This window comes from Solanum verrucosum, unplaced genomic scaffold, assembly GCF_900185275.1.
Source record: "Solanum verrucosum unplaced genomic scaffold, falcon-dt-bn FXZP01000060.1, whole genome shotgun sequence".
Classification (NCBI taxonomy): Eukaryota; Viridiplantae; Streptophyta; class Magnoliopsida; order Solanales; family Solanaceae; genus Solanum; species Solanum verrucosum.
The window spans coordinates 10,538,848-10,610,026 of record NW_026020129.1 but is presented as its reverse complement, the minus strand read 5'-3'; the positions used below and the strand labels follow the sequence as shown (position 1 = coordinate 10,610,026).

At 33.1% G+C, this 71,179-nt stretch overlaps 6 protein-coding genes and 3 pseudogenes across 9 annotated transcripts; 3 read left to right on the top strand and 6 right to left on the bottom strand.

Annotated features, from left to right (window-relative positions):
* Positions 1-6,814: 6,814 nt before the first annotated feature.
* LOC125826281 (putative glucose-6-phosphate 1-epimerase) lies at positions 6,815-11,565 on the bottom strand. The gene is made up of 8 exons (XM_049505604.1): positions 11,234-11,565; positions 11,065-11,139; positions 10,418-10,474; positions 10,157-10,320; positions 9,878-10,012; positions 9,287-9,389; positions 7,996-8,095; positions 6,815-7,331 (listed from the first exon to the last, which is right to left on the bottom strand). The coding sequence occupies exons 1-8, from the start codon at positions 11,339-11,341 to the stop codon at positions 7,162-7,164; spliced, it is 912 nt and encodes a 303-aa protein (XP_049361561.1). The 5' UTR covers positions 11,342-11,565; the 3' UTR covers positions 6,815-7,161.
* A 3,751-nt stretch (positions 11,566-15,316) lies between these two features.
* Positions 15,317-21,954, bottom strand: LOC125826279 (hydroxyproline O-galactosyltransferase HPGT1-like). Its single transcript, XM_049505602.1, has 12 exons — positions 21,645-21,954; positions 21,112-21,175; positions 20,067-20,116; positions 19,771-19,964; positions 19,422-19,485; positions 19,233-19,305; positions 18,702-18,825; positions 17,682-17,769; positions 17,540-17,590; positions 16,692-16,763; positions 16,257-16,369; positions 15,317-15,678 (listed from the first exon to the last, which is right to left on the bottom strand). Exons 1-12 carry the CDS (start codon positions 21,758-21,760, stop codon positions 15,656-15,658), a joined length of 1,032 nt encoding a protein of 343 aa, XP_049361559.1. The 5' UTR covers positions 21,761-21,954; the 3' UTR covers positions 15,317-15,655.
* Positions 21,955-25,010: 3,056 nt separating this feature from the next.
* LOC125826283 (V-type proton ATPase subunit E) lies at positions 25,011-30,565 on the top strand. Its single transcript, XM_049505606.1, has 6 exons — positions 25,011-25,288; positions 27,000-27,100; positions 28,118-28,280; positions 28,796-28,989; positions 29,225-29,324; positions 30,246-30,565. Exons 1-6 carry the CDS (start codon positions 25,187-25,189, stop codon positions 30,279-30,281), a joined length of 696 nt encoding a protein of 231 aa, XP_049361563.1. The 5' UTR covers positions 25,011-25,186; the 3' UTR covers positions 30,282-30,565.
* A 2,481-nt stretch (positions 30,566-33,046) lies between these two features.
* On the top strand, positions 33,047-38,790 carry LOC125826269 (uncharacterized). Its single transcript, XM_049505591.1, has 7 exons — positions 33,047-33,126; positions 33,709-33,832; positions 34,299-34,368; positions 36,290-36,623; positions 36,737-37,807; positions 37,926-38,075; positions 38,180-38,790. Exons 1-7 carry the CDS (start codon positions 33,100-33,102, stop codon positions 38,612-38,614), a joined length of 2,211 nt encoding a protein of 736 aa, XP_049361548.1. The 5' UTR covers positions 33,047-33,099; the 3' UTR covers positions 38,615-38,790.
* A 4,593-nt stretch (positions 38,791-43,383) lies between these two features.
* On the top strand, positions 43,384-49,089 carry LOC125826291 (ABC transporter C family member 10-like; annotated as a pseudogene). Its single transcript, XR_007442937.1, has 11 exons — positions 43,384-45,416; positions 45,526-45,846; positions 45,926-46,012; positions 46,133-46,720; positions 46,801-46,965; positions 47,057-47,351; positions 47,441-47,655; positions 47,737-48,042; positions 48,392-48,455; positions 48,617-48,856; positions 48,942-49,089. The product of XR_007442937.1 is annotated as an ABC transporter C family member 10-like (transcript).
* Positions 49,090-49,347: 258 nt separating this feature from the next.
* On the bottom strand, positions 49,348-50,874 carry LOC125826759 (BTB/POZ domain-containing protein POB1-like; annotated as a pseudogene).
* A 4,769-nt stretch (positions 50,875-55,643) lies between these two features.
* LOC125826758 (BTB/POZ domain-containing protein POB1-like) lies at positions 55,644-57,296 on the bottom strand (annotated as a pseudogene).
* A 4,322-nt stretch (positions 57,297-61,618) lies between these two features.
* Positions 61,619-63,354, bottom strand: LOC125826284 (uncharacterized). The gene is made up of 2 exons (XM_049505607.1): positions 63,271-63,354; positions 61,619-62,316 (listed from the first exon to the last, which is right to left on the bottom strand). Exon 2 carries the CDS (start codon positions 62,309-62,311, stop codon positions 61,619-61,621), a length of 693 nt encoding a protein of 230 aa, XP_049361564.1. The 5' UTR covers positions 62,312-62,316; positions 63,271-63,354.
* Positions 63,355-63,661: 307 nt separating this feature from the next.
* Positions 63,662-68,601, bottom strand: LOC125826274 (BTB/POZ domain-containing protein POB1-like). Of its 3 annotated transcripts, none has more exons than XM_049505595.1 (6): positions 68,074-68,601; positions 66,185-66,337; positions 65,790-65,914; positions 65,646-65,709; positions 64,749-65,028; positions 63,662-64,653 (listed from the first exon to the last, which is right to left on the bottom strand). In XM_049505595.1, the coding sequence occupies exons 1-6, from the start codon at positions 68,294-68,296 to the stop codon at positions 63,840-63,842; spliced, it is 1,659 nt and encodes a 552-aa protein (XP_049361552.1). In that variant the 5' UTR covers positions 68,297-68,601; the 3' UTR covers positions 63,662-63,839. The 3 variants fall into 3 exon arrangements, with proteins under 3 accessions (XP_049361552.1, XP_049361554.1, XP_049361553.1); XM_049505597.1 differs by having other exon boundaries at positions 68,047-68,230; XM_049505596.1 differs by having other exon boundaries at positions 66,185-66,305; positions 68,074-68,213.
* Between the last annotated feature and the right edge of the window lie 2,578 nt (positions 68,602-71,179).

Below are 71,179 nucleotides of genomic sequence, written 5' to 3'. Positions count from 1 at the left end.
ATTTAGATTTCTTTTGATTTGCTTTCAATATCACCGTTTATGATTTATATTTCGCATTGTACATATTATGAATTTTTCGTTAATTTTTTCGATTTTTATGCAAGTTTGTTTACATATTCATGTAAAATTTATGTATTTTAGATTTTTAGTAGATTAAACAATTTTTTTTTGATTTTTTTTAATTTCGTTTTAATATTTCAGATTTATTAGAATCTACAAATTCATTCATATGTTTATTTTGTTTGATTTTTAATACATTTATATTTGCTTTTAGGGTTTTAGATTTGGGGAAAGCATTTGTCTGTCTACAATGTCTTAATCAACAGTTTATTTGTGTATTCATTCTATCTATATATCAACAAGTTTTACATTTTTTGTTTTTACATTGTATTTCAATCTCAATTAGTATACCAACATGTTGTATTTCCTTCTTAATTTGTATTCATCCTAACTGTATGCTAACAATTTTGTATTTTATTGGATATTCATTCTGTAGTTCAATCTCAATTTATATGTGAACAAGTTTGTATTTCTCTTTTGTTTTGTATTCAACCTAATTATATACCAACAAGTTTTGTATTTTATGTGTCTACTTTACCTTTCAAAGTCACTTTGTATTTCAAATGAAGAGAGTATTTAATTTCTTTTGTATTCACAACTTTATATTCAATCTCACTTTGTATTTATAACTTTGTATTTTCATCTCACTTTTGTATTCATATATTGTTGTATTCAACATATAGTTCATGATTCATTAGTTTGTATTTACCTTTCAAAGTCACTTTGTATTTCAAATGAAGAGAGTATTTAATTTCTTTTGTATTCACAACTTTATATTCAATCTCACTTTGTATTTTCATATCACTTTTGAACTCATATATTGTTGTATTCAACATATAGTTCATGATCGATTAGTTACATTAATTTAATGGGATACAAATTATTGTATGCATTCAAACAGAAAAAGTAGCTACTAAACTAAAAAGAACAATTTCATTCGTTATACATCATAATTTGGATACAAAATATCCGAAAAAAGCTATAAATCCCAATGCATACAAAGATTTCACTGATTCAATCAGGAAAATAAAATAACACTCTTGTACTCGACATATACGAATATCTCATTCAAACAAATAAAAAAATGGAAAAAAAATACCTGATTGTTTTTCGATTGTTCACTGGATGTGACAAATTTATAGTTGTCAATTTTGAAAAATTTTGTTTCAAAAATACGTCGTATTCAACTTGAAGAAGCTTTGAAAGTTATCAGATGAATGATTCGGAAGACAAACTAAATTATTTTAATTTTTTTTTATGTACTTCAAAAGAAAGAAAAAAAATGCTCGACGGAAAGATGGCTATTTATGCTCTTTTCAAAACGTAACTGATTTGTATTTAAAATCTTTTTTACCTTTTTTGAATTCTTTTGTTCCATGATTTTCTCTGTTATGTTATTAATTATTTGTATTCTTTCAAATTAATCAAAATAAAATAAATACATAACTAATCCCTTAACAAACTAAAATAATGACATTTTTAATAAATAATGAAACTGTTGCTAAAGAGTCCCACTAAAAGCTAATATATTGCTATTTTGAAAATTTTCCCTATGAATAACCCATTCTTATTGACCCCTAGTACTACATTGGGTCCGACTCCAATTAACAATATTTGTCGTAAAGTTAGTATTTAATTAGTAGTACAAATTAGTGGGGACTATTAGGTGTATCATTGTCATACATACAAATTACAATATACATATTGCAGAGATATAAAAATAGGACAAATTTGGAAATGATGACAACTCTTGTGGCTCTCTTCTCCAAACCAAACACATCTTTTATCCATCCAACTATCATTACCCAATAGGAGTAATATTTTATCGAGGAAGTTCGGATGAACATTTTTACTTTTTTCTACATTCGTTCATAGTTTGAATTTTTGATTTTATATATATAATATAATTTTTTAATGTAGAAATATTCGAATAAATTCTATTTCGCTCCTTTAGGTTTGTCCCGACTAAACCATTGGATTTTGACAAAAAGACGTTAGATGATTAATTATTTTTCCTACATATTTAAGGCTAATGGAATACATATATTCAAAAACATAGTTGAAATTTTAATTTTGTGTGTTTTGAACTTTAAAGTGACTACATCAAGTGTCAACAACTTGACTCTAAATTTAACATTTATATAATTAAATAAAAAATTAACACAAATATATTATTTAAATAATAATTATCAAATTTAACTGAACTCCAATTCAGACTTTTAGCTCTACTCTGGATATATATTCATTATTTCCCTCGAAAAAATACATGCCAAGCTAGATAATTGCAAGTGATGGACCATATAATTCCACGTGAATGACAAATGAACATCCACAATTTATCAGAATATAAATCTCATTAATTAAAATATTATATATCCTCTGAGTTATTTTTTGAATTTATTTTCAAAATAATAACTCCACAGCTGTGAATTATTAACAACCGATACTAGTAAAGGAAATTATTTTAATTGAGATTTAAAGTAATAGTACAAATTTAATATAATACTTTGACAAATTGAATAATTCAGTACTTAATAATTCATTAATATTTTTTAGAATTTACAATTTGAGAGAATAAAAGTGCATCTGTGCATCGTAGGGGTGTTCACGGTTTGGTTTGGGTCGGTTATTGGTCAAAACCAAAACCAAACCAACTTAATCGGTTTTAAAATTATCAAAACCAAACCAAACCAAATATGATATATATTTATCGATTTGGTTGTTTTCGGTTTTGGTTTGGTTATTCGGTTATTAACCATACATAAAATAAAAGAAACAATTCATTCAAAAAGTGAAAAAAGTGACAGCAATCCATTCAAACAAAAAAAATAGTTAGAATGACTGGCATTATAGAACTTTCGATCATTGAATTTACTGAATAAAACTTCAAAAATCACTATTTTGGCATAGAAGGAAGAGACAATGACATTTTCAGTCCCACAAAGAATTTTCATAGACACTCATATACATGTTTTCACCTTGGACATTTTTTCTTTCATAAGTAAATTATAAATAAATTTTGATGAAACATATATAAAATCTTTAAAATTGTTTATGAATATAATATATTATGTATGTATAATAATAAAATTTATGTATATAACTTGTTGGTTCGGTTCGGTTATTTCTTCGATTTTTTTCGAACAAAACCATAACCAAACCAAATACTATCGGTTCTTAACAATCTAAAACCAAACCAAACCAAAACCCAAATTAAATCGGTTCATTTAATCGGTTTGGTTTGATTTTTCGGTTTGGATCGATTTTTATCCAAACCATTAACACCCCTATCTGCATGTATCGATTAAATATGTTTAATCAAAATTCAAGGACTAAAATTATAAATTATAATTTATTGATATTAAGGAACTAAATTAGAGAATCTTGTATAGCCTAGCTAATGGTTTAAATCATTGACTATGGTTTTTCATGTTGGTGGGTAGAAAATGTTTTGTCAATGTGGAATTATTAAAAGGGACTTGCATCATATCATAAATTAATTAAATTAAAATTAAAAAATTTTAAAAAGAGAGAAAAATCAACTTGGATAATTATTAAGATAATAAAGATAGTCAACTGCCCTTTTGGGAGTATCCAATGAAAACAGAGACAATGCACTTGTAATTTCTTTCTTTTTCACTTAGCCATCAACATTCATTTGTCCTATTTTTATGGATTTTTATGGATGTTCGATATCTTGCTTAATTTTAAATCATATATTGTAAGAATTAAACTTTAAACGTAGCGTTCTCAATAAAGAATACGTTTTAGTTTTAAAAATTCTAATTCAAAATATTTGATTAAAGATAAAAGAAATATAACCATCTTAACACGATTCAGATTGATTTGTCCTTAAATATACGGATGCATATATTTGAAAGGGAACAATTTCAATTATTCCTTTTGCTTTTTGTATATGGGATATACATTAGAATAATAGAATCCATGTGTATTGTTTTGCTATTTAAGTTTTAGATTTAACTATTTCTTGTTTTTTGGTGATTTGTATTATGAATGTCAAAAATTCCCTGGCCTCTAGCTTCTTGATGTAAGATTGGTCCAACGTTTTTTTTCTATCAGTTTGATTTGATTCGGTATATATCACGTCAAGATAAGATAATCACTTCAATCATGTATACAGACATTGACGGAGCTAGAATTTCCACTAATAATAACAATAACATATTTAGTGGAATACCACTAAGTGGGATATGAGGAAGGTAGGTTGAACGCCGATCTTACAACTATCTCATAGAGGTAGAAATGTTGTTTTCAGAAGACCCTTAGCTCAAGCGCGTCAAATCCAAGTAAAAGGAGAAGAAAACATAGTCGATTATAAGAGAAGTAGTGTAAAGTCTACAAGAAAGAAACAATAATAACAACAAAATAGTGTGTTAATTGAAACACAATACACATCATATAGCAACAACTATAAAGATACGATTAGTACAACTACAAGCCCTAACAAGTCTAAACCTACACACAACAAGACACTCATTCATCCTTACTAGCCGTCTACTCTAATACGCGACTTGCACTCCTTCCTATCTAGACCTCCACTAAAAGAGCTCAAAATTCGAAGAAGTAAATACAAGAAAAAGCTTACAGAGGGTCATCGACTCTATATACATGATTTTAATCGTGTATAAAATAATGTAATTTTTCATCAAAGAAACTTCGATAATCAAATCCCTCGACCCTATCTAAATCCGCTCTTGTATTGAGATTTTGATTTGATACTTATTTGCATTAACCAATGAATGTGTATGATGATTCTCCGAGATAATAGCTTCTTATACTCTTTTAGCACCAATGGACTATAGTCTAAATAAAATCAAATATGACGTGAATCAAAGTCACAACAATAGAACATTCCTTTTACAGTAACTATAGTAAATTTTTTATGAAAAAACATACACCCAAATTTAAAGTTTTGGTATCAAAGAATTAACCTAAATAATCATCAATCCAATGGCTTAAATTAAAAATAATTATTGGATATGTATAATTAATGTGTCATTTATGTATACAGATTAAGAAAAGTAAATAGTAAATTCGACCCTAATCATTATTTGTATAAAGGTCTCTTCAATCTACACAAATGTAATACACAAGATCTTGCTATAGAGACTAGAAATTACTAATAGGAGTTTCTGCAAGCTTTGTTATATATTTATTTTGAGCAAATTTAATAACAAAATATCAGAGTGGCGCAGCGAAAGCGTGGTGGGCAGGTCCCTGGATCGAAACCTGGCTCTAATATAATAGATATAATTTTTTTAGATCAAATTCTAATAGTGTGAATTTCCATATTTTAATTGAATTCTAATATGAATTTCTATAAATCTTCATTTATGTAATTATAAACAAATTCTTGTACAAAGAATCATATTAAGGTTGTGTTATGCATGAACCATGTGATATATCCTTCAACTCTTTCGTAACATCCATGCGAATAGGGAAATTGTATGGCTCCTAGTATGATTGCACATCCATCTTAACATCCTCATTTTCGTAACATTCGTAACATGTGAATAGGGAAACTGTATGGCAACCATGTGATATCAAGCGATCCTTCAACTCTTTCGTAACATCCATGTGAATAGGGAAACTGTATGGCTCCTAGTATGATTGAACATTGATCTTAACACCATCATTTTCGTAACATTCATAACATCCATGTAAATAGGAAAACTGTATGGCTCTTAGTATGACTGCACATCCATCTTAACATCCTCATTTTCGTAAAATTCGTAGTATCCATGTGAATAGGGAAACTGTATGGCTCCTAGTATGACTGCACATCCATCTTAATATTCTCATTTTCGTATCTTGCATCTTCTGAACATGTAAATTTTTTATTGACCAACACTTCATCCCATACAAGAAATTCAGTCTAAACACCAATTTGTAGAACATAAGTATAGTTGGTACCTTCTTATCACACAAGACTCTAGAGCCAGGTGTCATGACTCGCCACTTTTCCCTTCAAATTTGACATAAAATAAGGAGGATGAATCTAGAGTTATGGAGAGGTTAGGTGAAGACTTTAGAATTCTCTAGATCTTTCCTTAAAAGACTCTAGAATGATTTACAAAATATCTTAGGAAACTTGTAGAGAATTCTAGATGAATGATTAGATATTTTCAAGGAAGGCTTTGTAATTCTCTAGAATTGGAGAGAAATCTAGTGTAATATGCAAAGTAAATATTATTTACACATAGGCCTCTAGAAAGTAGTATAAATAGAGGGGGCCTCTCATTTGTAAATCATTCAATCAAGTGTAAAGCATTCCATAGAGTAATACAAAGCTAGAGGTGACTCAATGTCTTATATAAATGAGACATCCATTTTAAGCCACCAAATTTGAAGACCCCATTTTTTTAGTAATAATAGAATTATTATAAGTAATTTTTAATAAATAAATAAATTATATTGTGTCTTCTTTTAGTTCGTTTTCAGAACATTAAAAAATGTTTCTTTCTTTTTTATCAATTTTTAAATTTAACTTCCACATGACATATTTAAGACCATGTGATTAAAAAATATTTAACTATTAAAGAGAAGAAATAACTTTGAATTTCAAGAAGAAAAAAAATAGGTCTCCAATTTGTTTTTAAAGAGAAGATTAAAATGTGCAAATAACATAGGTCACTGATTGAACCAAATCATTATTTATTTTTAAATGATGATTTATACATAACTGTTTAGCTAACCAACAAAAAAGAGACATGGGGACAATGCCAAAGCTATATTTAACCAACAAATATTTTTGGGATATAAAAAGGTGAATACAACATTCTTCTGCAAATATAATTCGATTCATTCAAATTACAAAGATAAGGGAAATATTAAAAATTACCTTTCCCCAATTCCATTACATGTACGGTGTGATGTACACTAACACAAGAATAACAATTGGAACTTTTAAACATCAATCATCTTAAGTACATACTAATTTCACACCAATAAAAGAACATTGATATTGGCTCTTAGTGTACGACCTCGCTGCTAATATTAAGGAGGTCATACATTCACTAATTAGGTTATGTTGTGTACGAAACATGTATTTAACTTGGGATGCGAGATTAGAGTGATCCTTCAACTTGTAGGCGTGACAGACAGTTCCAACCTTCCGGTCCATTCTTCACCTGGCTTCAAGGTGATTGGTTTCTCGATAGCTGCTCCATCTACACAAAGCATATGCTTGTATTCTTCATCTCCAAGATCTGCTATGGCTTTAGATTTCTTCTCCCATGGATTCCAAACCACTGTCATAGGTTAATGTAGAATGCTGAACGACAATCAGACAGGAAAGATGCAGACACTAGATTTATAAACTGAACATGTCCAATGTTTTGAAGTTACCATACAAGGGTTGGGTGCATCGGATTACCCAAATCTAAGAAAAATATGACGAATGGGATGAATTTATCTCATGACAAGACTCTACTTATTATCATTTTCAACACTTCCCTAACACGTAATTGTTTATTTAGCAGTAGATGCTTATCAGTTCATCTCAATAGTCTTAGGCTCTTAGTAACTTTGTTCCACAGAGGGAGGGTTTATTATCTCAGGAAGTCACATTTCTTCTTGATTCTGATTTTCTTCAACAAAGAAAGTGACTTTCTGAAATGATAACTCTTAGTTGAGTGACTTACCTATACAAAATTTGTATTGTTACTCGAAAAAGCATCGAGGACTGTACTTTTCTAATGGATCTATTTTCCTCTCTTATCTTTGTTTCTCTACGTTTTCAGTTTTTCAACATGAACTTTAATGTTCTTACAAGAGAAACATTTAATACTTGCAATTAACGACAATCTTCCTAATGCTTTGGTCTTTTGACCATACCAAGTTTTGTGTGCTGCTAATTTTTTTTCCTTGGTTTTGTTCCAAAATAAATAAATGTAAAAGTATGGTTGAGCTCACCAACATCAGGAAGTCCTTCTTTCTTTATCAGAAAAGTCCTCTTTTTCTCGTGATCGAAAACTGCTATCACATCAGATGAACTAAGATAAACTCGATCCACCTACCAACAAAGAATTTTTGAAAAAAGGTGTGAAATTGCAAACTCATTAATTGTTCTAGGAAACAAAGACATGAATCAAGTTCAACATTAATTTGCTCCCACAGATTATTATCCAAACAAGGCAGACATTGATCTACTATCATCGTTCATTTCATATCTACTTATTTCTTTTGGGTCAATTTTCATTAAAAGGAAGAGACAGAAGTTGAGGCATGATATGACTTGCTATATTGGAACAAGAATGTAACCGTAATTAAAAAGTAAGATCTCAGGGATTGTAACCCACAGAAATGATCTGCAGCTAACATCATGCTTATAGAACCAGCATCAGCGGCTGCTTAGTATACATATTTAAAACAAATGAGGAGGGGGGACGAAATATATACTGTGGCTCACACCTTGTACTGGATTAGTAACAAAAGCGACACCACATAGCATAACCACATTAATATGCATGCTCAAAAGAGTGGGAAGGTAGGTGGGCGGAGAATCAATAGAAGTACTTCTCACCCATTTAGGAGCCAAAATTAGTAAGCAACAGCAAAGAGAAGAAATTTTTCAAAAAAGTCACTTAACTATCATTTCTAACCTAAAAATCACTAAACTTTGAGTAGACTAATACAAAAAAAAACACAACCTGAAAATACCAACTTTTTGATGGATAACTCATGTTTTACTCTCTTTTTTTAAAATCTAAATATATAAAAAATTCAATTAAAAAGCACTGAACAGACCCAAAACCCAAAAGCCATATGAAGAAAGAAGAATTTTTTAAAAGAAGGAACAGAACCGCATTCCCCAAAAACGTTGTTGAAAATTAGGGAGGAGGAAACAAAGTTTCAACCTGATTTTTCAGAGGCCTGTTCAGTTCTTTTGATATTTTACTTACTTCATTTGGGTTTTGGATCAGGTTGGATCAGAACTTTTTAATTGATTTTTTTAAAAAAAGAGCAAAATGAGTTATCAACCGGAAAGTTAGTATTTAAGGTTGTCATTTTTGTGTTAGCATACTCAAAGTTCAGTAATTTTTGTAAATGATCGTCAACTGATTTTAGTGGGGAAAAAAAAAACAATAGCTAGGTCAAGGTGACCATATAAGAAATTTACCCACTGACTAATAGCCGAATAGTCTTGGGAACACCTTATTGAACTATGGCATGTTAGTTTGATAAGACGTATGCTGTAATTTACCTCGGATTCAAATGTTAAGGCATCTCCTTGCTCTGTGAAACGTTCTCTGTTGCACAAGTTGTCAAGGTAGTCAAGAGTCTCCAAGCCTTCCACTCTCACTTCACTGTCACAAGAGCAGTTAGTTTAGCTTAGCTATCCATCCAAGTGAGGCTGTATTGATATGTCATAACTCATAAGTTTATTCGAACATGGGGAAATAGAAGAATAACAAGACATAATATGACTTTACCAATACAATATACCTATTTGACTTATAAATTGGAACAACAATTTTTTTGTTGTTAACATTTCAGAAGGGTGAAAACATATTCATCCTTATTTTTTTATTTTTTTATTTTGTTTTAGTGAGTGTGTGTGGGGTGGGGGGTGCTACACCATTGTGCTCCAGAAGTTATGAAAGCAACAAAAAGGTGTATGCTCTAGGTTTAAATTATAAACGACTAATCTTATTCTTGTGTTCATATAGAAAGTTTCACTATAGATACTCCTCCAAATACTAGATAGCAATTTTTCAATTAGTCGAAGCTAGAGACGGGAAACCATCATTCTGTTTAAGAGAATCCTTCAGTAACAAACGTTTATGATAGTTACCTGATATCTGAGACAGAAAAATAAGTATGGTATGCAATGGAGAAACTAAAAGGCTTGCAATTAACATTCCTGATGCGTGATGTCAGGGTAAGAGATCCATCAAAAGCCAAAGCCACTCTCAAGCGGAATTCAAAACTGGAGAAAGAGAAAATATAGGACTAACATCACTAGCTGAAAATTTACTAGTATATCATTGAAACATTTAATAGTTATAACTAGTTTCACAACAGTATAACTATGTTGAATAGTAAGAAAAGAAATGGATTATAAAGTTCGTACCCATGAGGCCAAATTTTAATATCATCATCAGACGATTTAAGTAGTAAGTCAATATATGTTTTGCCATTGGAATCATTTGGGTGCAATGGGGGAGGATTATCGTCAATGACCCACATCTTATTTCTGGCAAATCCATGTTGCTCGAGGGAGCCCCGGTTTCCAAACTTCAGAAGTATACAAACACATCAGTCACATTTCGAAAAGATTAGTGAAAGCATATTTTTAGAGGAACATAAAGCATATAGAAAACTATCGCATTACCTGAGGAAAACAAATTGGAATCCCTCCCCTCACAGCTGTTGGTGGCTTAAAAGTTGCCTAAAACCCATAAAGGAGAGCAAGCTATCAGTTTTCACATAGCAACAGATTCTCTGTTTCACACATATTAGCTCCTTTCTTCTCTTCAGTTTACAAAATTTCCTTAGATTCGATTATTTAACAAGTCAGACTCAAGAAACCACCTTGATGCAGGACTAGAATCTGAGGGTTCTGAAGGGGATGAAATGGAGATGAAGAATATAACCGTGTAGCAGCAGAAATTCTAACAAAAAGATACTCCATTTCATCAACAATAATTTTCGAAGAAGCTCAAAACTGTGATTCAACATGAACCAAATTCAGTTTTCATTGCAAGATTAGTGAAAATACGAGTCTTGCAAAACTAGGTGGATCTAGGAGGCTTCTGTTGGTTCAACTGAACTCATTACTTTCAGCTCAAATTATGTGTGTATATCAGTATATGCCCAAAAAGATTTGAAATGTATGCATATACAATCATGCTCATACTGAACTCGCAACTCTAAATTCTGACTTTGCCAAGCTTTTCACCAATAAATCAAATCGAGAAGCAAGACAAAAGTAGAACAACAAGGACGATTGTTTCAGCACAATTGGCTTCAGAAATGTACCTTGCTGCTTATAAAAAGTAACTCTTCACCATGGTCAGTCTTCCATGAAAGAACCTGTCCTCCATGCAGGCTAACCTGGATACATAAAACAATACAAAAGGATTTATAAATTCTCATCTTAAACACCCTTCAATCAAACACAAAATATCAATCTCAAAAGTAAACTAACTCGAACAGAAGCGCCACGTAGACTTCGAAGCAAAACTTGACCAACCCCATTCTTATCCTTTGCAATTTCTACAGCTTTAAAATCCTTATCTGCTGCAGAATGATCCATTTCAAGAACACAAATTGGATATCAATATGAAGAACTAACTTGTGTTTTTCTCTGATATAACACAGCATAAATCCTCTAACTTTTATACAAATTTCTAATCTACACAAAACAACAAACACTTGAGCTGCAATTACTCAAAGCAGTTGAAAATTGATACTTTTCCCTTATGACAATCCCAGTTTTCCCGTGAAAAGTCTACCAAAATCCTAACAAACTCAAATCAACTCAACTCCACTAATTTAATACCCAATTTATCTTTCTTGTGGAAATTATTAATGACCATAAAAAGCAAGAAATACCCTTTTTTACTCAAAAAGATTTGAACTTTTTTACTTTTTCCCCAAAATGAAGCAACCCCAAGAATCTACAATTGTGTAGAATTTCAAGAACAAAAAAGGGAAGATTCAAATTAAGAATCAAAATTCTCTAACCAATTATTTTCTTCAAATAGTGATTTTATTTTCTTTTATCATAATGACTCTTTGGACTTATTTGCAGCTATTAAAGAAAATTAATATTGAGAAAAGTCAGATATTTGAACAGAAAAAAAGTGGAGCATAAATGTATATAGTACATTACATTAAATTATGAAAGCTGAGAATTTGTCATTTCAAAATTTAATTGGACGTTGATTACCTGAATTAACGGCCTTTGAGGACAATTTTGGTCTAAATATATGTCCTCTTGACTTTTCCTTTTTAACCTTTATTTTCCGACTCGCTTTATGGTTAGATTAAATTCAGATTCAAAACATTCATATCAACGATAAACAACGTCATACCTCAGATTTTTCTTTTTTGGTTTCCCACCTATTATATAGAGCCCGCATCGATGCCCCAATTAACTCCCAACATGATTTTCTTCATACTCATGATTAAGGGTGAAGTAAACTCACTTGCACCATAACTCGTGTTGATCATGAAAAAGTATTTATTACTCCACAACAATTATTATCAATTTCCCTAGTAAAAATCCTTTATTAAATCAAGAAGAAAATTTGGTTACATCTTAATCTCAAACAATTTATAACATTGATTTTGTACTATGATAATTTAAGAAATTCAATATTTATAATTTTATATTAAATTTGACTCACTATTAGAAATAATATATTGATTTAATAACAACCTCTTTTTTGGAAATTCTCATATAAGTCTTGTTTTTTCTTCTTCTTTTTATTCATAATGACTATATAGTAACTTTCATATATGAAGGATAATTTCATTCTTGTAATGATCAAATACATTACATCCATTTGCATAATATTTTTTCGCTCTTATCGTCAACCTTTATGATTTTTTTTGTCATTTCATACCTTGTTCTCTATTTTAAGCATCCTAGGAATTTTTTTTGTCATTCACTTTATTTTGATAGGAACATGATTTTGAATATAATTAAAGATATTTAGATTAAAAGCATTATCCTTGACTCTTGAACCAACCTTTTGTAGTTGGTAGGTGGTATATAGCTGTTAGAAACATGTCATATATCTTCTTCTTTTTTTCTGTTTCGGAATCTAGTATTCGATTTGAAATTAATTAATTTGAATTTACATTAGAAAATCTTATGTTATTTGTTTTCTATTTAAGCTTCTATTCGTCCATTTCATTTTGTTAGTTGGTGTAACCTTTTCTCTTTCTATAGAATTTAATATGATTTTTTTACTTCTATATATTTTTTTTTCAAACCTGCTTTGAATTCTTTTTATTTGAGCGAGTGTCTTTCGAAAATAACTTCTCCGATTGTGTCAAGGCAAGAGTAAAGTTTACATACACATCACTCTCTCAAACTTTACTTATGAAATTACACTGAGTATATTATTACGGTTGTTAGATAGCTGTCGCTCTTACTTATTTTTTCCCAACAACCATGTAATTAATTTTCTTAGATTTAATATGGTATGAGTCAATTCCAAGGAGGGGGAGGAATTTGATTTGAATTAGTAGGGATATAGCTGTTGAAACATCCAACTATATCTTTTTTCTCTTTTTCTTTTTGTTAGCCGATTTGATATTTACTTTATGACTTAATTAATTTGAATTTATATTGAAGAGTCTACTTTAACAATAAAATATTATTAAAGACGATTTTATATTCTGGAATTGAATTCGATCCAACTATAAAAAAGAGAGAAAAAAGAAAAATCAAAACCAAAATTTTGACTAAACAACTTACAAATATATCCAAATTTAAGCACAACTTGGATGGCTAGTGGCTCCAACATGATTTAAGCATTTGTCAGCAATTTTTTTAAATAAATATTTTGATGAAGTATATATAGAATTTATTAAGAGCACTCAAATATAATTTTCTTGAACAAGAGATAGTCAATAATTGGATTTAATCATATCTTATAATTATTGCCATTTGTAAATAATTAGCCCATTATTGTAATTTGTAAATATCAGTGAATGACCTTTATTTTTTCTGCTATCTAATTATGTGTCCTAAGTTGACTCCAATGAACATTTTTTTTTTTGCAAATTTTTATAATAATATTTGACCTTGATTATTCAATATTTCGAAAGCAAATGGCAGTCATTTTCAAAAGTAGAATAAAAGTACTTGTCAAATAATTAAAATTTAGCTACAAAACAACATTTAACTAATAATTTTGGATAAAGTTTTTTCTTTATGATGAAGGGGGTGTTTCAAGCTAACATAATTAGTTAGATTTGATGTATTCAATCTTTAAATGGTTACCGTTGAATTAATTGTATCTTTAAAATTATTGATTCAAAAATCAATACAATAATAGTATATTATGCTTTGTATCAAAATTGTTTGGTTCAGTTGAATCCAGAGGCGAAACTAGAGGCCTACCTTAATTATTTGTTTTAAAATAATTATTTTATACATAAATTTTTAGCTAACCAACAAAAAGAAACATGGGGACAAATGGTTGGATTGAGGAATAATGCCAAACTCCATATATAGGGCCATCCCCAAAACCAAATGACAAAATTCACATAACATCACTTACCCCATCATCATAAATATGAGAATTTTATGAGTGTGTCACTAGAATACCCACAAAAGCTCCTCTTACATAAGCTTTTGCATATCTCTAAGCTTAAATAAAGGAATACATGACACGTGTCTTTACGTATATTCAATACATACCAATAAATAGTACTAGTAGTTAATTATTGCACATTTTTACTTTAAATTTTATGATTTATCTCATAAATTAGTATATAATCCGATATAAATATCGAGGTTGAGTAATTTTGTGTTGTCCTCATGTATTCTCAAAATAATAATAAAGTAAGCTATCGAGAGTGAGTAATTTTGTATTGTCCTAGTGTATTCTCAAAATAATCATAGAGTAAGCGCATACAAGATGCCAACTTATTAAGAATTTAAGACATAGTTGATGTCTTGATGAATTAATCTAAAAGAGCAAATATATGAGACTGAGTAAAAACAGAAATGACATTATGCTTGTCCATAACATCTTAGACCTTTTCCATTATTATTATTATATTGATAATTAGATCTTTTCACCAATTGACTAATATGCACAATTACATTTTACACGTTATTTAGATATAGTGTCATGCTCAAATCTCTAAAAGAAAATTTAATTCCAAGTTGAGGGGATCTTGATTTGGTACAATGGTAAGAAAAGGTAATATGTGAGTTAAACGCACATCACAAATTCAAATTAAGATAGAAATATGGTTGAAAATGTGGTGTTTTTGGAAGTATAAGATAGCTCATGATATTGGTTTCTATGACTTAGATAGTAAACGTTGCGAACACCGATTTGGTTCATACAATCATACTAACCCTGAAGACTTCGTTAAGGAGTAGTTGTGGGTCTCTAGCAAGGATTGAGATAGAACGACAGAGGTCAGGTCTTGAAGGTGGTTGATCTTGAACTTTTGACCCACTTACTCATGGGTCGTATGTAACATGAATCTACACGATATAAGAACAGATATAAGTCCTAAGTTCAAGTTCAATATTTGAAATTGCTATAGAAGCAATCTTAAGAGATTTGGCAATCGTCACATAGTTCAACAAACTTTATATCTCCATAGCATTAATATCAATAGTCCATGCTTAAATAATGGACAATGTGCACTCTGTGAATACATTATCATGCAAAGACCTTTTCTGACCATAGTCCCTACACTCCAAGAACCCTTTGTACATTCCTCGAAGGCATGGTGATGTCAAGAACTAAGGTGTGTGCTCTCTCTACCACGCGGCTCTTCATGATTGGAGTGAAAAACTTCAACCACCTTTGTACAGTGCACCAAATCTCCAGTGACTGATTCTCTTTATGTACTAAAAGAGGCGATCCAATCAAGCTGCTGCGCATACAGACCCTAAAAAAAAGAAGAGCGATTTAGTATACCATGATGTCACAAGGAGCAATGTAACAATAGCAGTAAATTCCTTGTTCTGTTTCCTCCTTCTAAGTTATTTACTGATTCTGCTACGTAATTGTATAGAGCATCTCTCGACTCTCAAGATACAAACAAACAATATCTATATGTCTGAACTCGTCAGGCAAGTAAATTTACTCCAAAAGTTACCAAGTTTATACAAGCTTTCACACAACATATCAGTATATTATAACAATGATGTCCGTATGTGAAAACTTTCTTTTTCCTTATAATAATTCTCAGTATACTCAAACCACTCTTATCATCTATATTTTTAATGAGGAAAAAACTATTTATAAAATAGCTCTTTAATTATCAATTTCTAATAGGAACTAACAATTTTCATACTCAAATTAGAGATGCTCCAGTAAAACCTCCTAATTAAAACAATCCACAACTCATACGGAGACAGCAATTTGTTTATACGATCAATAACTGCTGCAAAAGGAGGCGCCAATCGCTTTTTTCTCTCTCCTATTTCCTATGGGGGAGAGAGAGAGAGAGAGAGAGAGAGAGACCTGAAGACCAGGAAGAGCAGCAGAACTTCCCTTCATCAACATACTTCACATCAAGGCCAATGAACCAGGATCCAGCACTCACATCATCATGAGCATATGAGCGAAGTATTGATCTACAAAGTGGAGGGAGACAAAACAGTAAGCATTTCACTATTGCCATCACAATTGATGGAAACATATGGCTTTGTTTTTCTTTTTAAGTGGAGTGATGTGCATAAAAGATAGCCTACTAACAGATACGATCAATCTAACATGGAAACAATTATGGAGAAGTAAACACATGTTACAAACAAAATCGACCCTTTACTGAGAGTAGAAACCCAGCTCAAGGTTCTTGGCACCTCAGTTGTTGCTACTTCAGCATGCAGTAGAAACATAATGCTAATCCATCTTTTTTTCTGATAATAAGTACACAGTCAATCCCTCATATTTTACCTGTTGATAGAAATAAATTGAGCCAAGGCCTTCGATATAGCAAATATTTCACCGGAAGCATGCCTGAAATATCTGGTTGCGAAAGAGTACAAAAAAAATGGAAGAATTAGCATCTAAACAAGTTGAAGACTCAACAGCATGCAGATGCTGGCACGTCATGCCTGATCCATATCAGCAGAATAGCAGCATGACCGGAAAAAAAATCATGAGTACATATCTATTCTTTCTTTTTCTTATTTCTTGGGGGGAGGGGGGTTAGGAGGAGGGGTGGGTGGAGTGATGTACATATCTATTCTTCTTCCTGCTGGCAGTTAAACATCTCTAAGTAATCTCCATTCACAAATATTTTGTTCAACTTCTCCAACAAATATTAACATAACTAATGAAATTAAAACTCTTCAAGTTTGCTAACACAAAAGATAAAGAAAGAAGAAAAGGAAGAAGATAAGAATCCAATACTCATAATGCAATTTCCCTTGAATCTATACCATATTTATTTTCCTTCTCCAACAATTTTCCTCTTTTGCAATACTCATATATTTATTTTCCTTAAAACATTTGAAATAGTGTATCTTCATTTTTGTTTGGAACATATATATGTCAGAAACCATAATTAATATATTTCTTGTCTATCCCGGCAAAAAAATTGTCCTCTCCCTCAGTTTATGAGGGCTGACTCTGAGATTCAAATTATGTATGATCAATCTTTCCAACCAAGACTCACAAGCAACTAGCACTAGACAGAGAAGAGGTATAACTACAATACATGCAGCAGTGGGTCTCTGCAGTATATCTAGCACTGCTTGCTTCAGCCAGATGATTTCAGTAAATAGTACAGAAGTACTCACGATTTTCCATCCCCAAATTTCCACCACTCTGGCTCATACCATTTCTGTTCCCTGTGAATAAGAAACAAAAATTAGGTTATATGAAGAACTAACACTGTCTTTCAGCAAAACAGCAATCATCCAATAAACAGGAGAAACTTACGACTGTGAAAAAACTTCGCCAGATTTCATACACCCTATGTAGGCACGAGGCTTATCCAAATAGCTGGTAAGTACAGCTCCAATAGCATCTGTGGATAAACTAAAGCCAATAAGCATACAGCTTATATTTTTAAAACATAAGAGCATGTTAAGTGTTAACAGGTTAAGAACTCAGCAAAGAACATCATAGATATGGCGTTATAATATTATGTTTCATTGGTTATGGTGTTGCAATTTTCTGTGAAGGACATAGCCAATCGAGATTCTATCATTAGGATTATAGTATCCCAAGGGATCATCTCCAATCAATTTTGCAATGGTTAGAGAGTAGAGAGTAAGAAGATACAACAAGATTTCTCATTGGCATCTTGATACAATCTATTAAATAAATAGACTATTCAAGGTTATTGCATACTTTATTTAATCAAAAGAAACCCTGATATAATGAACTCAGGGTAGTTGTTTGAACGCTCCAAGTCGTAATTCAATAGGATTCATTCTGGTCCTAGCTTTGTAAATGAGGCAACTTTTCTTTTGAGAAACTTTCACACAATATGGCGCATTCTACATTTGCTCACTCAGGGAAATCAATTTAGACCTGGTTGGCCACAAACAGGCACCATGCCTTTATTATTTTAGGTAACATCACACCACTTCAACACTGCCTTGCTTTTGTACATTTTTTGTGATTTATGTAAGACCCTTACTGTCTCTTTGAGAAGCCTACAGCTTGACAAGAATGAAAATCAAAATCACCTAGGTACAACTTCTTTCTGTTCTTTACCTCATTATCATTTTCAGATTCAATATGCCAATGCTGACATACATTAGGTAACTCTTTAGCAATCTCTTTCCTACACTTAAGAGTCTAAAGAATTTGATGACTTCAAATCTACCATAACAGTTTCTTAAATGGAAAGAAAATTAAATCATAGAAAATGGAAAGAAGTTAGCAGAGCACAGACTACAGAGAACAACAGATACACTAACGTACATATTGGAGGCTCCTAATACTGTGTACCTAAATTAACATAGACATTGTCGTTGACCTTAGCATAAAACTCAGCATCCCAATGCTCAACAGCGTAAGCAAAAAATGACTTTGTCTTCTTTGATTGCTCTTGAGGGGACTCCACATGATCATTCTGCTCAGGAAGAAAATAATATTCACATACTGAGTTTTCTAGACATATGTACTACAAGAACTAGATAACACAGTAAAGTAACCCGATTTTCAAAACGGTAAGATATACTTATAAAGACATACAATTAAGCTCGCACGACATGAGTGTGCTGACATATAACAACATTATTGATACCCATTTATTTATTTGAAAAATTCTTTTCCTCGAAAAGGAAGTGGGATTTGATTACCCTAATTTATTACTATTTCTTTCTGTGGTAGAGGAAGGTTAGAATGACTAACAACTCTCAGTTAAATTAACATTCTTAAAGCTCATTTCTTTAATGGTAATAAATAAAAAAAATGCTATCTTTAGTTGATAACAAGAAACTTAGTTTATAAGAAATGACATGCAAAAGCTTCCCATACAAGAATGATGAAGTCATCGGAATTCCTGCTTTCATCATCAATGGCTCTATCTGAACTATCTCCGCGATTCAAACTGCATGAGGTGTAAATTCGAGTAAGTAATCTGATTGAAAGAAACATCTAGTACCTTATTTTCAAAGAGCATTATGGTGTATCCTTTATTTAATTCAGATTTATCAAGGTAGGTACCTTCTTCCTATGACGAATCGAATTACGATACCTTTCTCCTCCTCTAATTTTTTACGAGCAGGACCTGCCAAAAGTAACTTACAAATTTAGAATGAAATCAGTTGTTTCAAAAGTTAACTCATCATGATAGCAGTTGTACTGCAGATACTTCTGATTAAGACAAGATCAATGATATTACTAGGGAATGCCACAGCAATCCAGTCTAAATGTGTTCAACAGACAATGATTTCATCAGCAAGGTGAGCTGAAATATAACTTCAGCATCTTAGTCGAATTGGTTCAATTTTAGCTTCACAAAAGGCCAACCAAAAGAAATCAAGAAAAAGGGGAGAGGATAAGAAAGCTAAACCAGTAGGCATCCATGCTTTGCGAATTGCGTCTCTGTTTTTCTTGTTGCCAAAATTTGTAGAGACACCTATAACAGCTAGAAGTTTTTTCTTTGAATCCTTCTCATTGTTATCCAGTAGATGCTTTGACACAAAACCTTCCTGACTGGCTTTGCCCAGTTCCATCTGAAGTGCAGTTAGCCTCTTCTGTTGTTCCCTGGCAAAGAAATCATCAGCCTGTATAATCCCAGTATAAAATTCCAATATGAAGAGAAATTCCCTCAAAGCTAGGACTGAAATTCAATCACAATCATCTAACCTGCAGGTTATGATCTTCAGTGTATCATCTACTGATATAGCCGAACGGCCCTGTAAAGGAAGATAAGCATGACTATAACTTTTGATATAACATTAACCATCTCAAGACTCAACTCATCAGGACCAATGAAACAACAAAAAATTGAGATCTCAATGCCAACTTCATCAAACTATCTGACAAAAAATCCCTTTTTTGAAGTACACTTTTTGATAAAAAACTTGTAATTGAACAAAGAATCTTTATTACTGTAAGGTTACATCAGATATCAAGCATAAACAGGCCTAAGTCACTAAGGTTTTTTAGAAGGGCTAGCCTGAGAAGTATTGTACCATTCACCTTGAGGTTCCTCTCGTGAATAAATTTTCAGGTGAACATATGAAAAAGAGGACTCTTGCCGCTTCCTGTAGCCCTTAAATAGCAATAAAACCCAGGTCTTTCATGTAAAAGGTGAGATTCCTCTCGTGAATGAATTTTCAGGTGAACATATGAAAAAGAGGACTCTTGCCGCTTCCTGTAGCCCTTAAATAGCAATAAAACCCAGGTCTTTCATGTAAAAGGGGTTTGGTGCATAATCTGACATAACTATGTCATACTAATAAGCAATAGATTTCTGCCTGTTTCTGAGCTCTATTCATTTTATGTTACTAGAACAACTAGCAAAAACTAGGAGGTTCCTCAACTTGGGTGAAGTTCTAGCAGATTAGCCCAAGTAAAACTTGTGACAAATGACAATGTTGAGTCTTACATGAAGGAAATGCACTCTTCACCAAACCTATACAGATGGCTAGTTAACATTTGATAATGTGGAACCTTGGATTTTCTTTATAATCAATCATATTAACCATATTCTATATTCAGACCAAGGAGACTACCTCATAGTCAGTTATTATAATCCTGACATGACAACCACCTTGATCTTTATAGAGCCCATTTGATCCTACATACTACAACTTACTAAAACAAAGATGATTGGAGAATTCAGGGAAAATGAATCAGCTTTATCTACCACATGAATAGAACAATATTACCATTAGAGAGAAAATACCTGTCCGGTTCTCCTATCAAGCTCTTGAATAAGATATACCCTATTCTCCGAGTCCAGCCACAACCTGCCAATTATGCAATTACCAGTTGCCACAGTTAAATCATCATCGTCAACTACAAAAAACAACACACCCAGTGAAATCCCACAGGCCACAAGTGGGGTTACCCCTAACTCGTGGACGACTCTCAATTCACTACAGCAAATCAAAGTAGGTATGAAAAGGAAAAACGATAATAAAAAAAACATAGCAACTAATAAGGAAACAGTAACAACAACAAAATAGTGTGATAACTGAAACACGATAAACAACAAATGATGAGAGAAATCAAAAGCAAGACACTGTTAGAAATCATTCAATTAATCATTATCAAGGATTAAATACGTGGCTCCACTTAGCTTAGCTCGCATAGGCCAATTCACACACGACACTAGCAGTGTGATAAATAAACAAACCAGAAAAAAAGGAAAATGTGCATTTATGCATGGACGCACATATATATATATATATATATATATACAAGAGAGAGATCAACCTGCCGGCGACATAAAGAGCAGCCATTGTAGAGAACATAGAGAGCATTAGAAACGACATTCGAGATCGGAAATTGGAGGTGGATGATAGCCGGTTGGTGGAACCCCGACTATTCATTTCTTCGACGTTGTCGACTCCGACGGAGCAGTCGTTGGCGGCGGCCGATTACGGCTATTGATATCGGAGGAATTTAGACTGATCGGAGCTGATTGAGTTGCCGGGATTTTCGATCCAATAGTCAATTTGGGATTTTTTAGTTTAAACTGTGAGGAATAAGATTGAGGTGTTATCAATGAAGATCTAGTAAGGTTTCAATGTCCGTTTTAATTATAAAAAAAAAGAGTGATGTTGTAATATATAAAAAGAAATAGTTGGTACTCCCTTTTCGTATTAGAACTTCCGTTTTACTAATGATGTCCAAGAATAATGGTGTGTTACTATTAAAATAATAAAAAATATTATGCTATTTGGAGTTCAAACCAAAAATTCTCGTTCAAATGGACATCAATTACCACTGTGCCAAAAGGGAATTTGCTATTTGATTGCTATGTAGGCTCCATCTCCATTAAAGTATTAGCTTATAGTCGCACCAGTTTTCCTTCCTTTTTAGTGCACATAACGAAAACCCTAATAGAGACTACCCACATTGTGATCAAAACTCTTCCTTCTCTGTCTCAGTGTCAATTGATTGCGCATGAACGAAGTTGTAATGGAGCATGTACGCGTCGATCAAACACGGCTTTGACAGCTGCTTGTGGTAGGGAATCGGGGTGATTTCGCGAGTAGATGATCCCGCATTCAAGCAATCAATCATTCTTTCTATCAGAGACTTCGAGAACTCTATGAAGATCGAATTAGGTCTCAATGAGCGAATCGGTGTTTTACTACCAACCACAAGTTTCATGTTCGAAGCAGTATTCATACGGGAAATTATGATCAAAGAGTTCTTTATCAACCACCATCTACTTCATAAATCCCTACGAAAATCTATTTCAAATACAAAATTCAGTAATCTTTCACTGAATTAGCAATATTTTTTCTGTGGGCTTCCGAAAATCTGCTTCATGTAGCTTGGCAAGGAAATTTTGAGTCGTGACTACAAGACCATGCAGGCTCGCCATAATAATTTTGACTCATACCCTTAGCCAATTTATCGTTTAATATAGGATCATTCGAGACAAGTTTTTTTTGTTATTGAAATAGGTAAATTCTTATAGATACATCCCCGAGGGAACTGGACTTGATAATTTTTAATCATCTAGCTTCCTTCAAAAGGGCTTCTGCTTCCTCGGTAAATATCTTGGTAGAAGATATAATTTCTTGGAACTGAGGTTTAGTAGTTCCTAAGTAAGTACGTAGCTCAACAAGAAATTTCCTTACATGTTCAACTTTTAATGAATCAAGATAGCCGTTTGTTCCGGCATAATAGCTTTTGTCAAAGGTGTCAACATTAAATATATATCCTTTAAATGTAAAATTTGACATATATATACCACGTAATTTTTTGACGAAGGCTATTTGGACATCCAGGGATGGCCGTAGCTACGCCACTGCTATGCACTACATGGTTCATTCGGAGGTAGCCAACTGGATTTTCTCCATTTAAACTCAAGATCTTTAGTTAAACAACCGCATCACTGCACCACAAGCCATATTAATAAATTGATAGGTACTTAAATAAAGGTTCTATAAAAGCTAGTAAAAAATAATGGGATTTTCAAATTTCTTTCTTATATCATGGCCAAAGTGAAAAAAGAAAAATAATACACTATAATTTTAATGAAATTTTATTGTCCCTGCACATATGATTCAATGACCAATTGACAAATATTAGTTAAAAAGAATCACAAAAAATTGAATAAGTGATATTGATTATTAAAACATCAAATTATTGAATTATTTCAAATATACACTATAATTCTAACGAAATTTTATTGTCCCTGCACATACGGTTCAGTGAGCAATTGACAAATATTAATAAAAAGCAATCACAAAAAATTGAATAAGTGATATTGTAAGTGAGATTGATCATTGAAACATAAAATTATTGAATTATTTCAAATATACACTATAATTTTAGCGAAATTTTATTGTCCCTGCACATATGGACAGTGACCAATTGACAAATATTAGTAAAAAAGAATCACGAAAATTGAATAAGTGATATTGTAAGTGGGATTGATCATTGAAACATTAAATTATCGAATTATTTCAATATACACTATAATTTTAACGAAATTTATTGTCCAGGCACATATGATTCAGTGAGCAATTGACAAACATTAGTAAAAAAGAATTACAAAAAAAATGAATAAGTGATATTGTAAGTGAGATTGATCATTGAAACATCAAATTATTGAATTATTTCAGATATGTGGAGCCTATATATGAAGTGCTATTTACATGCCTCTTGAGTTAATTGAGCAAGCCAATATTTTGGAGATGAAATTAGTTTAAATTGTATTTTAAAAATATAATTTGTAGTCACACTTGATTTGCGACTTGAGTTAATTAAGCAAACAAATCATTTTGGAGATTATGTTAGTTTAAAATCACATTTTAAAAATATAATTTGTAGTTGCACTTTTAAAATGCAATAGGTCAAAAGATGAATAATCATCCTCTAAATTAATTGAGCTATCCCGTAAACAATACACACAATGTATATCACATATATATGCATTTTTATTTTTTTTTGAATTTCTCATAAAAAAAATACCTACATTTTCCGGCCAAAAATGCACATTTTGAAAAAATATATATATACTAAAGGACAAGGGACCATGGGGAGGAAACTTCCTAGCATGTGGGATTTCTCTAACAGTGACAAAAATGTCATTATGAAACTTTAGGAAAATATCATGAGAAAAATAAAACTATTAAGATTTTATATTATTATAATTATGTTATTTTGTTTTCATTACATAATTGTGATAGCAATCTAAAATTTTCCTTTTCTATTTTTCTTCTGATTTTTATATTATACTAGGTTGATGAACAATTTGTAAGTATATAAAATATTTTAGCTTATCCACCTTAATGCTAATTAATTTTCTTCTTAATATGTAATTGCAATTTGTTCAATATATATTACATATAAATTATATAATATGATGTGGATATATAATCTTTATTAACAATAGAAAGCTCAAGAAAGTGGGAAAAGAAAACGATAAAATGAATTCACTCACTATACTTCGATTAAAATTTATCATTTTATTTATTACCATGTTTGTTTATTGAAATATCTAATTATACTTTTGTCTCAAATTAATTGAAATTGACTGAACAAATAATTTATATATTCTACATATATTTCGTGTTAAATCAGATAAATAAATTGAAAATTTCAAGTTTTTGAGTTTTTTTGATGTGATGTGTTTGCTGGCATATAGCGGCCTATAAAAATCGGAGACGTGACGTGACTCATGTGAATTCACCAGAGAACCAATAAAACTACTACTACTACACAAATTCTCTTACTAGTTTCTCATTTCGCTAATATCTGAATCCACATTTCTTCTCCGATCCAAATTTGCGAAGATGAACGATGCAGATGTATCAAAGCAGATCCAGCAGATGGTCAGATTCATCCGTCAGGAAGCCGAAGAAAAAGCTAATGAGATCTCCGTCTCCGCCGAAGAAGTATGTCCTAATTATTTGCTATTCACCATTTTTTGAACTGAATTTAGGTTTAATAGTTCGAAGGATCGAATAAGTAGAAGATATGCTCTAATTTGAGGCTAATTTAGTTATTGAGTACGAATTCAAATCATGGATTGATGTTGGAGTTAATTTAGTTATAGAGTAATAATGTGAAGCATGGAAGAAGTGTAAACCTTAATTGTTAGAAATATGCTCTTAGTTTGAAGTTAAATTTAGTCATTGAGTAATAATCTACAAATCATGGCTTGATGTTGAAATTAATTTAGTTTTAGAGTAATAATATGAAGCATCGAAGAATTGTAAACCTTAATTATTTTAAAAATATGCTCTAATTTTGAATTTAATGTTAGTTATAGAGTAATAATGTGCTCATAGAAGAAGTAAGGCTCAGTAATACAAATCATGGCTTGATGTTGAAATTAATTTAGTTTTAGAGTAGCAATATGAAGCATCTAAGAAGTGTAAACCTTAATTATTTAAAAATATGCTCTAATTTTGATTTTAATTTTAGTTATAGAGTAATAATCTGCTCATAGAAGAAGCAAGACTCAGTAATACAAATCATGGCTTGATGTTGAATTTGATTTAGTTTTAGAGATATAATGTGCACATCGAAGAAGTAAGCCTTAGTTATTCAGAATTTGATCCAATGTCGAAGTTAAATTTTGATATAGAGTAATAATGTGCGCATCAAAGAAGTAAGTCTTACTAATACAAAACATGGCTTGATGTTGAAGTTAATTTAGTGTAGGGTAATAATGTGCCATCAAAGAAGTAAGCGTTATTTTTTCAAGATATGCTCCAATATTGTAGTCAAATTTAGTTATAGAGAAATAATGTGTGCATTGGAGAAGTAAGCCTTAATTATAAAATTATGGTCCGATTTTGAAGTGAGTATAAGTTCTATGCATGGACGACATCAAGTCACTTAAAATCTTTGCACTAACAGTGTACATAACTTATAGCTTGTTTGGCCAAGCTTTTGGGAGGCCAAAAACGCTTATTTTTTTAAAAGTGAGGTGTTTGCCCAAACTTTGGGAGAAAATAAGTGCTTCTGGAAAGTAGCATAAGCTGTTTATCTAAGAAAGTAGTTTTTCCCTAAAAGCCCTTTTTTGAAAAACATATCTGAGAAAAATACACTTAAAAACACTCTTAAGAAGTTTGGCTAAACACTAATTGTTGCTTAAATGTGCTTTTTGTCCAAATACAAAATGCTTCTTACAAGAAGTACATTTTTGAAAACCACTTTTAGAAAAAACACTTCTCAAAATAAGCTGATTTTAAAAGTATGGCCAAACATGCTATTGATCCGCTTGGAGTTGATCTCAGTTTGATAGTCAGTTTATCTCTCATTCTCAAAGTAATAACGCTTGCTCCAAAGTACTAAACAGTAATTATAAAATCTATAGTACAAATTTGAAGTTAATTTGCGTTTAGTCATAGATGTATCTGCTGTTCTTAGAGTAAGAATGTGCGAAGAAGTAAGCCGTTATTATACAAATTATGCTCATCTTTAAGTAAGATGGAGTTTGCTAATTATCTTTATCTCGTCTTAAAGTAATAATGCATTCATGGCAGAATGGAAGCATAATTATACAAATTTGGCTCCAATTGGGAAGTTACTGTGTTTAGTCATACTGATTCTGTTGTTAGAGTGTTAATGAGCACGCCGGATTTGTGATTGTTTTAGGAATTCAACATTGAGAAGTTGCAGCTAGTGGAAGCAGAGAAGAAGAAGATCAGACAGGAATACGAGCGTAAGGAGAAACAAGTTGATGTTCGCAAGAAAATGTAATTTCCCCAATTTGGTTTGTATAGCAGTTTTCATCATCTTTGACACCAGTCATTAAAAAAAGATTATGCAATAAATTATGGTATGAGTAAAATTTAATATCACAGATCTGCCTGGATTTGTGGTCTTCCGAGGATCTCACACACATATTACAAACATAAAACAGATATCAAAATTGTGTTTAAAATTTACCTGGAAGTTGGAGTTGTTCAAGTGGTTTTATTTGTTTCTCCGTGATTATGAGGTTGAACAGACAATATTGTAATACTGTTCAATCATAATTGTAATAGCTACACCTTCATTTTGCATGACATCATCAGTCTATATTCAGTGGATTAGCTGTATGATCTATGGTTTCAGTTGACCACTTCTATAAAAAAGATCTATGTTTGCAGTTGAGTAGTCTGCTTTATCATTTCAGTATGTCGAGGTTTCTTCTTGTTTAGCTCCATTTATTGGCACTTGAACTGCAATTTAAGTCTGTATCTGCATTGATGAACATTCTATATTACTCAGTTTATTGGGCATTGATTGGATAAAACATTTCTGGTAACATCTGTATTTGCGGGAGTGTTTTGGCCTTGCCATATGCTAAAAGTCATATTCCCTATTATTTGTGATGTCCTCTTTACTTTTGTATTTTTCTTTTTTAATTGCTTTGATGTGCGTTACTCGAGCCGACAGTCTACTGGAACAGCCCTTTCGAGACCCCACCTATGGGATTTACACTGGGCATGTTGTTGTTATATCAAGTAAAGATTTCCTGAACAACTGAAGTAATTCGTACAGTCGATCCTATTAATCTTAATTGATTGATTTTTTAAGTGACTCCACTTGGCCTATACAAACCTTCTTTTATCGTATTTCATTGCATTATTAGTCTAAAGTTGATTCTCTAAAATTGTTTTGCTGCTATTATTATGTGAACACAACATTTTCTGTGGCTAAAGTAATCCAATTTCAATTTTGTTTGGGCAAAGTAGAGTGTTTAAAGTTTCTTGATATTGTATTCGCAGTGAGTACTCCATGCAACTCAATGCCTCTCGAATCAAGGTTCTTCAAGCTCAGGATGACTTGGTCTGCTCCATGAAGGAGGCAGCATCAAAAGACCTTTTAAATGTCAGCCATCACCACAACCACCATATCTATAAGAAGCTTCTGCAAGCTCTTATTGTTCAGGTACTTTGGTTGACAGCAATTAGCTGCATGAGTTTTCTGTCACCGCCTCCCCTTTTTTCTCTTACTGGAGTTGGCAGAACAAACTTTGTATCGTAGAAAATGAGTAGGCTATTTTATGAAAGACAATCTATTTTCATATGACTTCTCATGTGATTTCTTGTATGAAGGCTGATTGTGCATTAGAATGTTTAGATGTGAAGATATATTGTAGGATAGGTTGCAACTAAAGATACTAGAGTATCATTTGAATAGCCTGAGCCTGAAATGAAATCTTTTATTGCTTCTACCCTTCAAGTTGGATCCTTTGGAAGTTGATGTTCTATTTTTAGAATCTCAAGCTGGTTAACATTCTTTTAGGGATAATATGAAGGTTATCACATTTTCTTAGAAACTGTTGAGTGCTGTGCCAAAGTTGCTACAAAGTTTGTGTTTTTCTCTACATTTCTTGATGACTTTTGGGACTTGAATTGCTTCCTTCTTTGGGCATAACTTAAAAGCAACTCTTTGTGCTGCAGAGTTTACTCAGACTTAAAGAGCCTTCTGTCCTATTACGTTGTCGGGAAGATGATGTTTCCTTGGTTGAAGATGTCTTGGATGCAGCAAAGGAAGAGTATGCAGAGAAGGCTCAAGTTCACGCACCTGAGGTCATAGTTGACCAGATCTACCTTCCACCAGCTCCATCACATCACAATGCTCATGGCCCTTCCTGGTACACTGCCTCATTTGTTCTTACTTTCAGTAGGAAACTTTAGAAAGCTCTTAGTTCTCAAATTGGCGCTCCATTAGATGGAGATGACTCATGTGCAGTTGGACTTGGATTGGCGTTTTGTTTCTCTTGCTTACCGTGTATCATTGCTCTTCGGAGGAAGTTAAAGCACTCAAGCTTGTAGAATCTAATTAGGTACCATTACTGATCTCTCTCTCTCTCTCTTTCTATGCCACAGCTCTGGAGGAGTAGTTTTGGCTTCTCGAGATGGGAAAATTGTATGTGAAAATACACTTGACGCCAGATTAGAAGTTGTGTTCCGTAAGAAGCTACCAGAGGTACTTTCTGCTCCTCAGTCCTTTTGTACTTTTGAAAATTTCTTATTGATGTTGTCAAATTACTATTTTGATGTTCATGGTTCCACCCATGTTTTACATACTTGTGGTCCACCTATTAACTTTTGCTCTCTGTAATAGTTCCCTTCTACTTTTAGATGTCAATCAAATGAGCTACAAACTCTTACATGTTCCTTGCTATGATAGGCATCTTAGTGGATTAAATTTTCTCCAGCAAGTTATAGACATCACATAGTACTTTCAAGTTTCAACTAAGTTATAGACAATTAGACATTGTCTACCTCTTACCAAATACGGTTTAAAACTTTATCATCTTCTTTATGTTGTTCCTGGTACAGAACTTAGGTAGTGATGGGGGAAAGTCTGTTGCTTACTAGTGTCTGATGAAATTTGCCCCCCCCCCCCAAACAACCCCAAACCACAAATATGTAATTCAGCCTGTTTGAGGTAGGGAAACACTATGACTTAGATAACCACATCAACAGTCTTCCTAAGAAGTATGGGTGAGAGCACGAGGAGATCTCCTACTTTTAGCTATAGGCATATAGTAATTTGGTAATAGGGCTTATAAGCATGCACTACTTATTTCTTCCCATATATGTAAGCCATCATGACAAAGTTACCCGGTACCTGCGTTGGCGGGAGGTAAAAGGTATCCCAATGGAATTAGTTGAGTGGGTGCAAGCTGGTCCGGATGTTACTGTTAATCCGTTATCAAAAAGAGAAAAGAAAACCAAACCATAACCTACTTTACTCCAGCTCCATCCTTCGATTTGTCTCCAATAGACAAGTGGTACTGTATTTCTCAAATATTTGTTCCATTGGTTTCCAACGATTGCACTTTGCAAAATTATAGCAATAGTAATACTTCGTTTGTGTTAATCAATCTGTCTCTGCATGCAGATTCGCAAGTGTCTGTTCGGTCAAGTTGCTGTCTAATACATGAGAAGCATTAGTGTATCTATCACCTTTTGCTCGCGACTCTTGGGATTCTGAAAATGGCACCTGCTCGTATACTATTTCCTTTTTTCTCTGCCCAGTTGTGCTTATATACTATTATAACACTGTGTCGGACTCATGTTAAAGGGATATTCTCTTCAACATTTTAGCTTTAAGCACATGCATTATATTTTCATTTTCAATGTTGAACAATAAGTGTAAGTTACTGGAACCCTGAGTTTGCTGGGTCGAGAGAATAAAATTATTCGGAGTTGATGGCTCTCCATACTTTATTAATGGAAGTATTTGTATCTCTAAGTCAGCGCTTTATGCTTATATTAGTATATTAATGGGGGTATGTTGTCTTGCACGAAGAGCCAGCATTTTTTGTCCAAAAAAAATAAAAGTTTAAAACATTGTTTGTTTATACCTTTCATTGATTTTTTGGAAGTTTTTCTAAATCATTTTTTCACTCGCAAAATTTTATTTTTATCCAATCTAAATGTATGCCTGAATAGTTAACACAATTGGAATTGTAAATGTCTATTGGCGAAGAAAATTAATTAGAGTTTCTATTTCTTAAATTCTTATATTGTCTAACAAAGTTGCGGAATATTAACGTATTAAGCTGAGTTAGGCAGATTTTAGTATCTGAACCAAACATTATATATAATTAATATACATATAAGTTACATTAAAAATTTTAATATCACATTTTATATGAAATAAGTAATACATATATCAGCAATACAAACGAATGTACAAATATCTAAAGACAAAAGTATCTCGTAGAATAAGTAATTCTTAAAAAATGATTCTTGTATAAATTCATTGCATAATAATTTTCACATAAATATTTCATATATTAAATCTTATATAACTAGTACTCTATCAAACATATGTGTGATTTCATAATTATAACTCGTCATATGAAACTTATCTTGATCGTATAGTACATAGCAACAACAGATTTTCTCAGAATTCAAAAAATAAAAAAAATTATACTCCATCAAACCAAACTTGCACGTTTCTAGAAAAAAGAAATTTTATTTATTTTGGTTAATAAGCTTTTTGAAGTTTTTTTCCTTAATTTGATTTTTTTTTTGACTCTGTTTACCCTACTAAAAATAAAATAAAATAAAATAAATCAAAATCCTTTTCTACCAGTGAGCCTCTTCTCTTCTCCCTCTCTTTGGTCTCGCATCCTCTGGGGCTTTCGAACAATAACACAGAGAAAAAAAAAGCCATTAAACTGTGTTGGGTGCTTTCAAGAATCTGCAGTTTTTATCACAACATCAGTTTCTTGCCTCTTTTTTAGATCCAGTATCAGGTCATTATACCGAAGCTGTTCTTTCTTATTCTACTTCATTATATACCAAAGATTGTAATTTCACCTGTATAATTTCCATAAAGATTATCTTTTTCGCATACCATCTTGCCTTTTTGATATGTTGGAAGCTGTTTAGGGGTTGAAAATATCTGAAATTTATCTTTTCAATGCAATTTTTTCATAAAATGTGAACTTTTTCAGTTTAGAGGTATAATTTCCTTAAAGGTTCTCTTTTTCACATACCATCTTGTTTTCTTGATATGTTGGAAGCTGCAAAGGGGTTGAAAGTATCTGAAATTTATCTTTTCAATGCAATTTTTTCATAAAAATGTGAACTTTTTCAGTTTTGATATGTATCTGTACTTGTTATTATATGAAAATGGTCTCGAATAGAGCAGAATGGATATAGAGTATTTAGTTGATTGAACCCGAGGGTGTGGAATAGTGGCCAATGAAGTGGTCGAGAGCGGTGAGTTCTTAGGTTCAAATCCGGAGACAAAAACATTAGGTGATTCTTTGTATCTGTCCTAACCTTGGTGGACAGAGTTACCTAGTACCTTTTGTTGGTGGGAGGTGGCAGGTATCCCGTGGAATTAGTTGAGGTGAGCGTAAGCTGGCTTGGACACCACGGTCATAAAAAAAAATGTATTTGGTTGATTGATGCATCTTTACTTGCTTTTTAAGTATTGAACCTAACTTATGATAAGACTTGCTCCCTTGGGAAGAGGGGTGTTATGGGTTTGGTGAAGAGATTTGAGGGTATGGATTTATTTTCTGTTTTTAGCTCTCAGGGTTTAAGGTATGCATTTATTTTCTATTGTTAGCTTAGGGTTTTGGTCATGTTGTTGAATTGCATTACTGTATTCTATTGTTTATCAATATCACTGTCTTTCTTTTTAGGTTGATTCTACTCTTGCTTTAGTTACCTTTATAATTCTCACAAAAGCTCTATCATTTGTATTTCATCTTCCCCTGTTGATATATTGGAAGCTGAAAAGCAACCAATATCTGTCTTTTCAATGGGAAGTTCTCATAAAAAACATTAACTTTTTTCAGTTTTATGTATGTATCTGAAGTCTCTATGAAGCAAACTTATGATAAGAGTCACTCATTCTGAGGGGATTTGGGTGATTTGCCTGACGTTCTGGGTATACCTTCAGTTTCCGTTTGAGCTCAGTGTTTTTGGCCTTACTGATTCACATTAATGTATTCTATCATTTTAGTGAACTCCTTAGGCAATGTAGTATTGGAATGAATTGGGCCCAAATAGAGAGGAGTAGTTCCCCTGGATTTATATAGCCAAATCCAAATATATTTAGGATAACGTAGTTGGTTGGTACATTCTTTCTTTTGAGGTTAATTCTATACATTATTTAGCCTTTTTTCTCTCAAGTCATTTAGCAGTGTCAATTTAGACTAGCATGGCTTTCAATTGTGCCTTTCTTTTTGTTTTACTGTCTACAGGTCTGGAGGCTGAAATACATATGAATGGCGTGGAGGGCGGCTGGGAAAAAGGTGTGTTTTTAGGCCTCTTCTGTTCGGGTCAACTGAAAATCACTTCATAACTGATCCTTGACCTTTCAAATAGTCTATTTGCTTTCATACAAAAAAAAGAGTCTATTAGCTTTCCATGCTTGTACTTCATGACATCGACATCTATAACATTTCCATTAGCAAAAACAGGAGGGTTGTATGTTTAGATGGTTATCTGGAACTGTCTCCTGCAAAGTGTTATTTTGGACCTATTTAGAGCTCTTATCTATAATTTTTGGATTTTGGATACTAGTCTTGTATCTTCATTTAGTGGACAGTATAGTTTCTCCAAAGCGGATGTAAACTGCATTGTCCAAATGAATTCCCAAAATATGTGCTGTTGTGCACTACATTGACCAAATATAAGTTGGTTAATCACTTCTATTGGTAAGCTACTGCCCCATATTATCTGATTTTCCTCTCGTGGCTGCCAATGCACAAATCTACCCACCCCTGTCTACATATTATGTATTCTACTATGCCATTGTTGAGACTCCCTCTTTGCCTAGTTAGTGTGCTTTCGAGGTAGTTCTATGCAGACTTTTACATGGAGTGTTTCTGCAGGGTACCTTCACTTGTCTTACAAAGGCATTGGCAGTAAGATCCAGGTATACTTCAGCATCAGTTTCCAAATCTAACCTTGAAGAGGTGCAGAGAACAATTCCAGTTTTGGTTGGACAAATACAAGGTCTGTACATTTGTTTTTCTTGATTTCTTCATGTACAAGGCCTGCACTTATTTCATTTGTTTATATTAACCATCTTCGGTACAAGGCCTGCACTTAATTTCATTTGTTTATATTAAGCATTGTGCTTAATCATCATACTTTGAATAGTTTGTTTGGTGATTTTCTAACTCAGATGGGTTGCCAGCTCATCATCTTCCCTATTTTCTGAACTTGGTTTTTGGTACAGGAGGAGAGGCAAATAATTCTAGTTCTTGTTCCGCTGCTTGTAGAAGTTGTGTTTTTTTTCCACGCCTCTTGAAATACAAAAGTTTTAGTTTTACTAAGGCCAATTATTCGTGCTACATCTGGGTGAAATGCTTCTTATTTTCTAATTCTTGGCTATATTTTCCGAGAGCTGAAATTAAATGAGAACATGGCTTCAGATGATGTACAGGCATGTATCATATATTTTCCCTTTATACTGCAGGATGCTTCCTGAATGCAGCTCAATGGAAGTCGAACTGTACCAACCTCCTAACTTACAGAACTCCGATAAGGTGAAGTCCACAACTTTACTTTAACTTTCCCAGGGATTTTTCGGTTAATTCATTTATAAAAGTAAGTGACATCATTCTGATGATAAGTTGTGTTCTAAGAAATATGGAATTAGATGAATAAATTCGCTAAATAAAAATCTTGAATCTTGTTGCAAATTGGGTAATGACTAATGGTAAGCTACTTAACATCCAACTGCTTTAGAATGCAAAGAGATTCTTTTTCCTATAAACAATGAGGCAAGTGCTGATGTTCAAGATTCTAATTTTATGTTGTATTCAACTGCGGCAGAAAGTATCTAGAAGAACACTCTAGTGCTTTTCAAAGAACTTTACCTTCTCAACAACAACAACATAATGAGTGTGATCCCATAAATGGGGTTTGGGGAGGGTAGAATATATGCAGACCTTGCCCCTCCCCCCTACCTTGTGGTAGAGAGGCTGCTTCCAAAAGACCTTTACCTTTCAGTTTCAGCCAAAATGAGGATAAGACATTTTCCACAAGCTAAAGAACTTGAATCCCTAAGAAGTTAAAAGATGGATCAGAAATAACTTCTTGCTTTTCATAATAAACATGTTGGTTTGGAAAGAGTTCTATCAACTATTTGCTAATTATGTTGTTCTTCAACAATCTTTTGCTAATTATGTTGTTCTCAACTGGAGATCTCTTACTAATTAGCTAGAAGAACACTCTAGTGCTTCCTGTTGAAGGAAATCCCTTTCAGATGCTGAAGGGAATGATCTTTCAACCATTTCATTCTACAATTGCTGGTTTCTTAAATGCTTTTCTTCTCTCCGTGTGGTTGAGAAGGGGGAGGATTATGTGAGAACAAGGAAAGTTTTTGGTCTGCAGATTTCCATTAGTAGTCTATAATCACGGCTATCAAACCGGCAAATCACAAAGGGAAAATTACATTAGTGAAACAAAATTTTCAAACACTTCAAGAAAAAGTTTACAGCTAGGCGGTGCAATGAAGGGAATCATTATTGGCTAGGCGGTGCAATGGAGGGAATCATTATTGGCTAGGCGGTGCAATGGAGGGAATCATTATTGGCAAACAAAATGCTTTAACAGTTCCCTTTCAGCAAAATGCTTAAGAGTATATTTTAGCACTCCTGTACCAAAAGACTTACCAAAAAGGTGGTGGATGCTACCTGCATTGTCCAGTAATAAGAATTTCAGTGAAGAGGTTAAATCTTGAAATAGATTGCTGAATAATGAAACTCAGGAATTAAGACTTATGCAACTCAGGAGGTAGCTGTTAAGCATCAATTTGAGTGGAAACTTTTATGCAAGAATAACAGGTTTAGCCAGGTTTTTTTATCAATAATTTCAAACAACAGGCAATGGACAGTAATAAAGAAAGAGAATTCACTGCATCTTAAGAGAATACACTACATCTTTGGCCTGCTCTTTTTCAGTTGGGGGTCTCAATTGTGGTGAAGATTGACATCAAAACATTAAATCTTGAGTACAATTAAATCTTAACTCAACAAGGGAATTGGTTAAAGTTTAAAATAAATTTTCGTTGTGACTTGCAAGTTAAGTGAAGTTTTACGTGACATTGTGTGGAGATGTGTTTTTTTTTTCTTTTTCAGATTAGTGGTTTGCCATGGTTAAGTAATAAGTTTGGCAGAACTGAATAATTTTACTTCTAAAATGGTCAAGTTGGTTGTCAATGGTGAGCTGTTATTTTTCCCTTGAAGTTAATTGCACTTCTTTTATAACACTCCAAAGAAAATAAGGATAAATTTGCACAGTGGTTTCTTCTTTGAGGGTTAATCTGAACATTGAAAGGTGAAATTAAAAATCACAGGCAGCGTGATAGAGATAAGTTAAAGACTGTGGGCAGCCTGAAAAACCTAACAGTGTTACCTTTTGGTTGACATAATAGAGATAATATAGTTTGTTTTTTTCCTCTAGGTGTTTTCATGCCAGTCCAGAAACACTGGCTTGGAAAAAAGAACCAGAAGCTTTGGGTTTGAAGATTCAGAAGAAAGGGAAGTTCAAGAAAAGGACAAAGGATTCCTCACCACCCGTTGAAGCTCCTTATGTCCCTCCCAAGCTAAAAAGAGCTGCTAGCTCTTCCTTATCAGATAGAACTGTAGAGATATTCGAGGGCATGACAATTGTTGAGCTGGCCAAACGTTGTGGCGTGCCAATACCTGTTGTGCAGGATATCCTTAAAAATGTGGGGGAGAAGGTTGACTCAGAATATGATCCTCTTAGCATCGACATTTCCGAGCTTGTTGCGATGGTAAAGCAATTTTTTTGTTCCTTTCTGTTTTTTAATTTGAGTATCTGACCTTCCAAGCAGGATGCTATCTGTGGTTATGGACTAATATAATTGTTTTCTTGTTCCCTTTGCAGGAAATTGGAGTAAATGTTAGGAGGCTGCATTCTAACGAAGGTGCTGAAGTCCTGCCACGTCCACCAGTGGTCACAGTGATGGGTCATGTTGACCATGGTAAAACATCCCTTTTAGATGCTCTACGTCTGACTTCTGTGGCTGCTAAGGAAGCTGGAGGCATAACTCAGCATTTGGGAGCATTTGTTGTTGGAATGTCTTCTGGGGCATCAATCACGTTCCTTGACACTCCTGGTCATGCAGCATTTAGCGCTATGCGACAAAGAGGTGCAGCGGTTACTGACATTGTTGTATTGGTAGTGGCTGCTGATGACGGTGTTATGCCACAAACGCTGGAAGCAATGTCCCATGCAAAAGCAGCTGATGTTCCAATCGTTGTCGCTGTCAATAAATGTGATAAGCCGGCAGCAAATCCTGAAAAAGTGAAAATCCAGCTTGCAACAGAAGGGTTGGCTCTGGAGGAGATGGGTGGAGATATTCAGGTTGTTGAAGTCTCTGCTGTAACAAAAACTGGATTGGATAAGCTGGAGGAGGCGTTGCTTCTCCAGGCTGAGATGATGGATCTGAAGTCACGTGTAGATGGACCAGCCCAAGCTTATGTCGTCGAGGCAAGGGTTGATAGAGGACGGGGTCCATTGGCTACTGCAATAGTGAAAGCAGGAACCCTTGTCTGTGGTCAGCATGTTGTTGTAGGTGCTGAGTGGGGAAAAATCAGGGCTATTAGGGATATGCTAGGAAAATCAACTGATAGGGCTAGGCCAGCTATGCCTGTAGAGATCGAAGGACTCAAGGGGCTTCCAATGGCTGGTGATGACATTATTGTCGTTCACTCTGAGGAAAGGGCAAGGATGCTTAGCGCAGGGAGGAAAAAGAAATTTGAAAAAGATAGACTTGGGAGGAAGATGGACGCAGAAAAATTAGGAGCTCTATTGTCAGAATCTAATTTAGAAGATGAAGAAGGTGAGGTTGAAGAGAAGCCCAAGAGGGTTGAAATGACAATAATAGTAAAAGCAGATGTTCAAGGAACTGTCCAAGCCGTTACAGACGCATTGAAGAGTTTGGATAGTCCTCAGGTGAGACAAATAGTGTTTCAGATGCATTGATCAGCTCTGTTTTTGCGTTCATCTGCATTTTTCATACTTTTTAGAGAAACTTCAGTTTCAAAATTGTGAAAATTGTCCTTTTTTATAGGTTTTCGTGAATATTGTCCATGGAGGTGTTGGGCCTATTTCTGAGTCCGACGTGGATTTAGCACAAGCTTGTGGTGCATTTATTGTTGGGTTCAGCATACCAACTCCACCTGGTTCAATAAATCAAGCAGCAAATAAAGCTGGCATTAAGGTGCTTTTTCTGGTCAATACTTAATGTGGGCGCCGTTTCTCATATGAATGCTCCTAGTACACGCTGAAAACGTTAAGCTCATACTTATTGTGATTTTGTCGCAGATAAAAATCCATCGTGTGATCTATCATCTTCTAGAGGATATTGGCAACTCTATTGTTGAAAAAGCCCCCGGTACATTTGAGACGCAGGTTTCAGGCGAGGCACAGATACTGAGCATATTTGAGCTTAAAGGAAGGAGCAAAGCTAAGGGAGATGATGTCAAGATAGCTGGTTGTCGTGTGATAGATGGCAGACTCATCAGATCATCAACAATGAGGCTTCTTAGAAGTGGTGAGGTTGTTTTCGAAGGATCTTGTGCATCGCTAAAGCGGGAGAAGCAGGATGTTGAAGCAGTTGGAAAGGGGAATGAATGTGGACTTGTGATTCAAAACTGGGATGACTTTAAGGTTGGAGATGTCATCCAATGCTTGGAGCAAGTCAACAGAAAACCCAAATTTATTTCATCTCAAAGTGGTGCTGTTAGAATAGAATGTTGATAGAATTTTCACTTTTTTTGGCAATGTAGAAACCTTTGTCTCATTAATCTTCTATTTATTCTTATTATTGAGTAGAAGTAAAACAATTTTGCTGTATAAATAAAACTCAATAGTGAATTCTTTACACTGAACAACAACAATTATACAGTGTATGGTCATAGTTTTTGTTCTTCTCCCTTGTTTGGAGTAGTCTCTAGTGGTGGAGCCACCCTTTTATTATTGTCTGAGTTGTTGACCATCACTTGATCTCACACGAGGGCTTCATGTCTGAGTTGTTGACAATCACTTGACGTCGGGCTTCATGTCTGAGTAGTTGACTATCACATGACATCAGGCTTCATGTCTGAGTAGTTGACTATCACTTGACATAGGGATCCGTGTCTGAGCGGTTGACTATCACTTGACTTCACTCGAGGGTTTTGTGTCCGAGTTGTTGACTATCACTTGACCTTACACGAGGGCCCTTATGTAAAGTAGTCTAGGATGGCCCTCTCCCCACCACCCCCATCCCCCACGTTGCCACTCCTTAAAAAAGTGATATTTCAAAAAACATAAACATGTGACTCACATGCTATTTTCAGAATTTGATTGGTTTTTCAAAATTTATTTATATGACATAAATTAATACAAAATAAATATCATTATTGGGCACGTGCTCCGCAGGGATTCCATATCTAGTCTTTATATATTTACCACTATATTAAGGTTTATTTAATTTCAGATCTTCAATACACCTGGATGGAACAATTATTTATTATCTGTCCACTTTTAATTAGGGGTGTTCACGGTTTGGATAAAAACTGATCCAAACCGAAAAATCAAACCAAATCAATAAAATAAAATCGATTTTATTTGGGTTTGGTTTTAGATTTTTGAAAACCGATAGTATTTGGTTTGGTTATGGTTTTATTAAAAAAAACCCGAAGAAATAACCGAACCGAACAAAACCGATGAATTATATACATATATTTTATTAATATACATACTTAATATATTATTTTTATAAACAATTTTAAAGATCGTATACATATTTTCATTACAATTTCTTTATAATTTACTTATTGAAAGCAAAAATGCCTAAGATGAAACATTTATCTTATTGATTTCATGTATATGAGTGTCTGTCAATTCTTTGTGGGACTGAAAATGTTATTGTTTCTTCCTTCTAGGCCAATAGAGTGAATTTTAAAGCTTTATTGATAGTAAATTAGTGATTGAAAGTTTAGTAATTTAAGTCATTCTAACTATTTTTCGTTTTGAATGGATTGTTGTCACTTTTTTCACATTTTAAATGAATTGTTTCTTTTATTTTTGTGTATGGTTAATAACCGAATAACCGAACCAAATCAAACCGAAACCAATAATCACCAAACCGATAAATGTATATTATATTTGGTTTGGTTTGGTTTTGATAATTTTAAAATCGATTAAGTTGGTTTGGTTTTGGTTTTGACCAATAACCGATCCAAATCAACCTGTGAACACTCCTACTTTTAATTATCATGTTGTGTTTTTTGAAAGTCAATTTGACTAATTTTCAAAGTTAAATTAGATTACATTAATTTGATATTTTAAACAAAAAAAATTAGATATTCAAAAACTATACGAAAAGAATTATAAATTTTAATTTTTTTTGCAAATCAATATGATAAAAAAATACATTATAAAATGTAAGTCAAATTTATTAGCGTTTGACTCTAAAAAAGAAAACTATGACAATTAAAAGTGGACGAAAATGGTAACAAAAAACAAGGTAAAGCTTATTCGCATCAAGTGTTTACACCAAGCCAATACATACATGCCATGTGTTTAAATTTATAGTTCATTTTACTTAATCATAATTAATTAACGTGTGTTTTACTTCATTAAATTACATAAAAATGAAAATTGCATTGACTTGATATAAACACCCGGCACGAATAAGTTTTTTCCCAAAAAAACAAGTTGCTTTGATGTCCACCAACTGTCCAAAAAAAGAAATAAAAAGACAGTCTGACGTGTGACTACTCAATATCTCAGCATATTGGTGTATTTAATTTTTGGAAAAAACAAAACTTTAATTTCATGATAGAGTGTTGGGACCCTCTTTCTCTTGAGATAAATTGAAAAAAAAATAAAATACTTGTCCTACCCCTCCTCCCCCCATAAATTAGTTATGTGAATTTTAAAATTGTCAACTAAATATCGTATTAATTTTATATATAAATATTCTTTTTTAATCACTTACCAAATATTATATTAATTATATACATGATATAAATTTTTTTCTTATCCATCTATCAAATGTCGTATAAATTATACAGACTCTAATGTATGGATAAGACTTTTTTTTTACACAGCTATCAAACAACCCCTAAGTTAACAACATTGGTAAAGAAAAGACTAATAATTTTAAATTTTATAAAAAAAAATTCATGCTCGACTTGAAGATATTGTTCATACCATACGACATAATTGTATTAAAGAACAAATAGTTACTTACTAGTTACTACTATTATTGATTAATGAATCCTTATAAAATAATATATTGACATTTTGTTTATGAATACAATTTGCTCATTTAATAAAATTATATAAAAATTGAATTTTATTTGATATTTTCACGACTCGTAAGGATTTAACGTAAGGTCAGGCAGGTCAAAATATTTCAGTTGTTAATTTGTAGCAGACTGCAAGACAGATGTTTTTTCTTTTTAAAATTATTATTATTATTATTATTATTATTATTATAATTATTTTCAAGTTGTGGTTAATTAATTTAAATTTAACTTTTAGTATCTTAATTTATTTCAAGAAGTTTGAAGAATGCATGTATGAATTGGACAAATAGGACGGATCAAAATCTTAGCGGGACAAGACTTGTTCTACCCCGCCTCACCCCAATTATTATCTCTATTTTCATATTTACGGAAAAAAATACAATTTAGAAATTTAAATTGCATGTTCAAACAGAACATCAACTTCAAATCAATCTGATTTCAGAATAGATCCAAACTTGACTCTTTATCTTGTTTTATTTACTTATCTTCATGTAGATATGAATATTCTTTCTGTCTAATGGCATCTGATTTTCTAACAACCCATTTTTTTAAAGAATAATTTACATATTTAAAGCAAAGAAAGATTTTTGGCTTCTACCACTTTCTTTTTCAACAAATCTAATCTTTGTTATATTATATTCTTTGAAACAGACAAAAAAACTTTATATTATACTATCAAAGAGCACAACAAAATAAAATGTCATCAAGTGTTAGTGATTGAAATTTGTGTGGAAAAAATAACAATCATAGCAATGAAACTTCCCAAGTTTACACTTCTGGAATTTTACCAGTTACCAGAACTAAATATTAGTAGTACTTTTATACAAATATGGTAGAATGAAGCTATGTTATAGTGTACACACAAGCTACTACTAATTCATTGAAGTTGAGGGGGATCAAATAAAAGATTGTTCTTGGAGCTGAAATTGTTGGAAATCTTACGGAAAATACTTCTTTATGAACCTTGTAGGAAATTCTCATAGCTTGAGGCGTGTAGACAAGAAAGGTAAATTCCAAAACTTTTGATTTTATTTAACTTTTTTCTTGATTTGATATACTTTAGCTAGTTATGTTAATGTGTTTTGTTCACTTTTAAGTTCAAAGATTAGTGCTTTAAGATTCTATTACACTAGTACTTGTCCTTACAACCATAGTGACTAGAAATGGAGTCAGGATTTGAAGTTTATGAGTTTGGGATTCTAGTATGTTCCGAGTTATTGAGTTTTAAAATAGTGTTTTGTATATATTTGATGAATATTTTACGATAATATAGAGTTCGGACTAAAGCTATTGAGTTCTGCTGAATCCGTAAGTGAAGGTCTAGGCAGAGAAATGGTGAACAAAAGCAAAAACACATGTAGGTGCTTTTCAAACTAATAATCAGTGTTGACAATGAAGCAAAAGATCTTCACAATAATGGAAATGCTTGTTTATAAGATGTTCTCTTTTATCTGAAAGTGGGACCTTATTTGATTAAAGTAGATGCTCTTTATTGGATTTTTAGATGTCTTGTACATTTAAAGATGCCCTTTTTGTACATTTTAAACAAACACTCAAATTCAGACTCAACTGACAAGTAAACACTCCAACTTTGAGAGTGCACATCTAGACATAACAACTAAACACTCCAATTCGTCTCCTATGTGTCTCGCAGACACCCTATGCTGACGTGACAGGTAAATTTGGATGTGTCTAGATGATCATTTTGAAAATTGGAGTGTTTAACTCATGACACAATGGAGATGAGTTGAGCTGTCTAGACGTGCATACTCAAAGCTGGAGTGAGCTGTCTAGACGTGCATACTCAAAGCTGGAGTGTTTAATTAGTTGCCAGTTGAGACCAAGTTAAAGTATTATGCCTTTTAAAAAGCACCAGCTTTGAAAGAGTAATGATTTGCACTTTCAGCTGTTGACATCTTGCAATCAAAAGGTGATTTTACTTCTGAACTGACTGTTTCTTGATAATTGTTTCCAGGATTTTTTTTAAAGTCTGAACATGAAAAATTGTGTAGTACTGGACTGAAACGAGCTTAAATGGAGTGACATTGTTAGTGAGGGTTCATTTAGTCGTCGACTCCACTTGCTTGAGATGGAGGGCATTGTGGTAATCGTTGCTGTCGTTATGAAAATCCAATCCTGTTATACTTCGTCTTTTGAATACTCTTACATGATTGTTACACATTAGTGGATACAAAGTTTTAATTAGTTTTTATTTTTTAGATTATCAGGGATATATAATCATGGATCTCTGGCTGGTTTTCTGTGGGAAGTATGAGTGTTCACAGAAGGTTGGAGAGAGTTGTAGTTCAACTTTTCTTGATCCATTTTCATGCACCAGTCACATATTGGTCATTTTTGCAAATATCCTGCTTCTGATGATTCTTGTTTTCCTCTTTTCTACCAAGTTTTCATCACGAAAGAGTGTGTCGTCTTCTGAGTTCCAAGGCAATTCTATCTTGTCAAGTTGTTCCTACATTTTCAATGGCAGTTTAGCTTTAGCATACTTGAGTTTTGGGACATGGAAAATTTTGCAGAAAGTCATTGCGGATCAAACTGTTCTACCGCTACTTCAATGGCTAGTTCCGTTGTCACAAGGGCTCATGTGGCTGCTGCTGAGTTTACTTTACATTTACAAGAAGCAGTATACTTCTTCACCAGGGAAGCTGTGTGTTTTTCTTGCAAGCTTACTAGCAGCATTTCTTTGTATTTCATCCGTATGGCAAGTAATCATAGAGAATGTAGTGTACACAAAATCAGTCTTGGATATGTTACCACTACTAGGAGTGATTTTAATGACCGTTTCTGCATCTAAAAGCCAAAGGAAATCAAGCACTTGTGAACCTCTTCTGGGAGAAGAAGCCAATAATGCCTGTGGTAAAGTTGAATCGAATGAGAATACAACTCCATTTGCCAAAGCTGGAATATTTAGTAGAATGTCATTTTGCTGGTTGAATGATTTACTGAAGAAGGGCAAGGAGAAAACTCTCAATGATGAGGACATTCCAGAGTTGAGGCCAGAGGATCAAGCTGGGACGTTGTACTCGTTGTTTAAGGAGCAAGTAAATAAAAGAAAGCAAAAAAGTTCAAATGCTCAGCCTTCTGTATTTTCAGCGATAGTCTGCTGTCAATGGAAAGCCATTATGGTATCTGGATTGTTCGCGCTGATTAAGACGGTGACTGTGTCAATAGGGCCCTTGTTTCTTTATGCCTTCATTGAACTTGCCAAAGGAAATGGAGCTTTCAAATATGAAGGTTATGTGCTAGCCGGGGGAATCCTTATTGCTAAATGCATAGAATCATTAGCAGAGAGGCAATGGTTTTTCAGGACTAGACTAATCGGTCTTCAAGTTAAATCCTTGTTAACTGCAGCTATATACGATAAGCAACTCCGCCTTTCAAACACTGCTAAGAATACTCACTCACCTGGTGAAATAATAAACTATGCCACTGTTGATACCTTTAAAGTTGGTGAATTTCCATATTGGTGTCATCAAATATGGACAACGGGCGTTCAGGTATGCATTGCATTAGTCATAATGTATTATGCTGTGGGACTGGCTACCGTACCAGCTCTACTATTAGTTGTAGCAAGTGTGCTAGGAAATTCTCCAGTTGCCAAATCGCAGCATAAGTACTTGACAGAGCTTATGATCGCGCAAGACAGAATGCTAAGGGCCATAACTGAAGCTCTTACTAGTATGAAAGTATTGAAGTTATACGCGTGGGAGAAGCATTTTAAGAATGCAATTGAAAAGCTAAGAGAAGACGAATACCGATGGTTATCAGCAGTGCAGATGCAGAAAGGCTATTACCTGGTTTTGTTTTGGTCAACGCCAATCATAGTATCCGCGGTTACTTTCTGGTCTTGCTACTTACTCAAAGTCCCTCTTAATACCACTAATGTCTTCACATTCCTTGCCACTTTACGCATTGTTCAGGAACCTGTTAGGTCAGTTCCTGATATTCTTGGAGTATTCATAGAAGCAAAAGTCTCCTTATCTCGAATAGTGGAATTTCTTGAGGCCCCAGAGTTGCAAAACAGATGTACTGAGCAGAAGTATCGAGGGAAGGAACTTGAGCATTCAATAATCATGAAGTCCAATGGGATATCATGGGATGCAAGTTCACATAATCCTGCAGTGAAAAGTGTAAACCTTCATGTCAAACAAGGGCAAACGTTAGCTATCTGTGGAGAGGTTGGTTCTGGTAAATCAACTCTTTTAGCTGCAATTCTCGGAGAGGTTCCATACGTTGATGGCTTGGTAAGTTTTACGTCAACTTCTCATTCTCTTTTAACTGTCATTTTATTTTTGGGTAATACTTGGATATCAGCAAATGCTAAACCTGTTTCATTGGCTTCTCAATTTTCAGGTTCAAGTTCATGGAACGGTGGCATACGTTTCTCAGAATGCATGGATTCAGACAGGAACAATAAGGGAGAACATACTATTTGGTTCCACCATGGATCAGATCAAATACCATGAAGTACTTGAAAGGTGCTCTCTTGTTAAGGACCTTGAAATGCTTCCTTTCGGTGACCAAACGATTATTGGAGAAAGAGGTGTTAACCTCAGTGGCGGACAGAAGCAGCGAGTTCAGCTGGCACGTGCACTGTATCAAGATGCTGACATATATCTATTGGACGATCCATTCAGCGCAGTTGATGCACATACCTCAACCTGTCTATTTAATGTAAGAACATTTATCTCGACAAACTAAAGATCGAAAAAGCATTTTGTAAAATAGCTAACTTTGAATCTCATATGATCAGGAATATGTCATGGGAGCTCTTTCGGAAAAGACAGTCTTGCTTGTGACTCATCAAGTAGATTTCCTTCCTACATTTGATTCAATATTGGTTAGTAATCTATTCTGCATAGCTTAATCTCACTTACTATGCATCATGATCCTGTACTTAATACATTTTAGCAGATTTTACGCAAGTATGTAATCTAACAGAGTTCTATTTTGTTATTAGCTAATGTCTGAAGGGAACATCATTCAGTCAGCTTCCTTTGATCAGTTGCTTCTTTCTTGTGAAGAGTTTCAAAACCTCATTCATGCACATGACGAGGCGACTAAAAGTGAGAGTAATCGAGGGTACTCTCCACAAGAAAGGACCAAAAGCTCTGTAGAGAATATTCGTCCATTATGTGAAGAAGAACAGCTAATAACACCTGTTGGTGAGCAGTTGATCAAGCAAGAGGAACGAGAAACAGGATACACCGGTCTTAAGCCGTATAAACAATATCTTGGCGAAAGCAACGGCCTTTTTTACCTCCTTTTGGTTATATTTTCACACCTCCTATATATGGTTGGCCAGCTAGGACAAAATCTTTTGTTAGCTGCTGATTTACAGAGTTCAAGAACCAGCAAATTGAATCTCATCCTAATATACTCATCCATAGGTTTTGGTATGTCAGTAACCTTGTTATTTAGGTCCTATGTAGTGATTAATTTAGGCCTCAAGTCTTCAAAATCTATTTTTGCTAAGTTACTAACGTCTATATTCCGAGCACCAATGTCATTTTACGACTCAACACCACTCGGAAGAATACTTAGTCGGGTAAGAAATGACAACCTAAGCTAGCCTATGACAACAATGTTTGAGAGTATATATGGAACTAACATAGTCTTGTTTTGCAGTTGTCTTCAGACCTCAGTGTTTTGGATCTTGACTTGTCATTTCGATTCAGTCAGGCTGCGTCCTCAACCTTGACCACATACTTCAGCTTAGGAATATTGGCTGCTCTCACCTGGCCAATCTTGATTATCATTATACCGATGATTTATATGACAATGATATTACAGGCGAGCATATTAACTACTCATGATTCATTACTAGTCCTTATATCAACTACCTGCTCAACTTTTTAGTCCACTGTTTTATTGTTCTGCATAGAGATTCTATTTTGCTTCAGCAAAGGAACTCATGAGAATTGATGGAACAACAAAGTCAGCAGTTGCTAGCCATCTTGCTGAAGCCATAGCGGGAGCAATGACCATCAGAGCTTTCGAGGAGGAGGATCGTTTTTGCACAGAATATCTACACCTTGTTGATAGAAATGCAATTGCATTTTTCCACAGCTTTTCAGCAACTGAGTGGTTGATCCAACGTCTGGAAATACTCTGCGCCTTAGTTCTCTCATCCTCGGCCTTAGCCATGGTTTTACTTCCCTTTGAAGCTTCTGACTCAGGTAATGAAATTCATTACATTATGCAGCTAATCAAACTAGAATAAAATGAAGTTTGGTTCATATACTTAGACTTAGCATTTGATTTTCAGGATATATTGGCATGGCTCTATCGTATGCTCTTTCGTTAAACGTTTTCCTAGTTTCTTCGGTCCAAACCCAATGCATGCTAGAAAACTCCATTATTTCAGTAGAAAGACTAGAGCAATACATGCATATTCCTAGCGAACACCCTGAAATTATACCAGGCAACAGACCTGATCCCTCTTGGCCTTCCATTGGTAAAGTGGAGATTATTGATTTAAAGGTTAGTATCCTAGATCCTTAGTTATCGATCTTCATTTATTCATCGATGTAGACCACAGATCACAAGCGATTTATATTCCAGGTCAGATATCAACCGACTGCTCCACTAGTTCTACAAGGCATTAGCTGCACAATTGAAGGTGGATATAAAGTTGGAATTGTTGGCAGGACAGGTAGTGGGAAAACAACTCTTATCAGTGCCTTGTTTCGCTTGGTAGAGCCAACAGAAGGAATGATCATCATAGATGGCATAAACATTTCAACAATCGGGATTCATGATCTTCGATCTTCTTTATCAATCATTCCACAAGATCCCACGCTTTTTAGCGGAACTGTTAGATACAATCTTGATCCACTGTCAGAGCACACTGATCAGGAGATATGGGAGGTAACATTTCCTTATAAACATTGTCAAAATTCATCATTCTGCTGCAAAATTACCTTATAGAGTTAACTCGCGTTATACGAGTACTAACTCATAAGTACTTTTTGACTTATCTAAGCGTGTGGTACCCTTTCGAGACAAAACTCCTAACCCCCTCTATTCCATTTCTGTTGTTCGTCCTTTTTCCCAGTGTAAAAAGGCATTTCTATCGCTCTAACAGAAGTGTTATCAGCACTTCCTACCAAACACATTAACTTTGTATTATCACGTTTAACACTTCTATTCATACATATAACTGTTTATTTATAAAATCAATTTCAACACTCATTTCCGTTATCATCATGTGTGCAAGGTTTTGAGGAAATGCCAACTTCGAGATGTTGTTCAACAGAAAGAAGGAAGACTAGACTCCTCAGGTAATCATGATGATAACTTAAATCCTCTGCTAAGACTCTTCAAAAATGTCACCATGTTCGTGTCAGATCCTCCTCATGACACGGGTGCTAACAATATTTTTGATGACTCTGAGCAACATAGTAAAATTATAGTACTAACAATCAATAGTACTAATATATAGTGTCACAAGATGGATCAAATTGGAGCATGGGACAAAGACAATTATTTTGTCTTGGAAGAGCATTATTAAAAAGAAGAAAAATATTAGTTCTTGATGAAGCAACAGCATCAATTGACAATGCAACAGATTCAATAATTCAAAAAACAATAAGGACAGAATTTGAGGATTGCACAGTAATAACAGTAGCTCACAGAATCCCAACAGTAATGGATTGCACTATGGTTCTTGCTATAAGTGATGGTAAGATTCAACAAAATAATTACTTACTTCATCAAGGGTGTTTTCGATACAAGGAAAAATATTAAATTACATTTTTTTTTTACAGGGAAGCTGGTAGAGTATGATAAGCCAATGAAACTTATGAATAAAGAAAGTTCATTATTTGGGCAGCTTGTTAATGAATATTGGTCACATTCTCAACATGTTGACATATAAATTAAATCAATATGAGTAACCAATATGGAACTCATTAATAAGATTTTAAGTTATATACATTTAATTCGCGCTTACATGGCATGTTATGTTATTTTTTTTCTGGTTATCAATTAATACTTACTACCCATCAATTTATAAGTTCAATAAATCATTGCATCAACAAGCCAAAATAGAATTTAAAGCATAGATGCAACTTTTATAGAAACTACTTAAATACACATCCCAAAGTCACTGAAACTACTCAACAAGTTTGATTTTACTAATTCACAACACTGAAAATATGGCAACAGGCAAATTCATTCCCTGATCACAGTAATATCAGCACGAATATGCAGAATTTCATCGATGAAATACAAACTATCTTCACTCAGAAAAGGGGTCCAAGTTACACCACAAAGGTTCCGGCACCCTACAACGATGCCATTATTAAGGGTATGGCTTTCCTTATACATGCTCACAAATTCGTTGTCTGGTCTAAGACGCACTGAAAACTCGTAATCAACTGCAAGTGGCTCAGACTCCTCCCCTTGCATACCAAGAAACAACCCCAAGCAATGCTGAAAACCTTGTTGGTCTATGTTGCAATGCGCGGAAAGGAATAGCTCTTGTCCACAAAAATGGAAACCCTGTGAATAGAGTTTGCCTGCAGGAAAGAGGATGTCACACTCATCTCTTTTCAAATCCAGGTAAACAACAGACTGCTGATGAGGTGCTTCAAACTCGAGAGCTTTAACAGGTCTGAGTTTGTATGCCCGCTCCACATAACGTTTGTTGAAAGCATTCTCCACCCTGGCAGCAATTTCACCCTGCTGATACGGTGGTTCGGCCTTGTAAAAAAGAGCCTCCAAGACAAACTTTGAAGCAAGCTCCCGACCAAAGTCATTGCACGTCATGATTTCCTTCAGCTTTGTGCATGTCATGGCTGGAAACCGAATGAGGAAACAGAGATGTGAGGTCCATACTTCTCGTCGTTCCTCAAGCTTTGGGTAATGCATACGAGCCCACTTCAATGCAAAGTCATAGACAGCATCCTCTGATGCAATCTCAAGAAGATCACTGGACAGAACAACCTCAATTCCAGAAAGAGACAAACTCAATGCCTCTTTTTCGAACCTAAAGGATTCAAGGAAAAAGAATGAAATGGAAATGCAAATCATTCATACTCTATTAGCAGTATAGATGGTTAATGTAAAAGTGTCTGGAGAGTTTAAGTCTACTCACTTTGTTATGTCCGTAAAACGAACAAGAAGGAACACGTTGGCAGCATCTGCCAACGGCCCGAACAACATTAACCTTTAATACTTTGGAAGGAAGATCCAAATAAAGCAACGCGGTTTCAGTTGTCATGGGTTGATTCTGCAGTTCATTGCTGCAGTATCTCATGCATGACGCCGCCTTAAACTTATCAGCAACCATCAACACATCAAGCAGACCAGTTGGTGTTTTAGCTGATAATGTATTACAATACATAAACTTCAACAGGTCCATGAGGGCTGCTTCTTCTGCTCAAATAAAATTGACAAAGACAAACACACATTAACATTTGGTTTTATTACTTGATTCAATCAAGAAAGAAATGTAGTGGAATGAACATTCTCACAAGAAAGGAAAAATTAATACTTACCCGACTCATGAATTTGTACAATTACATACGATTGCTCTTCCGTGCCATTCGAGAACAACTAATAAGAAAACAAATAGTTGTAATTAAAAAAAAAGCAGGGAATGACAATTGAAAAAACAAATGTATTGTATTAAGGAGTACTCACCTTAAAAAAGAAAATACTCTTTGCAGCAACAATTGGAGAACTGATGTGTACAGTTCTCAAGCAAAGAGGATGACTTTTAGTCATCACAATGTTAGGAGGCGATTTCTCAAGCCTTCCTATAGCTGCTTCTTCTCGTTTGTCATCAGCATCAGACAAGCGAAAGAGATAAGGGTACATAATGAAATAATTAGGAAAAATCAAGAAACTAACGGTGCAGAACTCCCAAATAACCATTTCAAGTTACATCGCATAAGTTTCAGCATCAAACATAACCATATAAAAACGAATTCACATGCTCATTCATTCTTACCTTTATTTTAACAAAAAAGAGAATTTAAATTGAAGATAAAAATTGCAGTAGTTATAATTGTAAAGGAAATGCAACCACATCCCAATAAGGCGGAAAAAGCCCTAAATTCATAAACCGTCTTTCGCATAACAATTATTCTATAATTCAAATCTAAACTAGTTGAATTTAGCTATATGAATCATCTATATTGCTTTCACTCCATTTGGATTGGTAAACTTACCTTTTTCATCCATTGACCAAAAAAAAATTCTCAAGTGAAAAAAATCATTTTCAGATCTATGATTAGAAACCAAAAATCTATGGACTAAAAGATGTTATAAACCCTATCTATTAATAATTATAGGTGTTAAACCCTAACATAGAAGTTGAAAAAGAGTCCATTTTATTTCTTGGTTTTTCCTCCTCCTATAACAAAAAATCTATGGTAAATTAGTGTTCTTTTTTCATTCATGAAAACAATCCAAGGCAAAAAGATGTTAAAACTATTATGCAGAATCAAAGATCTAACTGCTTTCTTCTGTTTAAAAGCAAAAATCTATGGACTAAAAGATGTTATAAACCCTATCTATTAATAATTATAGATGTTAAACCTTAACATAGAAGTTGAAAAAGAGTCCATTTTATTTCTTGGTTTTTTCTCAGCCTATAACAAAAAATCTATGGTAAATTAGTGTTCTTTTTTCATTCATGAAAACAATCCAAGGCAAAAAGATGTTAAACTATTATACAGAATCAAAGATCTAACTGCTTTCTTCTATTTAAAAGCAAAAATCTATGAACTAAAAGATGTTAAACCCGATCTATGAAAAATATAGGTGTTTAACTCTAACACATAGAATGAAAAATAGTCTATTTTATTTCTTGGTCCTCCTGTAACAAAAAATTTATGGTAAAATTAGTGTGTTTTTTTCATTCATGAAAACAATCCAAGGTAAAAAGATGTTAAACTCTTATGCAAAATCGAAGATCTAATCGTTTTCTTCTATTTAAAAGCAAAAATCTAAAGGCTAAAAGATTTTAAAACCGAATATGTAGGTGTTTAACTCTAACATAGAAGTTGAAAAAAAAAATCAATTTTATTTCTTGGTTTCTTCTCCTCCTGTAACAAAAGATCTATGGCAAAATTAGCGTGTTTTTTTTATACATGAAAACAATCTAAAGACAAAAAAGATGTTAAACTTTTATGTAGAATCAAAGATTTAATCGATTTCTTCTGTTTAAAAGCAAAAAATCAATGGACAACAAGATGTTAAACCCTATCTTTTAAAAATTTATGGTAAAATTGGTGTTTAAAGTTGAAAGACGGTCCATTTTATTTTTTGATTTCTCCTCCTCCTATACAAAAAATCTATGGTAAAATTGGTGTTTTTTTTCATCCACGAAAACAATCCAAGGAAAGATGTTAAACTCTTATGCATAATCGAAAATCTAATCGATTTCTTCTGTTTAAAAACAAAAATCTATGGGGAAAAAAGATAGATCTTTCATCTATAATGAAATGAAAACAGAAAATCAAATCATCAAGCATTCAAAAAAAAAAAACATTTCATGATTTTTTTTTCTTTTCTCACACCAAAAATGTACTCAAAAATGAAAAAAAATAAATGTAAGTAAACCCTAATTTAAAATTAAGAAAAGCAAACCATTTCTTCTTGTTATGATCTCTTCTCTCTTACGCTTGCCTTTCTGGGATGAATCATCAACACTGCAACCTTCTGGTCTGAGCTCCATTGAATCTGGTACAATCTCTATCATCAACACTCGATCTGAGTAATTCCTGTCATTAAACGCAAATCCATAGTCCGGTTGTGATTCCAATACATTTGAGGAATGTAGAAAATTCATTTTCAGAATTGAATCAAAGTACAAAAAAAAAAATCACAGAGAAAATTAGGAGAAATGCAAATAATACCATAGATTGAAGCACTTTAAATAATTATTTTGCTTCATTGTTTAATTTGTACTTATCTTAATTAATTACAAAGTTTACTGAGTTTACTGAGTTTAATGGTTATTTGTCATGTAATGCAAATAAAACAAAATATGAAAGCCAAATTCAAAATTAGTTCTTCTAATTGATACCATTTTTCTTGTTTTCTTCTTCTTTGATTAGTTGGATGACATCGTTTTGAATTACTCCAAATCTCTGATTTGTATCGAAATTTTCAAAAGCATTAAATTCATGACTCTGATTTTTTTGCTTTCTGCCATTGAAGTTCTTCAAAGCTCTTCATAGCTCCATAAATAAAAAAATTGTTAAAGAATTTTAAAAAATCCTTTTGAAATATTTTTAAAGAAAAAAATAAGGTAAATAAATCAAATAACATCTTAACCGTACTCAAAGCCTGAACTTTAAAATATCAAATCATATCAAATTAATTCATCTATGTTTTTAAAAAATGTTACAGCCTTGTGGGCAATACATATTCCAAATTAATATTACTCTATACTCTCAATCACCTGAAAATTAAACTCAAGAATCTACTAAACACAAAATTATAACAACCCAAAAACTAAAATATGAGGTGCAAGGTGGATCATATGTCACTTTTCGAGCTCAATGTTGCATAGCTCCGAAGAAAAATTTGTGTCCTTAAAGCAGATAATACGTGTTATGAACTAAAATCGTGACATAACAGGTTATAGGATTATAAGCATCAACATTGTCTTTTTAACAAAGATATATACTAGTATTACATAATTTCTAAGATTTTATAAAATATCCTAAACACAAGTACAACTAAAAGAAGGAAAAAGATGGCCATGAATATTATGTACTAACACCTGTGGAAATGCAACTATACAAGTAAACTTTAAAAACACAAAATCAGCTATAACAAGAATAATGACACTTCAGCCTCAAATGAGTTGAAGTTGGCTATACGATCTCCAGTTCTTCATTTAAGTTCACGTTATATAACCATCATACTACATAAAATAAAATAAAAAATAAGCTAAAATATGTACTCGACGTTAATACAAAGAATTTCTAGGTCTTCCAAAATAACGTCCTTGCATGTAATTTTAGGTCTAAGGTTGCATGTCCACTTTTGTTAACTTTCACTTACCTTAACTTTACACATATCGACCGATGCATCTATAGGTGGAGACTCAAGAGAGAAGTAGCTAATCTCAATAAAATGACACAAACTATGGAAACCATAATGTTTCCTAAAAACTCACATTCCTCTGCTAAGTAAAATGGTGCATCATAAACCATAAACACAAGTTAAGAGCATGTAACATTGATAGGTTGAAGTAGTGACAAGACAAGTTTCACAAATAATCATTGTACACAATCTAGCAGAAATGGTATCCACAAGCAAATATAGAATTTGAAGCATATATAGATGGAACTTTATAGAAACTACTTAAATACACGCATTCCAAAGTCACTGGAATCAACATCATCTCAAAGTTAATAAAACTACTCAAACAAGTCTGATTTTACTAATTTACAACACTGCAAATAATTCATTCCGTGATCACACTAATCTCAGAAAATGCATAAGTACCACCAACCTATGCTCAAAATCTCAGAGACACGCTTATACTATACTAAGGTTCTATTACCCCCTGAACTTATTTTATAAATAATTTTCTACCCCTTTTCTATGTGGCACTATTTTTTGGGCCCAGCACGTGTTGACAATTTTTTCAAGTTATCTGGTTGATAGTGCCACGTAGACCGAAAAGGAGTAGAAAATTATTTAAAAAATAAGTTCGTGAGTAATAGGACCTTAGTATAGTATAAGTGTGTCTCTGGGATTTCGGGCATAGGTTGGGGGATACTTATGCATTTTCCCTATTTTTTTAGTCAATACATCGTTCGATAATTGTTAACTCGATACCGAATCAATTGATATCTTATAGGTTGGCTTGGAAATTAGTATATTTAAAAGTCGATAACTGATAAGTCAAATATTTTAAATCTAATAATTATCCGCTCGATAAAGCAGCCCTACTAAATAGTCCCTTAATTAAGTGTGTCTTTTGAACATCTGTACTGTACATAATTAAGGCAAGAGACTGAAACAAACTTGTATGTTAAAAGAATCAATTATTAGATGACATGTCTAATATTTTTAAGAAAGAATTAACTAAAACTAAAATAAATGTAGTTTTAAAAAATACCAAACACCATCCTTCCTACAATAGCCACCAAAACACCTCATTTCACTAAGTGAAACTTTTCCATTTTCATCAAACATGACACACATTTTGTTGTTCTCACCTCTGTTAAATCCTTGAACTCGATCGATCGATATAGGTTTGTCTTATAAGATCAAGCTTTCTAAGACTCGTGAGTCATGATAGTGCATCATAAACCATGAAATCAGTAGGCAGTTAAAGCAAAGGAATTCTATAGCAGAAATGGTATCCACAAGCCAAAATAGAATTTGAAGCATATATATATATATATATATATATATATATAGAAACTACTTAAATACACACATCCAAAGTCACTAAAACTACTCTGATTTTACTAATTTACAACACTGCAAATAATTCATTCCCTGACCACAGTAATCTCAGCACGAATATGCAGAACTCCGTCGATGAAATACAAACCGTCTCCATTCAGAAAAGGGGTCCAACCTATATCACAAAGGTTCCGGCACCCTACAACGATGCCATTATTAAGGGTATGGCTTTCCTTATACATGCTCACAAATTCGTTGTCTGGTCTAAGACGCACTGAAAACTCGTAATCAACTGCAAGTGGCTCAGACTCCTCCCCTTGCATACCAAGAAACAACCCCAAGCAATGCTGAAAACCTTGTTGGTCTATGTTGCAATGCGCGGAAAGGAATAGCTCTTGTCCACAAAAATGGAAACCCTGTGAATAGAGTTTGCCTGCAGGAAAGAGGATGTCACACTCATCTCTTTTCAAATCCAGGTAAACAACAGACTGCTGATGAGGTGCTTCAAACTCGAGAGCTTTAACAGGTCTGAGTTTGTATGCCCGCTCCACATAACGATTGCACGCTGCTGATAAGGTTCTTCGGCCTTGTAAAAAAGAGCCTCAAAGACAAACTTTGAAGCAAGCTCACGACTGAAGTCATTGCACGTCATGATTTTCTTCAGCTTCGTGCATGTCATGGCTGGAAATCGGATGAGGAAACAAAGATGTGTAGTCCATACTTCTCGTCGATCCTCAAAATTTGGGTAATGCATACGAGCCCACTTCAACGCAAAGTCATAGACAGCATCCTCTGATGCAATCTGAAGAAGATCACTGGACAGAACAATCTTAATTCCCGAAAGAGGCAAACTCAATGCCTCTTTTTCGAACCTAAAGGATGCAACGAAAAAGAATGAAATGAAGACTGATATGGAAATGCAAATCATTCATACTCTATAAGCAGTATAGATGGTTAATGTAAAAGTGTGGAGAGTTTAAGTCTACGCACTTGTTTATGTCCCTGAAACGGAGGATAATAAACAGATTGGCCGCATCTGCTAATGGCTGAACTGCATCAACATTTAATACTTTGGAAGGAAGATCCAAATAGCGCAATGCTGTTTCAATTGTCATGTGTTGATTCTGCAGTTCATTGCTGCAATATCTCATGCAAGACGACACCTCAAATTTATCAACACATCAACAAGACCACTTGGTGTTTTACTTGATAAACTATTGCAATATATAAACTTCAACAGGTCCATCAGAGCGGCTTCTTCTGCTCAATAAAATTGACAAAGGCAAACACACATTAAGATTTGGTTTTATTACTTGATTCAATCAAAGAAAGAAATGTAGTGGAATGAACTTTCTCACAAGAAAGTAAAAATTAATACTTACCCGACTCATGAATTTGTACAATTACATACCGTTGCTCTTCTGTGCCATTCGAAAGCAACTAATAAGAAAACAAATAGTTGAAATTAAAAATAAAACAAGGAATGCCAATTGAAGGGAAAATGTATTGTATTAAGGAGTACTCACCTTAAGAATAGGAGAACTGATATTTACCGTTCTCAAATTAAGAGGATGACTTTTAGTCATCACAATGTTAGGAGGCAATTCCTCAAGCCTTCCTATAGCTGCTTCTTCTCGTTTGTCATCAACATTAGACAAGTGAAAGAGATAATAATCATACAAAATGAAATAATTACGAAAAGGCAAATAAGTAACAGTGCAGAACTCCCAAATAACCATTTCAAGTTATATCTAAGTTTCAGCATCGAACATGACCATATAAAAACGAATTCAAATGCTCATTCAGTCTTACATTTTCTTTAACAAAAAAGAGAAAATGCAATCACATCCCATACAAGCGAAAAAAACCGTAAATCCATAAACTGTCTTTCGCATAACAACTACTTCTATAATTCAAGTCTAAGTTAGTTGAATTTAGCTATATGAATCATCTACATTGCTTCCACTTCATTCTAGTGGTAAACTTACCTTTTTCATCCATTAATCAAAATGGAATTTCCAAGTGAAAAAACCCGATTTCAAACCTATGATTAGAAACCAAAAATTTATGGACTAAAAGATGTTATAAACTCTATTTATTTAAAATTGTAGGTATTTAACCCTAATACAGAAGTTGAAAACAGTCCATTTTATTTCTTGTTTCTTCTCCTCCTATAACAAAAACTCTATGGTAAATTAATTAGTGTGTGTTTTTTCATTTATGAAAACAATCCAAGGCAAAAAGATGTTAAACTTTTATGCAGAATGAAAGATCTAATCGTTTTCTTCTGTTTAAAAGCAAAAATCTGTGGACAAAAAGATATTAAACCCGATCTATTAAAAATGTAGGTTTTTTACTCTAGCACAAAAGTTGAAAAACAGTCCATTTTATTTCTTGGTTTCTTCTCCTCCCTTAACAAAAATTCTACAGTAAAATTAGTGTTTTTTTTTTCATTCATGAAAACAATCCAAGGCAAAAAGATGTTAAACTCTTGTGCAGAATCAAAGATCTAATCGTTTTCTTTTGTTTAAAAGCAAAAATCTATGGACTAAAAGATGTTAATCCCAATTTATTAAATATGTACGTGTTTAACTCTAATATAAAAGTTGAAAAACAGTCCATTTTATTTCTTGATTTATTCTTCTCCTATAACAAAAAATCTATGGTAAAATTAGGGTTTTTTTTTAATTCGCCAAAATAATCCATGGAAAGATGTTAAACTCTTATGCAGAATCGAAAATCTAATCGATTTCTTCCGTTTAAAAGCAAAATCTAGATTTTTTATCTGTAATGAAATGAAAACATAAAATCAAATCGTCAAGCATTCAAAAAAACAAACATTTCATGATGTTTTTTTTCTCACACAAAAACTGCACCCAAAAATGAAATAGAAAATCAAATCATCAAGCATTCCAAAAAACAAACATTTCAAGATATTTTTTCTTTTCTCACACAAAAAATGCACCCAAAAATGAAATAAAAAATGCAACTACAATCTAATTTAGATTTTTTATCTGTAATGAAATGAAAATAGAAAATCAAATCATCAAGGAATCCAAAAAAACAAACATTTTATGATTTTTTTTCTTTTTTCACACAAAAAATGCACCCAAAAATGAAATAAAAAATCAAATCATCAAGCATTTCAAAAAACAAACATTTCATGATTTTTTTTCTTTTCTCACACCAAAAATGCACCAAAAAATGAAATAAAAAATGCAACTAAAACCTAATTTAGATTTTTTATCTGTAGTGAAATGAAATGAAAACAGAAAATCAAATCATCAAGCATTCAAAAAAACAAACATTTCATGATTTTTTTTTCTTTTCTCACACAAAAAATGCACCCAAAAATGAAATAAAAAATCAAATCATCAAGCATTCCAAAAAACAAACATTTCATGATTTTTTTTTCTTTTCTCACACCAAAAATGCACCCAAAAATGAAATGAAAAATGCAACTAAAACCTAATTTAGATTTTTTATCTGTATTAATGAAATGAAAACAGAAAATTAAATCATCAAGCATTAAAAAAAAAAAAAAACATTTCATGATTTTTTTTCTGTTCTCACACCAAAAATGCACCCAAAAATGAAATAAAAAATCAAATCATCAAGCAATCCAAAAAACAAACATTTCATGATTTTTTTTCTTTTCTCACACCAAAAATGCACCCAAAAATGAAATGAAAATGTAACTAAAATCTAATTTAAATTTTTTATTTGTAATGAAATAAAATGAAAACAGAAAATCAAATCATCAAGCATTCAAAAAAGCAAACATTTCATGATTATTTTTCTTTTCTCACACCAAAAAATGTAACTAAACCTTGAATCATCAACAATGCAGCAACCTTCTAGTTTGAGCTCCATTGAATTCGGTACGATCTCTATCATCAACACCCGATCTGAGTAATTCCTGTCATTAAACGTAAATTCATAGTCCGGTTGAGATTCTGATATATTCGAAGTAAGTAGAAAATTCATTTTCAAAATTGAATCGAAGCATAAAGTGTTTTTCACAGAGAAAATTGGAGAAATGTAGTTGGGAATTGAAGAAAACCAGTGATTGAAGCACTTTAAATAAGTGTTTTACTTCTTTGTTTTTGTAATTATCTTAATCAGTTACAAAATTTACTGATTTCCATGGTTGTTTGTCTAGTAATGCAAATAAAACAAAATATAAAAACCAAATTCAAAATTAGTTCTTTTAATTTATACCTTTTTTCTTGTTTTCTTCTTCTTTGAGTAGTTGAATGACATCGCTCTAAATTTCTCCAAATCACTAATTTGTATCGAAACTTTCAAAAGCATTAAATTCATAACTCTGTTTTTTTTGTTTTTTTTTGTTTTCTGTCATTGAAGAAGTTCTTCATAGCTCCATTGAATATCATTATTTCACAGTAATTCCTCTCATTAAAAGCAAATGAATAGTCCAGTAGTGTGTACCCAAAGCCATTAGAGTTTTTTCACAAATTGAATCAATGCAGAGAAATTTAAGAAAAACCTCAAATGTTTACCAGATTGAGATAACACTATGAATTTCAATTTTTACTTTTATTTTTTTTTGTATTTATGCCAAATCACAAAATCAGTTACAAAATGAACTTCAGTGATTCTTTGTCTTTTACACATAACAACTCAAATATAAAATATACTATTACTGTTATGTGTGTAACTGATTAACGAAGGTGGTATGCTTGTACTGTCTTTTTAATATTTTTATATATTAGTTTTTAGGACACATGTGCAAATTTGGGCACGTATTTTACACATGTATTTAGGTACGATCTCTATCATCAACACTCGATCTGAATAATTCATGTCATTAAACGCAAATTCATAGTCTGGTTGGGATTTCAATACATTCGAGGTAAGTAAAAAATTCATTTTCACAATTGAATCAAAGCATAAAAAAATTTCGAGAAATTCAGGAGAAATGTAGGTAGGAACTGAAGAAAACCATAGATTGAAGCACTTTAAATAATTGGTTTTCTTCTTTGTTTTTATACTTAATCAGTTATAAATTTTACTGATTTTCATGGTTGTTTGTTCTGTAACACAAATAAAACGTAAAAGAAAGCAAAATTCAAAATTAGTTCTTCTAATTGATACCATTTTTCTTGTTTTCTTCTTCTCTGTTTATATCCTCTAATTGTTATCTATATTTTCAAAAGCAATAATTTCATGACTTTATTTTATTTTATTTTTGCTTCATGCAATAATTTTTAAGAGAAAAAAAATGTTCGTTTACAGTTACAAGATTGTTTTGTATTAATGTTAAATCAATTATAAAGTTACTTACGTTTATCTTGTGATGTTGATTACTTGTGCATTTTTCGTCACAATTGTTTGTCTTCTATATATAAGAGAAAAAAACGATTGTGCACTCATCAAAATAAATTCATACAGTTAAATTTAATTTGTTTTTTTCTTCGTGCAAATTAAAGGCTCTCTATTGATCAAACTCTCTAATTATTATTAGAAATTTGTAAAGATCAAACAATAGATTTTTTCACACAGAGTTGAATCAAGTAAGAGAAATAGACTCACATGGTAAATGAAAAATATTGTGTAGTTTATACACAACTAATTTGAAAAAAATCATATTTAAATTTGTTTTACTTTTTTTTTTTTTGTATTTAAGTAAATTAGTTACAGAGTAGTGCAGATTTCGTGAGAATTAATTGTCTTTTAATGAGGTAAGAAAGAAAAAGAAAAAAAAAAAAAATCAAAATTCAAAATTAGATCTTTCAATTGATACCATTTTTCTTATTTTCTTCTTTTTTGTGTTATTGGAGAGCATTGCTCTGTATTCTCTAATTATTATAGAAATTTACAAAATCAATAATTTCATTACTTTATTTTTTTTTCCTTTCTGCAATAATTTTCAAGAGAAAAAATGAATTCATATATTTATTTTTTTTGTATGTACAAGAGTAAAAAGAAACAAATGAAAGCTCATCAAAATGGGTTCTTACAAAGTAAAGAGATTACCTTTAAAAATCACAAAACGATGTAATTATAACTACGCCTCAGTCCCAAACAAATTAACGTCAAACTATGGAAAACTTGGTCCTTCAAGTATTGGATGAGTTCTTGTAACCATAGCAACAGGCATTTTGCTTCTACCAACAATAACACTTTCCAAAATCTCACCTTCTTCTGCTTCTCTTTCCATTTCACATGTTTTCTTGGATTTATAAATTCCCAACACCATCCTTCCTACAAGAGCCACCAATCCCACACCTAATAGCCCGATAACGAAACCGATAACCAAAAAACCCCGTATTCTCTTCTTCTTCCTTGTCTCTGAAGGTAACACTATAGTGAAATGACCATGATTTCTTGTGTAACATAAGTTGGGAAACCTCATTACACTAAGTGAAACTTTTCCATTTTCATCAAACATTGCACAGTACTTTGTTGTTCTTCCCTTGATCATCTCTGTTAAATTCTTGAACTCGATCGATATAGGTTGTCCCATTGGTCTAAGATCAAGCTTTCTAAGACTTGTGATGGTGCTAATATGTGATGGTGCATCATAAACAATGAAACCAATAACAGAAGTCAAGAGATTGTAACCTGATATGTTGAAGTAATGAGTAGACAAGTTTCCCATATCATTGTACACAATATGGATTCTTTTGACATAAGGCACTGGAATTGTTCTTGGAGGAATTGAAAATCCACTAAAGTTTGCACCTTTTTCCCACAATGTCCTGCTTCTTAACCTCACTAATGTGAGTTTCATTCCTGCTAAACTTGAAGGAACAGTAGCATTATATAAAGATCCAGTATGTTGATGAATCAAAGTATTGAAAGCATGTTCATGAAGAATAATATCTAATGATTTCGTAAGGCTGTTATTATTAGAACATTGAACAAGAACAAAGAGTTTCAAGAAGAGGAATGACAAAAGCATGTAAAAGGTCTGCACAAAATTTGATCTCCTTGGCCATTGTGATCCATTCTTCGGTTTCATTGGATTTGGGCAACTATTTGGTTTGCTTTACTTTTCAACGGTATGAAGGACTTTGAGCTTGGAAAATGGCTGAAATTGAGGAAGAAACAAGGGTTGGAGGTGGAAAGTCTTTCTCTTTTGGACTAAAAGTAGGACTATAACCAAAGGTGTGATAATGAAGTGGGTGAAAATCGTGGAAAATCGAGATGATCCGAATTCCAGTATAAACAAAAGTGGGGTCTGAGAAGGATAGAATATACGCAGACTTCATCATTATCAATAAAAAGAAAAAAGGAGTAGGGTTATATGCTCAAACTCATGCTTAAGTTGGTCCCATTAGCATAATAATAATAGGAATTCCACCTTTAGGGTGAAGCAATGATGACTTTGTCTGTTGATAAAAGAGACCATAGATATTCCATAGAATGCGGAAATTATCATTTATCATATGGACTTTAGTGCATGTTCTTTTGTATTTTTGCAGACAAATCTTTATAAGAAGTTGGAACAACTAGGATTTATATGGACAGTTTGATGAGTACTCAAGAAAGCCATGATCTAGGCTGTAACTTCCATTGCACAACCTGTGATGTGGAAACCTGTCAAACACGTAACTGCGTATTTAAAAAGTGTTTCAGCTGAACCAAATAGTCTCTTGAACTCCCTAGGAGCATTTTATTCTTCAATGTCAAAGAGTCAAAGAAGAAGACATGATACAACAAACATAACAGTCAGTTAAAAAACATTACCATCTCGAGCAGCTACACGAGTATGTCACCATTCTCATCACTGGACATTGTCACTGATGTCTTGTTATCTCAGGACGCTCAGCCCAGCTTTTCCTCATTAACCAGCCTTATGATTCTCATTATAGAATGTAGTGCCCAACAGCTTATGGAAAGGGTGGCATTGCTCTCTTCTGCCACCCCGAGGTGCAAAGAGTACCTGCATTAGGTCAATCTGAAAACCAACATTTACTGTGTATGCTGGAAGTTCAAACACAGCAGACAGTTAAAGTTTGTAATGCATTGAAAATCTAGCAGAATTGGTATCCACAAGCCAAAATAGAATTTGAAGCTTTGAAGGAAAGTACTTAAATACACATCCCAAAGCCACTGGAATCAGCATGATCAAAGTCACTAAAAGATCAAAATATGAAACTACTCAACAAGTTTGATTTTACTAATTTACAACAGTGCAACTATGGCAACAGGTAAACAACATTATAGCCCACAAAACTCTAGCTCATATGTGGAGCACTTTAAGTAAGAAAGTAAGATACCATTACAAGGTAAAAAATTCCCAGGACTACGGCTTTCTATACCCTGACTCTAAGCTCTGCGCGAAGATGGAGAATTCCATTGATGAAGAATAAACTATCTTCAGACAGAAACGGGGTCCAAGCTACACCAAACAGGTTCCTGTAGCCAACAGCCTTGCCACTAGTAAAGGTGTAGTCTCCCTTGTACTTGCTCACATATTCCTCACCTGGACTGATACGAGCTGCAAACTCATAATCAACTGCAAATGACACTGACCCCTTCTCTTGCATGCCCAGAAACAACCCGAAGCAATGGAATGCACTTTGATGATCCATGTTGCAATGAGCTGACAGGAAAAACCCCTGTCCACCCAAATGGAAAGCCTGCGAATAAACTCTACCAGCTGGAAAGAGGCTAGCACACTCGTCTCTTTTCAAATCTAGGTATATAACACACTGCTGACGAGGTGTTTCAAACTCAAGAGCTTTAATAGGTCTGTACTTGTATGCCCGCTCCACATAACCATGGTACAACGCATTCCCCGCCTCGGCAGCAATTGACCGCTGCCGATACGGTGCTTCGGCCTTATAAAAAAGAGCCTCGAAAACAAGCTTTGAAGCAAGCTTGGGATCAAAGTCATTGCACATCATGACTTTCTTCAGCTTCCTGCATGTCATGCATGGAAATCGAATGAGGTGAAGAAGATGTGAGCTCCATACTTCCCGTCGTTCCTCAAGTTTTGGGTAATGCATACGAGCCCACTTCAACACAAAGTCAAAGACAGCATCCTCTGAAGCAATTTGAAGATTATCACTGGACAAAACAGCCTCAATTCCCGAAAGAGGTAGACTCAATACATCTTCTTGGAACCTGAAGGATTTAAGGAAAAAGAATGCAAATGAAGATACTTTTTTTCTCAAATTCAACCAAACCATAGAGAACAATGTCTACATAGAGCTACTCACTTGGTTATGTCCTTGAAACGTTGAGCAAGAAACTGTTTTGCAGCATCTGTTAATGGCTGAACTTCATCAGCCACTAATATATTGAAAGGAAGATCCAAATAGAGCAATGCTGATTCAGTCGTCATGCGTAGATTCCGCAGTAAGTGGCTGCAGTATTTCATGCATGACGCAACCTCAAATTTGTCAGCAACCATCATCACATCAAGCACAGCAGTAGGTGTTGTAGCTGAAAAAGTATTACTATACATAAAATTCAAGAGATCCATGAGCGCAGCTTCTTCTGCTCAAAAAGTTGAGAAAGGAAAAAGTTAGTTCTTTTGTCAACTAACAACAGAAGAAAATATATGCAGATAATTTTTTCTTAATACAAAGGGGAGACAAATAAAGAGGTGGGCAGGATATTTTGCACATAATTAAAACCATCAAGTGTAAAGAGAATACTACTAAACTTGCAAACATTATACGCGATAATCCTTGTCAAATTGACTCTTCAGGAGTATCTTATATAAAATTCATGTCAAGGATCCCATAATAAAAAAAAATTAAAATATTGGATACATGTGCCGCGCTAAGGCTATTAAATACAGAAATTCCTAGACCCTAGTGTGGTGTTTACTTATCTAGTTGTTTGGACTTTGGCAAACCTAGGAAGATCTCAATTTTCATTCATTAGTAGTACGTAGTATGATTTCTATTGATGATTGAAGAACATAAACAGAAAATGTATCTGGTTCGTACAAAATTCAAATTTCCTATTAGAGAAAATCTAGTTATTCTAAGCTTTTAACCCTAACAATAGCCACTGAGAGCAGAAGCAGATGGTTCATCTATTGACAAACATTGCATTCTTTTAAACCCTGCCTTGAGAAGGAAATGTAGTTGAAATAAAGTACTTACCCGACGCATGGATTTGTATAGTTATGTTCCGTTGCTCCGACTCTTTCATACCATTTGAGAACAACTACGAAGAAAACAAATAGTTGTAAAAAAAACATGGAATGATTAATTAAGGCAAAAAGTATTACATTAAGGACTTCTCACCTTGTAAAAGAATCGACTCTTAGCCGCCAAAATGGGAGAACTGATATGTAAAGTTCTCACACGAAGGGGGTTTGAGGAGTCCATGTCCGTAGATGAATCGTCATTTTCAGACTCTTCATCATCGCCTATAAAATGCATCAAACTTGTCTAAAAAAACCTAGAAAAATAACCAATGACCACATAGAATAAAAATTAAGAATGCAATTATCACCAACGAACATTTTGTCTTTCCAATTATGAATGCAGAGAATAAACGTAGAAGATTGCGCAATATCAGAATCTAACCTCAGATACTCTGATAATCAGGATTTTATGGATAGAACAAAAATCACTAATGACTGATATCCTTGAAATAGCAGGAAAAAACAGTCCATTATAGGGAAGTGAATAGGTACCAAAGAGATTTGTAGTCATCACTATGCCAGAAGGCGATTCTTCAAGCATTACTACAGCTTCTTCTTCCCGTTCGTCATCAGCAAGACCATCTTCCATTTCTAGAGCAGTACAATTTACTACCTGCTCATCACGTTGCACGACCACATCCGCATCTTACAAGTGAAAGAGATAAGCATACGGAAGAAAATAAATAGGAAACGTCAAGTAATTTGCAAAACTCCCAAATATACAACTAACAGAGAAAGTTTACAAGACGAAGCATATTTTGTTTTCAATAGGCCACAAACTTTTGAGAATGAATTTTTCCATCAGCCACAAAATTAAGTCCACTGTGATTTCAAACAGCCAACAAACAATAGCAGCATCTAGAAACTATAGCATCTGCGACAAAACTTAACTGACAGACACACTTGTACTGGAAAAGGGACTGCAAGATCATAGTATATTAACAACAACAAAATCAATGCTCATCCATTCTAACCTTGATTTTATCAAAAAAGAGAATTCTAATTTGAAGAAGAAAATTGCAGTAGTTATATCTGTAAAGAAAATGAAACCACATCCCACGCAAAGGAAAAAGAGAACAAAAATCCATAAAACGTCTTTCGCCAGGGACAAATTTATGCACTAAAAGTGGGGCACATAAACTCGCGGTCTCTCCATTAAATTAGGTATTTTGTCTCTATATTTTCAAAAATTGGTATAATATTATATGTGGGCACGTGGCACCCATCCTACAAGAAGGTTAAATGATGCACTTGGTTGAATGTTGAGTTATTTACCTAGAGGACTAGGGATCAATTCTTCCTTTAAAACATCTTTCCTTCTTTACTTGGTAGTGCACTCATGTTCTACAAATCCTAGATTCGACTCTATCTTCCGCATAACAATTACTATTATAATTCAACTCTAAACTAGTCGAGTCTAGCTATATGAATTATCTACATCGCTTCCACTCCATTTGGATTCGTAAACTATATTTTCCATCCATTAACCAAAAAGAAATTCCCACATGAAAAGACCGACTTTATATGTATAAACCAGAAACCAAATGGAATAAAAGAAGTTAAACCCTATCTATAAGTGAAATAGGTGTTTCCCTAACAAAGAAGTGAAAAGCAATCCATGTAATTTCATTTAATAGTTCGGCAATGTGATGAGGAGAGTGTGAGAGATTGGCTAGAAATGGATTTAGAAGAGGTAGAGATAGACCGAAGAAGTATTGGGGAGAGGTGATTAGACAAGACATGGTGCAATTGTGGCTTACCGAAGACATGACCTTAGATAGGAAGGTGTAAAGCGCACGAATCATTTTAAAAGGTTAGAAGGTAGGAGTGCGTTCATGCTAGTAGGTAGGAGAGTATTGTCTTGGTGCTCTTACTAGTAGTCTTAGTGCTATGCTTGTAGTTTCTTGTTCTTTGATTTTGTTGATATCCATTGTTTCGTATAGTTCGATTGTAGTATTATTTTGTTGTAGTATTGTTCTGCAACTGTTACTACCTATTGTCTCTTGTACTTCCATTACATCTTTTTCGAGTCTGTTTTTGTCTTGAGCCGAGGTCTACTGGAAACAACCTCTCTACCTCACCTCTCTAAGGTAGAAGTAAGGTCTACTTACACTCTACCCACCTTAGACCTCACGTACACTCTACCCACCTCAGACCTCACTCTATAGGAATACACATTACATTGAGTATGTTGTTGTTCTCTCTTATAACAGTGATTCTATATCATTCATGAAAACAATAAGGGGAAAAAAGATGATATTTTTTGTAATGAATAATAACAGAAAACCAAAACTCTAAAGATTTTAAAATATCAAAACCACTAATCAAGCATTCAAAAAAAGATAAAAACAAACCCTAAATTAAAATTGAGAATAGCAAACCATTTCCTCTTCTGTTGATTTCTTCTCTCCTACGCTTCCGTTTCCGAGCCCAATCAACAACTAAACTCAAACCTTCCTCCTCTGTTTTCAGTTCCGGCAAGTCCGGTACGACCTCAATCATCAATACCCGATCAGAAAAGTTACTATCGTCGAAAGCAAACCCATAGTCCGATTGTGTACCCAACCCATTAGACCCACGCCCGGAACAGATATGGGTATCCATTATCTCCCCGGATATCAAACAGTACAGTTTTTTCACCCAGAATTGAATCAAGTAAGAGAAATTAACACAAACCCAAATGGAAAACGAACAAACATTTCTGAAACCCAAATCGAAAATTGAGAGATTACAGTGTGGATTTCTTCAAAGAATACTTTTTCAATTGGTTTGTTTTGCTGATTTTTGTTTTTTATGTTCAAATCAGTTACTACAAAGTAATTGGAAAAATCAAAAATCAAAAATCAAAACTCAAAACTCAAAATCTGTACTTCCAATTTGTGTTCTTTGGAGTAGGTATGTTGATGAACTTAGTAAATATCTTTGAAGATGTGTATGGAATCTATGAAAAACAATATTTCCGTTTTAATTTGTTTGTGTGAATTTTTTTTGGTGGTAAAACTACTTCATTTAGATAGATACTTTTATACATGTCACGTGAAAAATTAAAATTATTAAAATAAAATAAAAATGAAGAAGGTAAATATTTTTTGAGAACTCAATACGAGTAAGGTGGTAATTTTTAAAAAATCACACCATATAAGGGTTCGTTTAGTTGGGAAATAAATTATTTCATAATTGTTATTTTGAAGTTCATTATCTTAGAATTATTATATTATTTTTAATATGGAATAAAAATAACATAATAATATCGCTTACTAATTATACATCTCACCAAACAAGCCATAAATGTCAAGACTCAAGACTATGTGGAGGAGATGTGATCATAAGTTAATTGTGTGTAACTAAAATATCATCTAATCAATGACTTGCTTATAACATGTTGTACTAATTAAGTTATTGATAAGGATATATATATTGCATTTTAACTTCCTTTTTTAAGATCAAGCAAAACTATATATAGGTTGTTTTATTTTAGCTTTGTCTAGACTTGATTTTCAAATATAAGAAGTTATGTTTGATCTCAAAAACATGTTATTATGTGATTAACTATCGAATTTTAATTAATATTTAATCGTTTATGTTATGTGATTGATTAATGATTAATTAATCCTTATCACTTATTTTAATCCTTGATTTATCAGACATATAAGCGGTCCAACTAATTATCAACACCATTGAAAAAAAGAGAAAAGCAACAAAGACATGTACATAACTTTAGTTTCAAAATACCATTTTCATGATTCTCTTTTCATTGTTTTTCTTTCTTAAATCAGGGGTGGCTCAATAGGACGTACGGAAATTGAATAATTAATAGTTGAGATGTGATTAGATAGACATTTAATGATAGTTTCAATAGGAAAATCACACGCCTGATATATTATATTAGGTATGAAACTAAAAAAAAAACAAATACTTTAAATGTGTTTTTGTCGCTACACTCATTTTTAAACATGTCTATTTGATTGGTTTTATTCCCTATTTTTTTTATATTAAAAACTTACCTAACACGTTTTAGAAAAATAAATTTTAGAAAATTCATGGTTAATACTTCGTCTTATAGCAACTGATGATGAAGTTTAGTTTTAATTTCACTTAGAATATATAACATATTATCTGAATTATATCCATTTTTAAAAAAGAAAAAGTTCTCTCAAAAAGGAAAACATTAGGTTTATTGTGTTCTACGAGTATAACTGAATATTGATTTTTTTTTCGTTCATGTAATTAAAATAAAAAACATGGTTATTGGAATTCAAACTCGTGATACTATGACTCAAATTACAAGTGATCAACTACTCGACTATTTGCATAATTTAGACAAAAATTGAAACTAAACAAATGTTTTCATATAAAATAGGCTATTTACATAAATACAGATATGGGCTTGGATTTTCCTTAAAGCCCAAGTAGCAATTTTTCAATAACTAATCTCAACCCAAAAAGTATAAAAGCCCAACCTAAAGAAAATGGGCTGATTTATGCAAATGTCTTTTTTTAGGCAATTATTTAGATTTTGTTCCTTTTTTTTAGAAGTTGTGCAAATATAGTCACCAAAAAATTACCCTTATGGATACTGTTAGACTCGGGTCTAATGTCTGCTCATATAATGTTCAAGCATTACAAATAAAGTATCGTCTAACGTGCAATAACTTACATATTTTTAGGTCGTTGTCTAATATTTTCTTATACGATTTTTCATAATGCTCACAATAGATATACTAACTATGTTTGTCCCTCCTTGGTTGTCCCTGGATTCCATTATTGAGAAATATATCCACATCTTCTTGTACTAATTTCACGAAAATAACATGAAAAAAGATGGAACATGCAATATTCTATATTACTCCAAAAATGTTCCTTTTTACCTATTTTAAACTTATTAAAGAAGAGTTTAGCATATCAAATCGCATCATTAAAGTATGAACTCATATAGGGTAAAAATTATAATTATATTCCAAACTAGTACTAAACAATAAGAAAGAACCAAATTAAAAGAAGACAAAAGAAGAATAAGGTCATTCAAAAAGATTTGATGATGTTAATATGCACTTAGAATATTTTTTTTTTCCTTCTTTTTCCTAATTAACAACCAAAAAAAGTTTGCTAAATTTAGTTGGTTAATATTAGTACCTTTGGGTCATAATTAATTCATATTTATTCTTTTGTTAGTACAAATCCAACAATTTCTTATCATTATTATTGATTCCAATTTCCAATACAGTACCAAAGTGGAATGCTGTCTTCTCATGGAACACAACAATAAAAAAATGATAAAAAATTTGAAAATTAATATTTGCTTAATACTTTAATTATATTATTGCTAAATGCCAGACATGAAGAACATTATTATTAAATTAATTATTATTATATACCAAGGATCATGGAAGTTGGCAGCCTTAGCAAATATAATATATTGCAAATCTATGAATAGTATATTTATTGACATGTTTTTCTATTTATGAAATATGCTGAGGAATTTAATAA

Excerpts from the sequence above, each read along its gene's own strand:
- LOC125826284 (XM_049505607.1), bottom strand. The coding sequence starts at position 62,311 with ATGAAACTCACATTAGTGAGGTTAAGAAGCAGGACATTGTGGGAAAAA.
- LOC125826269 (XM_049505591.1), top strand. The coding sequence starts at position 33,100 with ATGGCGTGGAGGGCGGCTGGGAAAAAG. Across the intron at positions 33,127-33,708 it reads GGAGGGCGGCTGGGAAAAAG|GGTACCTTCACTTGTCTTAC; the intron begins GTGTGTTTTTAG and ends GTGTTTCTGCAG. Across the intron at positions 38,076-38,179 it reads CAAATAAAGCTGGCATTAAG|ATAAAAATCCATCGTGTGAT; the intron begins GTGCTTTTTCTG and ends ATTTTGTCGCAG.
- LOC125826281 (XM_049505604.1), bottom strand. The coding sequence starts at position 11,341 with ATGGATCATTCTGCAGCAGATAAGGATTTTAAAGCTGTAGAAATTGCA. Across the intron at positions 11,140-11,233 it reads TACGTGGCGCTTCTGTTCGA|GTTAGCCTGCATGGAGGACA; the intron begins GTTAGTTTACTT and ends TTATGTATCCAG. Across the intron at positions 7,332-7,995 it reads AGAAGGACTTCCTGATGTTG|TGGTTTGGAATCCATGGGAG; the intron begins GTGAGCTCAACC and ends AACCTATGACAG.
- LOC125826274 (XM_049505595.1), bottom strand. The coding sequence starts at position 68,296 with ATGGATACCCATATCTGTTCCGGGCGTGGGTCTAATGGGTTGGGTACA. Across the intron at positions 65,915-66,184 it reads GATGACTACAAATCTCTTTG|GCGATGATGAAGAGTCTGAA; the intron begins GTACCTATTCAC and ends TGCATTTTATAG. Across the intron at positions 65,029-65,645 it reads TATACAAATCCATGCGTCGG|AAGAAGCTGCGCTCATGGAT; the intron begins GTAAGTACTTTA and ends CTTTTTGAGCAG.
- LOC125826283 (XM_049505606.1), top strand. The coding sequence starts at position 25,187 with ATGAACGATGCAGATGTATCAAAGCAGATCCAGCAGATGGTCAGATTC. Across the intron at positions 27,101-28,117 it reads GTTGATGTTCGCAAGAAAAT|TGAGTACTCCATGCAACTCA; the intron begins GTAATTTCCCCA and ends TTGTATTCGCAG. Across the intron at positions 28,990-29,224 it reads AATGCTCATGGCCCTTCCTG|CTCTGGAGGAGTAGTTTTGG; the intron begins GTACACTGCCTC and ends TCTATGCCACAG.
- LOC125826279 (XM_049505602.1), bottom strand. The coding sequence starts at position 21,760 with ATGAATAGTCGGGGTTCCACCAACCGGCTATCATCCACCTCCAATTTC. Across the intron at positions 17,770-18,701 it reads CAATGTCTATGTTAATTTAG|ATGCTATTGGAGCTGTACTT; the intron begins GTACACAGTATT and ends GTTTATCCACAG. Across the intron at positions 16,764-17,539 it reads AAATTTGGGGATGGAAAATC|ATATTTCAGGCATGCTTCCG; the intron begins GTGAGTACTTCT and ends TTTCGCAACCAG.